We start from the raw sequence: 71,508 nt of genomic DNA, 5'->3' as shown, positions 1-71,508 counted from the left end.
GGGTAAGCCAGTTTTTCTGTCACCATTTGCTAAATCATTCATCTCTTCTCTGCTGTCCGGATGTTCCTTTGAAAACATACTAAGTTCTTTGCACCATGGTCTGTTTCTGGATGCTGGATTCTATTCTACTGATCTGTTTAGTCCTTGTATAAGTACCATACTGTTTCCATCCTTATGGCTTTGGAACTCTCTTAGTATCTGGTGGTGTGAGTCCTTCCTCTTGATTCTCCTTTTTCTAAAACGTTCTACTGAGCTGCAGATATATATTCTTCTTTACACTGATTTTAGAATCAGTTTTTCAAGTCACCAACAATATGTGCTGGGATTTCAATAGGGCTTGCATTGAATGTATATAGATTAATTTGAGGAAGAACAGACATTTTTGTTGGGGAGATCAGACCCAACACTAGGTCATGGGGGTGACAAAGTCCAGCAGAGTCAAAGGATTGAGAAAAAGACAGTTTGAGAGAGAAAGGTGGGACACCAGGGGGCCATTGCGATCGTGGAGGCTACAAAGGCCCCGAGCTCTGGGAGCCTACGGTATTTATTGGTAATCCAACAAAGAAACAGGTGGTGTGAATGTGGCGGTCAAAAGGACACGTTGCATTAAGCACATGATTTACAGCTTTTATATGGAACATGTTCTGCTACTTGAGATAATGGGAATACAATCGATCTAGAAGCCTAGGAGGGCTAGAAGCAAGGAGCCAGCAAGTCTAGACACATTCCCGAGGACATTATACAAGCCCTGCCTCAGTTTCCCTCCCGACATTCAGCTTTTTCCCAACACTTTTTCTGTATTAGATCAGCACAGCCACAAGCATGGCATAAGTCTCCAGTAACTCAGTTTTTTTTTTTTTTTTTGGTAGAGTTGTAAAATTTTTCCCACAAATTCTTCTATCTCCTTTATTAGATTATTTCCTAGAGTGTCTAGATTTAGCTCCTGTTGTAAGTGGCATGTTATTTTGAGTTTCTTTTTCTCAGCCATTTTTGCTGGAGAGAGAGGAATGTTGTGTGATCTTGTGTCTGGACACTTTGCTTCTTCCAGTAGTTTTACTGGAACATTGGTCCCGCCATTGCAGACCTGGACAGTTTCACCTCCTGCCCTCCAGGGCTCACCCTTACGTGGTATTCTCACCCCATTGCTCTGACTAGAGGCACCTACAAAGGCTGGCCAGGGGAGAGTGTCCTTGTCCACTCCAAACTTGAAAAGGAATGATTGCACTGGTTGCAGTAGGCTTTGGGGAGATTATCTTTTCACTGATTGTCCTAAAAAATTTCATTCATCCATTTATTCATTCATTCAGCAAATATGTACTGAATGTCTGCTATGTCCAGACATTGTGTTTTGGCAGCTGGAAAATGTCTATGAACCTGTTTTAAAAGAAAATATCTGCTCTCATGAAACTTACACATTATTTAATTACTTTGATTATATATAGGTGTTGAACTGTATCAACTACTTCTTCAGCACCTTTTGAGATAATAATTGTTTTTTAAATTGTTAATATGGAGAATTACACAGCTAGATGTTTTTGATGTTGTAATCCTGTCATAAAGTCTGCTTTACCTTGCCATCGTTCTCGTGAAATACATTATTGGATTTGGTCACCGAATGTTTTATTTAGGATTTTGTTGAATCTCTGTTGTAAGTAAAACCTGTCTTGTCTTTGCTGCCTTGGCCTGTATATGCTCATCTGATTCTGATATCAAGATTTTGCCATTTTACTCACCTCTTAAGATGAGCTAGGCTTCCTCCACATCAGAGAAGTCTTTTCAGAGAAGCCTTCCCTAACCTTTTTATCCCAAATAGGATCCCCTCTATACCCCCTGTTTCTGCATTCTGATTTGTTTTTACCTTAAAGCACTTACCACAAACAAACATTTGTTTCTTTGTTAATTTCTTCATTATTTGGCTAGTGTCTTCTACTGGACTGTATTCCCCATGAGGGTAGCAAACTTGTTTAGTGCCATAGCGCCCAACGTGTAGAATAGTGCCTGGCACATAGCAGTGTTCAACAAGCATTTGATGAGCAAACACAAAGATTGACCTAGGCTTTTATAGGTTAAGAGTTGAGAGCCTGTGGAGGTGATGGGGTGCTGAGGGTCACATGCTACTGGCAGACGTAGAATCAGAAATGAAATTTTCGAAGTAGAATCAGCTCGGACTTCTTCCTCTTTGCATAAACTAACAGTTGTGATTATCTAAAAGAAAATAGGGGAGAAGATACCCAAGCAATTCTATGAGAATATAAATATTTCAGTTCAAAATTTTAGATATTTAAAAAAACAAAAAGCTAAAATCTAGTTAAAGATGTCATAGAACAAAGATGATTGAATTTGTTTGTCCACTTAGTCTGTATATGTCAAAGAATGACTTAAGAAAGAACTGTGTACTACTGATAACATACTTATTATACATTAAAAATCGGTATCATAATGTAGCAGATAAAGAGAGTATAAATTTGTGGAAATATGATTAAACCAGGTATCCAAGCGAGCCAATGCCCAAAGCTGTGTTTACCATACAATTTTAATTTTGGAGGAGAAACTTGTAGTACTGTTGAGAAATTTTGTCAAGTCATACCTACTAATGACTGTTCTTCGGCGGGAGGGCTCTTTTGTTGGATCTAATTTTTTAGTTAAATTGATCCTATGGAAGACAGCTTTAGCTGAAAAAGAAAATGGAAATGAAAGACTTCATTAAAAATGTAACATTGCATTCTTGCTGTGGGGACACCAAAATAGGCAATGAACACATTCTCTTCAATATTTATTCATCTGATTTTCATGGTAATTGGTTGGTCCCTGACTATAAAGGGGGAAACTTGGCAGAGAACAGATTACTCAGAGAAATAAGGATGCAAAACAGTTCTGCATCTAAATTTACTCCACAGTATACCAACCTTTGTGCCTTCCCACCTTTCACTGAGATCACTGGAAACGTGATGAGAAGCTGCCTGGGGCATCTTCTGAGCCCTATTCGTAAGGTGTCAAGAATACTGACTCTAAAATAGTATCTGGAAAGTGCCAGTAGCTGGGTCTCTAAGAGAAGCCTCAGAGATGGAGTCTGGAACACTTTACTTTTCAACATCTTCAGAATTGTTTAGTCAGCCCTCTTATGTCTAAAATTATTCCCTGAGTCATTTATCATTGATTCATCTCTTTGGTCTTGAAGGACCAGCTAAGTGAGGTGGGCACTGTGCTTGCATTTGAATGCGTTGCTGCCGCCGGTGAGTGGGTTTCCTGTGGGCGTGATTCACATGGTGTCTGGTCATTGCACATTTAAGAGCACATGCTGGGAATTTTGTTCATAAAATCAGAAAACATTGATGACAATCCAACACCCCCACATTCACTAGTTTTTGAGAGTAATTTTTAAATGTTCCCTAATCCTCACTTTATAATGTCCTGTTGTTATTTTTAAATTCCCTTTGTATCATCCAGTCTAGGCTGTTCTGCAATAACAAATAAAATCTGTATTCTCAGTGGCTTAACCCAGCAGAGCTCAGTCCCCTGTGTGCCAAGTCCCGTGTGTGTTGTGTGGCTCTCCAGGTCCCACAGGTCCTTGGGTGACTTGGGATCCAGGTGAACTGTTGTCCATGTCCTGGGCTCACCTTCTCAACATGGGAGCTCGAAGGAGAAGAGAGGCTGGAGGAAACTCGTGGGCTGTCAATGGCTGTGCTGTGGAGGGGACTCACATCAGCTCCCTCTAGTCCATGAGTCCCAGCCTCACTCCAAGAAAACTGAGAAATGCTGAGAAACATGGAGCATTTGATCCAAGAGCCTGTCTCAGCCACATGCGTTTTACATTTTTATCAATGTAACACTGAAAAATATAAACAAAGGAGATACAGCAGAAGGCTTTTAAGGAAAAACACTGGTCTCCCCCAAAGCATTTCCACTCTCACCCCATTCCCATGCAAAAACTTTGCACACATAGTTATAGTAGCATTATTCATGATAGCCCAAAGGTAGAAACAATTCAAGTGTCATCAGCAGATAAATAAGAAAGTAAAATGTGGTATATCCATACAATAGAGCATAATTCAGCTATAAAAAGAATGAAGTATTGATACATGCCACAACTTGGATGAACCTTGAAAACATTATGCTAAGTGAAAGAAGCTAGTGACAAAAGACCATATGTTATTCTATTCACAGTAAAGTTCAGGATGGAAAATCTACAGAGACAGAAAATAGATGAGTGGTTCCTAGGGGCTGGGTGAGAGAGAGGGATGGGAGAACAGGGAGGTGATAGCTGAAAGGTATGGCATTTCTTTTTATGGTGATAAAAATGTTCTAAGATTGGTAGTGGTGATGATGAATGTATCTGCAAATATACTGAAACCCATTGAATTGTACACCTTAAATGAATGTGGTATCTAGATTATATCTCAATGAAGCTGTGTAAAAAGAATCTCTGTATCTACAAGTTTATAGAAAATACAGGTCAGGTGTGTGGGCTCACGTCTGTAATCCTAGCATTTTGAGAGGCTGAGGTGAGAGGATCACTTGAGCCTGGGAGTTCAAGACCAGCCTGGGCAATATAGTGAGACCCCATCTCTAAAATAAAATATTAGCTGGGCATGGTGGCATGCACCTGTAATCCCAGCTACTTGAGAGACTGAGGCAGAGTTCAAGGCTGTAGTGAGCTATGATCATACAGCTGCACTCCAGGCTGGGTGACAGGTGACTCTGTCTCAAAAAAAAAAAAAAAAAAAAAAAAAATTACAGATGACAGAGGAACAAGCTGTACAATGCCATAAGGAAGCAATAGCCAAATCATAAGGTGGGGTATTCCACAGACAAATATCTAGTTTTTCAAACAAATCACTGTTGTGGAGGAAAAATGGAAGGAAAGTATAAGTAGAATAGAAAAGTGTTAAGAGAAATAATGAAATGCAAATGCAGACTACATCTATTTGGGTTCTGATTCCAACAAACAGATAATAAAAAGAATGCCCTTGAGACAATTAGAAAAATTTGGTGTTCTGTTATTAAGCGTATATGTGTTTATAACTGTTGTATCTTCCTGATGGAATGACCCTTTGTTAGTATGAAATGTCCCTCTTTATCTCTAGTTTTTTAAATTATGAATTATCTTCACTTGTTATAGGTCTACTCAGATTATCTATTTCTTCATAAGTCAGTGTTGATATTTTGTGTCTTTCTAAGAATTTGTCCATTTTACCTAAGTATCAAATTGGTTAGCATGTATAAATAATGTTGTTGGGTGGAGTTCTTTATAGATATCTGTTAGGTCTAGTCCGTTTGTGGTGGTACTCAAGTCTTCTGTTTCCTTGTTGGTCTTTTGTCTAGTTGTTCTATCCATTATTAAAAGTGAGGTATTGAAGTCTCTATTATTATTGAATTGTCTATTTCTCCCCTTATTTCTATTAATTTTGCTTCATGTATTTTGGTGTTCTGTTATTAAGTGCATATATGTTTATAACTGTTGTATCTCCCTGATGGAGATACCTTTTATTAGTGTGAAATGTCCCTCTTTATCTCTAGTAACATTTTTTGCTTCTTTTGTTTTAAAATCTATTTTATCTGGTATTAGTATATGTACTCCAGCTTTCTCATGGTTGCTATGTATATGACACATTCTTTTCTCTCCTTTATTTTCAGTCTATTTGTTTTATTTTAGACACTCTGAAAATCTCTGCCTTTTGATAGTATTTTTTAATCCATTCATATTTAATGTTATTTATGATGTAGTATGATTTATAGCTGCCATTTGACTTTTTGTTTTTTATGTAATATGTATATTATAGTTCTATATGTTAGGCATAACATTACATTACATTATATATGTGCTTTTTTATACAAATGCTTTTAAAATCAGTTAATCTTGAAGTTTCTGATTGCCCTATTCTTAAGAGAAGACAGCTATGTTTTCCTCACAGTGTATTTACCCTTAACCAGTGCCTTGCTCATTCCATCTATTATTTAGGACACATGGACAGATGGACTTCCTCTTCTGAGGTGAACTAATAAATTTCCAGAGCAAACTCATCATCCCAGGGACATATTTTCACTGGACTCTTGGACTTGTATCCTATATCTTCCTATATCTTGGCTTTCACTCACTTTTTACGGGACTGCTTCCTTAAGTGCCTTTCTCGGAAGAAGTGCATGAGCATAAATTTTCTCATCCTTACGTGTCTGAAAATATGTTTTCCAGTCACTTTTGATTAAAAGTATGGTCAGTTGTAGTATGACTGGTGTGATTCTTCATCCCTTATGGTTATTTTTTCCTGTAAATTTTTTCTTTTTTCTTTTATCTTTCTGTTCTGTAATGACATAGGCAAGAATCTACATGTGTGTCTTTTTCTGTTAATTGTTCTAGGAACTTGATGAACCCTTTCATTCTGAAGACCTGTTTTTCTTTGAATCAGAACAATTTTCTTATATAATATTTTTTGCCTTCTACATTTTTTTCATCTCAGAACTCCTGATTGAGGGCGTAGACCTTCTGTATTGACGTTCTATCTCTTGTCTTTTCAAAAATTTTCCAGTTATTTGAAATTATGTTCTATGTTCCAGGAGCTTTTCTTGACTATCATACAAACTTTTGTGTGTGTAATATAGATATAATCTAGATGTATATATAGATGTAGATATCTATATATAAATATAATCTATATCTATATATAGTATATATATACACGCACAAACTTATGTGTGTGTAATATATATCTTATCTATATCTATATTAGATATATATATCTAGATATAATCTATATATCTGGATATAGATTAGATATATATAGATAAAGGTATAGAGATAAATACAGATATAGATAGATATAATTTTACAAATTCCATATTTAATTTCTAAAAGATTCTTGTTGTCCTGCAATTGTTTTATTTTTCACACATGTTGTTCTTTTTAATACATGGAGTCAGTATCTTTTTGACTTTTTGATGTTAATGTAAGTTGTTTAACTTTTTTTTTTTCTGTTTTCCAAATTATCTTCTGAGGCAGGTGTTGATTTGCTCATCATGATCTTTCTCTTCATGGTGCTGGTGTTTTTAAGATGTCTGGCACTCTTATACCATGAGATTTCAGAACAAGAGGCTGGATGGATTTTCCTGGGGTTGTTCTCTTCTGCTTCAATACATATAGTTCTCTTTCCCTCTAGTCTGTCCCCAGTATCAGAGGACTGACTGAGATTATGTGTGAATTGTGTGTGTGGAGGTGGTATCGGCAGAGGATAGAGGGAATGACGTGTGTGGGCGGGGTTTTGTCATCTGAAGGTTAGACTTCAGGTTGAGAAGGGGAGGGGGCTTGGACTTTTAGCCTGGGTACCTCCCAAGAGTTCTTTACTTAGGGTTACCATCCTCCTCCTACTGCCTTAATTCTCCCCAGGCAACATGTTTAATATCTTTGGATAAATATTCCCCAGACTTCTTCCCTAAAGGCAAAATGCTAGTTTGGCTGTAAGGAGTTGGGAGCAGTGGGAGCTGCAATCTCAGTTACCGAGGAGTGGTCTTTCTGCAGCCCGGCTGTCCTCCCTCCCACTGTTGCAAGGGTCTCTCTCCTCCACTGTGAGACCGCCCTGCTATGCATTCTAGGCTGCCCTCCTCCTCACTCTCTTTTATCCTTCAACATACTTCCATGTTTCTGTTAGTCTGTAATGTGTTGAGATCACTGCCTCCTTCTCTTTTGTTTTTAGAAGTTGTTAATTCCTGTACTGTCCTTTTTCTGGGTTTGGGGAAGGCAGGATAGGGCAATTCCTATACTCATCCTAACTGCTATAAAAAATCAGCATTTCATCCATCTCTGGTTGTCTAATGTCAAAAACTTCAAAATCAAGCAAAATTAAACAAATGAAAACACATGGGTAAATTTTAGCATCATGCTCACTTAATAATTGATAAGGAAGTTTCCTGTCTTTTCTGTGTAAATACACAAATGACCAGGACAATCAGTCCAGCCCCAGGGGAACTCAGAGCTGTGTCCATAGCTTCTCTGCTCTTCTCTGACAAGGCTCTGAAGAAATCCTGACTGGGAACAGTTTCCTACATATTTCCTGTTTGGTCACCATGGTCAGTTCTCTACCATTTTTTCATTTCTATTGTCAAGAACAGACCTTGCAGACTCTTGGGCAACCTTGGAGGTGGTGAGGGACTTCTCAGTAGCTCAGAACTAGGAAAGGAAGTGAGATCCAGAAGGAATAGGGCCAGGGGAGACCAGGAGTCTCCTCCATCCCCTGGACAAGGCTGGTCCAGAAAACCACAGGAGCAGGGAAGGGAGGACTTGTCCAAGGCCCCAGGTGTGCAGGGATTCAAGGTCAGGCTCACTCCTCGGGTGGAAAGTGAGTGCTCACCTGGGCAAAGGGGTTGCTTGTGGGCGTGTAAGCCCTGGGCGGACAGGGTTCCAAGTTGGGCTCTTGGCATTTGTAAACCAAAGAATATCTGAGACAAATCTCAATCATTTCAGAAGTTTATTTAGCCAGGGTTAAGGACATGCCAGTGACACAGCCCCAGGAGATCCTGAGAACACATGCTCAGGGTGGTCAAGCTACAGCTTGATTTTATATGTAAGATATTAATCCATACATGTAAGATGTACATTGGTTTGGTCCAGAAAGGCGGGACAATATGAAGTAGGGGGCTTCCAGGTCATAGGTGGATTCAAAGATTTTCTGATTGGCAATTGGTTGAAAGAGTTTATCTAAAGACCTGGAATCAATAGAAGGGAGTATTGGTTGCAAGAGCTTATCTAAAGACCTGGAATCAATAGAAGGGAGTGTCTGGGTTAAGATAAGGGGTTGTGGAGACCAAGGTTTTATCATGCAGATGAAGCCTCCAGGTAGCAGGCTTCAGAAAGAAAAGATCGTAGATGTTTCTTTTTTTATTTTTTATTTTTTTTGAGATGTAGCTTCACTCTTGTTGCCCAGGCTATAGAGTGCAGTGGTGCAATCTAAACTCACTACAACCTCCGCCTCCTGGGTTCAAGTGATCCTCCAGCTTCAGTCTCTAGAGCAGCTGGATTACAGACATGCACCACCATGCCCAGCTGATTTTTTTTTTTTCCTGTATTTTTAGTAGAGACGGTGTTTCACCATGTTGGCCAGGCTGGTCTTGAACTCCTGACTTCAGGTGGTCCACCCACCTTGGCCTCCCAAAGTGCTAGGATTACAGGCGTGAGCCACTGTGCCCAGCCAATGTTTTTCATCAGACTTAAAAAGGTGTCAAACTCTTACTTAATTCTCTCCTGGATGAAGGAAAAGACCTGGAAAGGGAAAGGGATTCTCCACAGAATATAGATTTTCCCCACAAGAGACAGCTTTGCAGGGCCATTTCAAAATATGACAAAGACATATTGCCAAAGACATATATTTTAGGGTAAAATACTTCAATGTGTTTCAGGGCCTGCTATCTGTCATGTGATGCTATGCTAGAGTCAGGCTGGAATTGGGTGTCTTATTGCTACAAAAGTCTTAAGGTCTCTGTTTAAATGTTACTGCTGGTCAGTTGTGCCTGAATTCCAAAGGGAGGAAGATATAATGAGGCATGTCTGACCCCCACTTCCCATCATGGCCTGACCTAGTTTTTCAGGTTAACTTTGGAATGGCCTTGGCTAAGAAGATGGGTTCATTCTGATGGTTGGGGGGTCTTCAAATTTTATTTTTAGTTTACACAATGCAGCCCTGGGGGCTGATGTGGGTCCGGCTCTGTGGCTCAGCCTTCAGGTTTGGGATGGACCTGGACCACATCTTCATTTCAAATGTAGGAGAGGCTTGGGTGGCATGTCTGTGCCTCGGGCAGGTCTACATCACACCTGGGTTAGGTTGGATCCAGGCATGAGCCTATGAGCCTGGGGGTGGAGTGGGGTCTCTCAGTGGATCCAGCAGAAGTGAGAAAGTGGGCAAAGGTCAGCTACTGTGTGTGTGTGTGTGTGTGTGTGTGTGTGTGTGTGTGACCTGTTCCAGGGTAATTCATGTTTTAATCACGAGATGTCCCCATCTGATGACTTTGCCTCTTCCAGGAGTGTGACCCTTTAGAAGGGGCAGATGTAATCATTTTGTCATTGATGGAGTGTCATCATTAATGGAAAAATTTTAACCAGTATTTCTAACTGCCCACAGGGCAGCTCCACTTACACATTTCCCAGGCAATTGAAGCCCATGGCGTCTGCAGTGGAAGGTGTTGTCCCCATCTCCTCAGCCCCAGCTGCCCCTCCTGGGTTCCCCTCCACACCACACCTCTCTTCTCATACTCTGCATTCAGATGCTGAACAAAGTCCCCTAAATATCCCTGCAAGCTGCCTCTTCCTCCTGACCCACCTGGACTCCCAGTGACAGCCCCCGCCCACCCTGCAGGAGGCTTGCTGATGTCCATTCCCTGCTCAGAATCCTTCTGGGATGTCATCACCTCCAGTGTAAGGTTAAACTGTGCAGTGTGGTAAGAAAATAGGAATAGCAAACATTCCCCAGCATGTCCTTGATGCCACGCACTGTACTAACTACTTCACTTGTATTAATCCTTTCATTCTGAAAACAGTCCTGTGAAGCAGGACTCACGATAGCCATTTTACAGAGAGCTCAGTAACTTGCTATAAGGAGTGTCATTAGCAGGTGGCAGGCCAGGCTGTGGCAGGTGCTCAAAACTGTCTTCTCCTCACTTGTCACTGCACGGCAGGACAGGCAGTACTTAATACAGCACACAGGGAGTGGTGGAGTGCACCTGTAGTCCCAGCTACTCAGGAGGCTGAGGCAGAAGGGTGGCTTGAGCCCAGAAGTTTGAGGCTATAGTGAACTATGATCGTACCATTGCACTCCAGCCTGGGTGACAGAGTGAGACTCTCTTTCTAAATAAATAAATAAAAATAAACAAATACATAAATAAATAAGATGCACAGGATGCTGCTTGTGCACCCAGGGGAGAAAGGCCTTCAAGGGTAATGGCTTGGGATGACCATGCCCTTTACACATCAGAGGAGCATCCTGAGAGGGGCTGTGTGTTTCTGATTGGACAATGAGAGGGGGCTGAGTGAACTGGGAAGGCATTGTTGCATTACAGGTAACTTACAAATCACACCCACAGCTTGAGCTGCTGTTCTAGGCCAGCTGTTAGTCTAGCAGCTTCAGCATCAGAAGAAATGAGCTTGTTTAGAAATTCAGCTTGTTCAGAAATGAGATCCCCAGCTCCCACCCCAGACCTGCTGAGTCAGGAACTCAGAATGGGGCCTGGGGGTGTGGGATGGAGGTGAGGCAGTAGTCTGAACTTTCACAAGCCCTTCTTCAGGGGCTAGAGTTGGGAACCACAGGTCTAGGCAACAGACCCTTTGAAAAATGAGGAAGGATATGTTAGATAACTTGTCAGGCAAACACAGCACATTGGCAATAGAAACAGGATTTGAACTGATGACTTGTGATATCTTGACCAGTGGTTTTTTTCCTCTACATGGTCATACTTTCTGATTCTGTTCTGCTGCCTATGGCCAGTTAAACACAGAAGTGGATCATCTAGATGCTTGGATGAATAAAATTTGAAAAATTAATTTCTACTGAATTTCTGGAAAGTAGGTAAGAATAGACGGTAAAAGAAGTAGCCAGGAAGAAGTTCCACCTCTCCCAAGCCCAGCGGTTTTCTGGAGGTTGTGGCAGAGAAGAGAAACGGTAAGATTGGTTATGGCCTCAATGGCGGTTTTGGGAAATCAGAATTTGCTGCATATTTCTTAATGATTTTAATTTCCCACACTTTTGAGTTGCTTCTCAGGCTCCCAAGCATCCTTGGGCCTAAATAAACCCAGCCTTTCTGAATGCATAGAGCTTGGTTCCTTCCCACTGAGCTACTGGCAGCTTTGATCTGCGGGATCTGATTTTCTTCTACTCTTAGACTTTCTCAGATGATTAAAAATATTGTAAGCAACTCAAAGAGACCTTGTTGATAAGGCTTATCAAGCTGGCCTCAGAGTTTATTCTGGGCTCCTGACTCCTGAAGGGCAATCAGCTCTCATGCTAAGATCAGGGTGGGCCTGAGGCCCCAGGCTGACCTCTCTCCCTGAGTGTTCGCTTCTCATAGAGGAAGCCTGTGCCTGCCCTCCCTTCCAAAGAAGGCAAGGCCAGTAGTGGCTGACTCGCTCAAACCCATCACATGCCTGGAAAAACCTTCCAAGGTGTTTATGGTTGTTGTGAGACCTCAGTTCTTATCTTCTTGATTTAGAAGAATTTCAGCAAGAGAGACACAGCAAGGGAGATGCAAAACAGTGCAATTTATTACAAAGGAGAAAGAAAATTTTGAAAGTTAGGTGCAGAATAGATAGTACACCCTGACAGAGATAATTCAGGGTAGGCTGCAGGGTAAGGATGAGACAGCAAAGACGGGCACGAGGGACACTCCCTTTATGGGCGCCTTTCATGATTATTCATAAGGAGGTGTTGCTATAAGCATGTTCTGGGTGGTCCTCTGGGGGCACATGCGTAGTAGCTGAACATGCTTGTTCATAAGTCACATCTCATTAGCATCTTAAATCTCCACCCAGGGATGTGTTTTTGCTGTTATAATGAGCAAAGGGTCAGTCTGGGCACAAGTAAAATTAAAGTGCGCAGTGCTCTCTAGAGGGGGAGATGTCCTACTGAAGATAGCTGTGCTTGAATTAGCTGGACTACAGTGTGAATGCTGAGGCTTACTGTGTTGACTGTACATCCCACGGTTGCCAGGTCCCAAAAACATGATTACTTCCTTGACTACCTATCCTGCCTCAAAGCCACAGGTGACGGTGGCCAGACTGGTGGAGCAGGCTTTGGAGAAGGAAGTGGGCAGTCTGAGCTTTCCCCACTGTAGGGTCCTTGCGTCTCCTTCTAGGCTCCTGGAGCCCCGAGGGGACAGTTAAAGTGTTTAAGTGCTGCCCGAGGCTCTTCAGGTTCCTGCCTGGGTCTTGGCTGAGACGGTGGTCCAGCCCTGCTGGGGTGTAGGGTGGGGTGGAGTTCCCTGCTCAGCAAAATGAGCTGAGGCCTCTGTTCTGTTTGCTGGAGGACCAGCTGACTTCTCTCATTGACATCATGCCTTTGTTCACTACAAAGGAAATATGGAAATTACGCAGCCCATTCAGTCACCTCTGGCTCGGGCAAGTCGTGTGACTTACCCACACAGTGGAAGTTCTGAGTGGGAAAGACCACCCTGTAGTCTTGCTCTGGAAGCCCGCAGGGGCAGGCAGGGTCCTGAGAGTGCTCCAGGGCCGGCCTCCTCCCATTGTATTCCCAAGTCACGTATACTGGGCATCCAGGTAGGGCTCTGTGTGACACAGTTGTTCCATGGCTGGGAAAGAAATGTCTTAGAGGGCAACGTCAGGCAATGTGGAAGGAGCCCGCCAGCTCTCAAGATTCAGATTCCTAGCACTGTGTTCTACTGGCCCCAAGGGGTGCTGGAAGCACTCAGTTTCCACCTGGTGCAGGACAGGGGAGCCTCACCTGGGATGGCCCAAGGCAGGTGAGCCCCGGCATGCAGGCAGGGTTCAAGGAGAGCCACTGCTCAGCTTCCTACAGTACTTCCTTCTCTCTGCCTGCTTTGCTTCTGGTTTGTGGGTTTTTACATGGATTTCGGGTTAGTTTTGTGGGACAGCTATGCTTTCCCAGAGGTGACCTGGGCCTAGGCCCTCCACTCTGTGAGCAGATCTGGTGCTGTCTTTGGTCACTGAGGTCATGGCTGTGGGGACGTTGAGTGCGGTGGTGTTGGCCTGCCTACTCTGGCAGCTGAGTGAAGACTTCTTTGTGGTTTCTTGAGCAGTGATTCATCAAATTCTGTCCTGGAGGTCTCATGGAGATGGCACAGTTCCCAAGGTAGCCTGGGCTTTTCCCTGGGGCAGGAGGAGACTACCCCTCTATCCAGCTGCAGAGCTCCTGAAAAATCATTGTTAAGGTGGAATTGGCAGTGATAGTCAATACTAACAACGAGTGGACTTTCCATACAATGAGAACAAAAGCTACAAACCTGATTCTGCTAGAATATTATTGTTCCAGAAGGCTGGTGCAACTGGTGGGCATCTCCTGTGTGGGCACTGAAGCTCAGTGCGAAATGTCCCTGTGAGGTCAAACTGGGGCTGCAGCTCGGCAGATCCCTACCGCTCCCCTGGGCACCTTCCCAAGCCCTGAGTGTCCTCATGAGGCCCATGTGTGCCACCATAGGCAGAAGGCTCTCCCCTGCATCCTTCCACCACTGGGAACTTTGGAGGATCACCAAGGTACAGCACCCAGTGGCAGAGCTCCACCCAGACACACAATCCTGCAAACAGACATTTGTGCCCAGCTTAGTCACTGCTGATGGAGGAGACATGGAGAGTTGATGAGGGGGACTAACCTGTGTCCCCTGCCCCACTCCTGTACATTCCACTCACAACACCCACGTCCTGAGGTCGGCCTGCCCACTTTGCTCTCCTCCTGGGCCTGCATCTCCTACTGTACGTGAGGGCAGTTTTGTGCCAGCCCCTGGAAGGCCTTCTTTAAGGATGATTTATCTGTCTCATTTTGTTGCTGGTGATAGTTTAGTGTCCCCCTAGAGCCTGGCACCAGAAACTATCCGTGTTTTCTCCTGCTTTGACTTGGACATAGGTCACAGCCAGAGGAGGAGCCCTCACCTTCCTACCAACCATCTAGGGAGTCCTGAGGGAGGCCCAGAGGGAAGGATGAAAAGGACAAGCCAGACCTGCTGTTGTCCACAGACCACAGAGGTCCCCACACCCAAAATATGGGACAAAGGAGCCTGCCCCACAACTGGCACCCCACCTCCTTGCCCTGCTGCTTCTCACCCTCCACCCTCACCTCTCACCCCCACCATTCCTATCTTGCACCTTCCAACCCCGTGTCACCTCTCCATCTTTCACCCCTTAACCTGACCCCCATTCTCCTTACTTTTGGACACTGGGGGTGATTCCTGCTGACCACAGGCCACACAGAGCTGAGTGTGCATTTCTGCCCTAGCCTAGGGAAGAAACATGTTTTAATTAAGCTGCTGTGAAACCTTGGGGATCTCTACCTAAAAACGATACACATTTTTAACAGGAACAGTCTACAAAAATCAAATCAAGAAGAAATTCCTTACTATGAACCATTCCAGAGGCTCCAAAGTGCTCTTGTTTTAGGAGTAGGAGATGTTGCTTTTGTTTCTTTGCAAAACCTCACCTCCTCCAGCTTCTCTCCCTGAAAACTGAGTCCCACCCAGTGCTCTCAAACTGAATATTCATTTATTCTTTTGGTTTTTAAATAGACTTTATTTGATATTATTTAATAAATATTGTAAAGAACTGACATCTTGACAATATTGAGGATTCCTATCCATAAATATGAAATACCTCTTCATTTATTTAGTTCTTTGATTTCTTTTATCGGACTTTTGTAGTTTTCCTCATATAGATCTCATAGGCATTTTGTTAGATTTATACCTATTTCATTTTCAGGGGTGCCAATGTAAATGGTATTGCGTTTAAAATTTTAAATTCCATGTGTTCATTGCTGATATACAGGAAAGTGATTGACTTTTGTATATTTACCTTATATCCTGCAACCTTACTATAATCACATTTAGGTCAAGGAGGTTTTTTTGATTTTTTTTTCAGATTTTCTTCTAGACAATCATGCCATCTGTGAACAAAGGCAGTTTCATTTCTTCCTTCCCAATCAGTATACCTTTTTTTTTTCTTTTCTGTCTTACTGTCTTACTTTTGGACACTGTAGGTGATGCCTACTGACCACAGGCCACACAAAGTCAAGTGTGCACTTCTTCCCCCAGCCTAGAGAAGAGGCATATTTTAATTAAGCTGCTGTGAAACCTTGGAGATTTCTACCTAAAAATGGCAACACGTTTTAGCAATAATGGTTTACAAAGATGAAATCAGAAAATAAATTCTATAGGTTTTCTTTGGAATATTAGGACTTCCAGTACAATATTGAAATGGAGTAGTGAGAGGGAATATCCTTGTCTTGTTCTTGATCTTTGAGTTTCTCAGTATCAGATATAATGTTAGCTGTAGGGTTTTTTTGCAGATATTCTTTTTTTTTTTTTTTCTGAGACAGAGTCTTGCTCTGTTGCCCAGGCTGGAGTGCAGTGGCATGATCTCAATTGACTGCAGCCTCCATCTCCTGGGTTCAAGCAATTCTCCTGCCTCAGCCTGCTGAGTAGCTGGGATTATAGTTACCCACCATGACATCTGGCTAATTTTTGAATTTTTTTCAGTAGAGATGGGGTTACACTGTGTTGGCCAGGCTGGTCTTGAACTCCTGACCTCAAGTGATCCTCCTGCCTTGGCCTTCCAAAGTGCTGGGTTTACAAGTATGAGCCACCATGCCCAACCCATAGATATTCTTTATCAAGTTGAGGAATTTCCTCTCCTACTTTATCAAGAGGGCTTAAAAAAAGAAAAGAAAAGAAAAGAAAAACCTACTTTATTGAGAGTTGTTTTTTTTTTTTAAAGACCCTTTTTAAAATTACAGTTTAAGTTCTGGGATACCTGTGCAGAACTTGCAGGTTTGTTACATAGGTATACACGTGCCATGGTGGTTTGCTGCGCCCATCAACCCGTCATCTACATTAGGTATTTCTGCTAATGCTATCCCTAGCCCCCCACCCTCTGACAGGCCCTGGTGTGTGATGTTCCCCTCCCTGTGTCCACATGTTCTCATTGTTCAACTCCTACTTATGAGTGAGGACATGTGGTGTTTGGTTTTCTGTTCCTGTGTTAGTTTGCTGAGAATGACCATTTCCAGCTTCATCCATGTCCCTGCAAAGGACATGAACTCATCCTTTTTTATGGTTGCATAGTATTCCATGGTATATATGTGCCACATTTTCTTTATCCAGTGTATCATTGATGGGCATTTGGATTGGTTCCAAGTCTTTGCCATTGTGAACAGTGCTGCAATAAACATACATGTGCATGTGTCTTTTTAGTAGAATGATTTATAATCCTTTGGGTATATACCCAGTAATGAGATTGCTGGGTCAAATGGTATTTCTGGTTCTAGATCCTTGAGGAGTCACCACACTGTCTTCCACAATGGTTGAACTAATTTACACTCCCACCAACAGTGTAAAAGCGTTCCTATTTCTCCACATCCTCTCCAGCATCTGTTGTTTCCTGACTTTTTAATGATCACCATTCTAACTGACGTGATATGGTATCTTATTGTGGTTTTGATTTGCATTTCTCTAATCACCACTGATGATGAGCTTCTTTTCATACTTTGTTGGCTGCATAAATGTCTTCTTTTGAAAAGTGTCTGTTCATATCCTTTGCCCACTTTTTGATGGGGTCATTTTTCTGTTGTAAATGTGTTTAAGTTCTTTGGTAGATTCTGGATATTAGCCCTTTGTCAGATGGGTAGATTGTAAAAATTTTCTCCCATTCTGTAGGTTGCCTGTTCACTCTGATGATAGTTTCTTTTGCTGTGCAGAAGCTCTTTAGTTTAATTAGATCCCATTTGTCAATTTTGGCTTTTGTTGCCATTGCTTTTGGTGTTTTAGTCATGAAGTCTTGGTGCATGCCTATGTCTTAAATGTATTGCCTAGGTTTTCTTCTAGGGTTTTTATGGTTTTAGGTCTTACATTTAAGTCTTTAATCCTTCTTGAGTTAATTTTTGTATAAGGTGTAAGGAGGGGGTCCAGTTTCTGTTTTCTGCTTAGGGCTAGCCAGTTTTCCCAACATCATTTATTAAACAGGGAATCCTTTCCCCATTGCATGTTTTTGTCAGGTTTGTCAAAGATCAGATGGTTGTAGATGTGTGGTGTTATTTATGATGCCTCTGTTCTGTTCCATTGGTCTATATATCTGTTTTGGTACCAGTACCATACTGTTTTGGTTACTGTAGCCTTGTAGTATAATTTGAAGTCAGGTAGTATGATGCCTCCAGCTTTGTTCTTTTTGCTTACAATTGTCTCGGTGATGTGGGCTCTTTTTTGGTTCAATATGAAATTTAAAGTAGTTTTTTCTAATTCTGTGAAGAAAGTCAGTAGTAGCTTGATGGGGATAGAGTTGAATCTATAAATTAGTTTGGGCAGTATGGCCATTTTCACGATATCGATTCTTCCTATCCATGAGCATGGAATGTATTTCCATTTGTTTGTAAAAAAAGACCTTTTTTTAAAAAGAAAAAAGAAAAAAATCTCTTGGTAAGAGATGTTGGATTTTGCCAAATGCTTTGTCTGCATCCATTGATATGATCATGTGATTTTTCTTCTTTAACATGATGGATAAAAGTAATTGATTTCTGAATATTGGACCAACTTTGCATACCTGAAATAAATTCCACTTGGTTGTGGTGTATACTTATTTTTATACATTGTTGGGTTCAATTTGTTAATATTTATTGAGCATTTTTGCATCTATGTTCATGAGAGGTATTGTGCTATAGAGTTCTTTTTTTTTTATTATACTTTAAGTTCTAGGGTACATGTGCACAACATGCAGGTTTGTTACATATGTATACATGTGCCATGTGGGTGTGCTGCACCCATTAACTCGTCATTTACATTACATATATCTCCTAATGCTATCCCTCCCCCCTCCCCGCTCCCCACAATAGGACCTGGTGTGTGATGCTCCCCTTCCTGTGTCCAAGTGATCTCATTGTTCAATTCCCACCTATAAGTGAGAACATGCAGTATTTGGTTTTCTGTTCTTGCAATAGTTTGCTGAGAATGATGGTTTCCAGCTGCATCCATGTCCCTACAAAGGACACAAACTCATCCTTTTTTATGGTTGCATAGTATTCCATGGTGTATATGTGCCACATTTCTTAATCCAGTCTGTCACTCATGGACATTTGGGTTGATTCCAAGTCTTTGCTATTGTGAATAGTGCCGCAATAAACATACGTGTGCATGTATCTTTATAGCAGCATGACTTATAATCCTTTGGGTATATCCCCAGTAATGGGATGGCTGGGTCAAATGGTATTTCTGGTTCTAGATCCTTGAGGAATCGCCACACTGTTTTCCACAATGGTTGAACTAGTTTACAGTCCCACCAACAGTGTAAAAGTGTTCCTATTTCTCCACATCCTCTCCAGCACCTGTTGTTTCCTGATTTTTTAATGATTGCCATTCTAACTGGTGTGAGATGGTATCTCATTGTGGTTTTGATTTGCATTTCTCTGATGGCCAGTGATGATGGGCATTTTTTCATGTGTCTGTTGGCTGTATGAATGTCTTCTTTTGAGAAATGCCTGTTCATATCCTTTGCCCACTTTTTGATGGGGTTGTTTGTTTTTTTCTGGTAAATTTGATTGAGTTCTTTGTAGGTTCTGGATATTAGCCCTTTGTCAGATGAGTAGATTGCAAAAATTTTCTCCCGTTCTGTAGGTTGCCTGTTCACTCTGATGGTAGTTTCTTTTGCTGTGCAGAAGTTCTTTAGTTTAATTAGATCCCATTTGTCAATTTTGGCTTTTGTTGCCATTGCTTTTGGTGTTTTAGTCATGAAGTCCTTGCCCATGCCTATGTCCTGAATGGTATTACCTAGGTTTTCTTCTAGGGTTTTTATGGTTTTAGGTCTAATATTTAAGTCTCTAATCTATCTTGAATTAATTTTTGTATAAGGAGTAAGGAAAGGATCCAGTTTCAGCTTTCTACTTATGACTAGCCAATTTTCCCAGCACCATTTATTAAATAGGGAATCCTTTCCCCATTTCTTGTTTTTGTCAGATTTGTCAAAGATCAGATGGCTGTAGATGTGTGGTATTATTTCTGAGGGCTCTGTTCTGTTAGAGTTCTTTTAATGTCTTTGGATTTGGTATTAAGGTAATGCTGACTTCATAGAATGAGGAAGTATGTTCTCTGACTCTATCTTCTGAGAAAGATTGTAGGGAATTGAAATAAATTATTCCTTAAATGCTTGATAGAATTCACCAGTGAACCCATCTAGGCCTTGTGTTTTTTGTTTTGGAAGTTTATTAATTATTGATTCAATTTCTTTAATATATATATGCCTATTCCAGTTGTTTATTTCTTCTTGTGTGAGTTTTGGCAGGTTGTACCTTTCAAGGAATTTTTAAATTTAGATTATCAAATTTATGAGCGTAGAGTCATCCATAATACAGATGCCCCCCAACCTAGGATGAGCTTACATCCCAATAAACCTATCATATGTTGGGGATATTGTAAATCAAATGCAAATAAGAACCTGATAAACTGGCCACAAGGTTGAATTCTGTTATTCCTGTATTCCTTTACTGTCTTTTTAATGTTCATGGGATCTCTTGTGGGGTCCCCTCTTTTCTTTCTTATATTGATAATTTGGGCTTTATCATCTTTTTTTCTTAGCCCGGCTAGAGGTTTATCAATTGTATTGATATTTTCAAAGAACCAGCTTTTAGTTTCATTTATTTTTTCTACTGATTTGCTGTTTTCAATTTATTGATTTCTGCCCTAATTTTTATCTATTATTTCTTTCCTCCTGCTTACTTTAGATTAATTTGTTCTTCCTTTTTTAGCTTCCTAAGGTGGAAGCTTAGATGATTAATTTTAGACTTTTCTAAATTTCTAGTATATGTATATTTTAGTCTCTTCTGTAGCCTGACTAGAATGAAGGCTTTCATCTTGATTTTTATTTCCTCTTTACTATGCACAGCCTCAACCAGTTGTCTGGGGTTAACATTCCATGTGTCTTCACTGTGGCAGAATCCTTGCAGGTGTGTCTGGAGTCTAAGTTTGTCTTGGCTGCCCAGTGGTTTTAATCAGCCATCAGCATTTCTAGTGCATAACAGGTGGGTCCACACAGAGAGTTCTGTTGGCTGTAAGTTCTTTGGGCAGGAGCCAGACTTCAGTATTTATGGCAAAGAAGTGAACTGGCCTCTCTATTTCCTTAGTCAGTAAATACATATATATGTGTTTATGTTGGCCAGCCTATATACTGAAATATGCTAACTGGTGATTCTCAGGTTTGACAGCATGTTGGAATCACTGAAGGAGCCTAAGACACTTGGTGCCCAGGCCACACCCTGAGCTTCTTATGGAACTGGCCTGGGGCCTGGACTGTGGTTACTAAAAGGTCCTCAGGAGGTTTGGAGGTGAGACCAGGTTGAGACTATTGTCTCAGACACTTCCCTGCCCTAAACCACGCTTCACCCATTCCAGTTTGCTCAGAACTTAATGTGAGTGTCAGTCATTAAGGAAAGAGTAAGGAGTCAATGTTAAGGCAACACCCCAGTACTGGTCTCAAGCTGAGTTCCTTGGTGCCCCCGGCTTCCAAATAAGTATGCTGCTTGAGTCACTCAGGGGGTCTTTCTGGGGCAGGAATGCTGAGGAGCCCCAAGAGAATTAAACAACTTCAGTAGAAAGATGCTAGGAAGTCTTGCCAAAAGCTTCCTTTCTGAACTTGCCCAACAGGTTACATCCTTAGTGAGGCTTAGTGCCCAAAAATCAGGAGACCCTCTGGTCCAGAGAGCTCTTCTCCCTCTGGTGCTTACAGAGATGGGTGGCAAGGGTTCCTGCAGGAGGAAAACACTCTAATTTCAAAGTTCTTCTGTTCCTTCAGCTGCTAGTTGGTAGAGCCATGAGCAGGTGGTATGAGCTTCTCAGAGCACCTTGGGTGGGGACTTCCAATATGCACACCTGAAGTATATATTTGGGGTGGGGGCGGGATGGTGGTTAAAAGTCCAGAGGCTGATGTTTCTTTGGTAGGTTGACGGAGGGGGAGAGGCAAGAGTGGCCACATTAGTGGAAGCAGGAGTGACAATGAGAATTTGGGGAAAAGATAATATTGGGGAAAACCGGAGAATGAACATAGCCTTGGGAGTGCCTGCAGGAGGACGAGGAGAGCTGGGTGTCCCATGAAAGGATGGGCTCCTGGAAGTTCATCTGCACACACTGATGGAGAGGAGACCCCTACTAAGGCTGGAGAGCGAAGCAGGGAATTCAACTGACCCTCGAGCGTAACCGCGAGGGTGGCCTGTGAGGGTGAATGGACATAGCCAGGTGGCTGCTTTCTGCCTCCATCTCCCACTTCTCAAACATGCAAGTCCCAGGGCATTGTGTCCAGAACTCCTCGAAAGACAGCTCCTGACAGGCCCCACCCCACCTTTTTCAAGTGTGAGCCATATCTGTGAATGTGCCGGCTCAGAGTGGAGGCAGCTGATGGACCCCAGGGACCACGGTGCAGGCCAGCAAGCAGGGCAGAGTGTTCAACTTCCTCTCCCCTAACATGGCATTAAAAGTTGATGGGCAGGCTGTAGAATTGAAAGCCCAGGAACATGGAGCCTGTACCTCTGACCCAGCCTGGCTCACTCTCCAGTGGGGGACTGCAGGGGCAACAGGAGCTCCTCTGGGGAACTGTGGAGCTTGCCCCTGGTGGGTGCCCAGGATGCCTGGGGAGGAAGGAAGGCTGCCCGGAGGTGCTGGCATTGAGGTGGGGCCAGGCTCAGATGGAAGACACTCATTCGAGGAAGCCCCTTGTCCCCCTCCTCCTTTCCTTCTGGGCCAGTTCAGATGGTCTGGCTGATTCTGAGCAAAGCATGTTCTCTTTTTACTGCCTGTGGGATGTGCTTAACCATTCCTTTGCTTCATTCATAGATCCGGACGAAGGACAGAGTCTTTGACAGTATCAGCCACCTCATCAACCACCACCTAGAGAGCAGCCTGCCCATCGTCTCTGCGGGGAGTGAGCTGTGCCTCCAGCAGCCAGTGGAGAGGAAGCAGTGACCCAGCCAGCGCTGCTCCCAGCACTGTGCACCAGGTCAGGAGGACCTGGAGTGGACTGGAATCGGGGCTGCAGGAACTGGGACAGCTGCCTATGGCTCAGAGCCTTCTTCAAAAGCTTCAAAAGGAAGGCTTCCTTTAAGGTCAAGTTTCATAAACTTGGTTCTGAATTTCTCATATGCATATTAAAGGTGTACATACCTATACATCCTGTACAAAGTATCCCTCTATATTTATATTTTTTAAGACTAAGAAAGATGTAAGACTAATGTTCTGTGCTGTATGTTTTTAATGAAAAAAAATAAGTTTGACTGTAGTTGTCCAGGCAAAAATTTAATTCAACTGACCCATTCCACCGGGAAATGCCACTAGGAAGGTGTAGCCTGCAGTTTTACCTAATAAGCACAATTGGAGGGGAATAGAAGAACAGAATTGTGATGGAATTGCAAGGCGTGCTGCTCAGAGCATGCCTAGCCCTGCACTGCAAGCTATGAGATACTTGCTCTGAGGCATGACTGTGCGTGCTGGTGGGAGCAGACATCCTCCCTTGGCCTCCCTAGGATACCTCCTGTGCTCCCTGCACTGCACTCCACGTGCCTGGGGTGTCCAGCACCAGACGACTCACTGCAGCTTCACTAAAGAACAGGTGGCACTCCAGCTCCTCCGGGTCCTGCTGAGCACCGGACCCCGCCACCCTTGACCCCAGTTGTGCAAGGAGTACTTGGGAATTCATTTCATGCCAAAACGGCACAAAATAAGCTTCACCAACCAAGATCTTGGTTGACGAGTGCTTCCCTGTTCTTGTGCATCTAATGCTAAAATGGGTATTTGTAGAAGGATGGCTGGGGCAAGTTCCTGGTTTGTATCTCCCTCTAGTCAGTGGTTGACTACAGGCTGCTTGTGGTAGTTGCTAGTAAAGTCCCCCTCCCACCTTATACAATAGGGGAGAAGCCCGTGTGACAGCAAGAGCAGGCACCCATCCCAGAGCTCAGTCCCGGAGACTCAGGCATTGAGGCTTCTGGGGCTGCGTGTGCCAGAAACCCAGGAGTCACTGGAATCCATTTGAGGTTCTGCCTCTGGCATGAGGGATGGGGGAAAGGCCTGCTGTCCCAACAAGGTTTCCCAGTCGCTGCAGGGAAGAGCATGTGCCCACCCCCACTCTTTGTCTTGACTCCTTTTCTTCCAGGTAAAATACTGTCATTTCCTGAGGAGTCATTTGGTGTTAGAAAACTGGCAATGTTTAGGGCTTTCAAATACTATCTGGGCTGAGACTGCCCTGTGATTTTCACAGATACCCTTTAAAGAATAGATGGATCCATTTGCTCGTTGGCAGCTTGGCTCTCGTTCTGGTGAGACCCCAACAGGGTACAGCACCCTGTAGGGTACAGGTCAGCAGAACAGAAAGACACCCTAAACATGTTTAGAGTTGGCTAGTGATAAATCTGATCCTGTAAGGAGAGTTACAAGGAGTCTGAAAACTCTGGCAGATAATAATACTGCTAAGCTCTAATGCCAATGGCGTGAGCCCCATTTCTGCCTTGGGGTGTGCGTGTGGCCAGATGGAAGGATAGGTTAGAGCTAACGAGTGAGGATGAGTCAGGGCAGGCCCCAGCCTTCATACATGGCTTTCTAGGGGGGTTTTGCCTTTGAGGGTCCAATGAATTTGAGATGACAGTGAAGTCAGTGTTCTAGAATGTTCTGCAGTGGAGTGACACTCTGGATAATGTAGACTGAGCTACTGTTTCCTGAAATGGTTTTGGCTTCAGGCATCATGTGGATACTCTGCTTAGTGATCTAGAAGCAGAGGGCTGCATGGGGATGCTGGCAGCAGCTGCATCAGGCTTCTGCCCCGAGACAGTGTTGACTTGGATGCTCTGAGAGCTGCCCTGCACATCTGTCCTCTGGGAGGCTGGGAGCCCTGGGGAGACACACACAGCTCTGACCCACCTGTGTGTGCATGTGCACCACATAGAAAAATGTGCGAAATGACCTTCTTTCAACATTCGTGCATTCCCCATTTGTGAAAGGTCAAAATGCTATTATAACATTCAGGGACAATAGCAAAGTAGGAAACGCAAATTAGGAGCTGTGAATGCTGTAACATTTGATTTACTTTATTTTTCTCTTGGGGGGACTTGAATGGTAATCTGCAGCTTTAGTAGCTCCTGCTGTGAAGTCAGTGTCTAGTTTGATGGTGATAGAAAATATATATAATACTTTTTTTGCATGAGAATCAATTTAAAAATTCAAAGTATTGGAGTCAAATTTTTTCTTTTTAATATTAATTCAAAATATACATTTTAAATCTCAGATTAGAATATTGGTTACACTAGAATAGTGCCAGTGAAGTGAGCAGGCTTCAGACATAGCAGATGGCAGCGATTTTCTAATCTTTGTTCCCTTCCATTTGTAAAGCGGATTAGAGCGCACGTTAGTTATCCCAACTCTTCCCTCCAGCACCATGTGCTGGACCATTCCTGTGAGCCTCACTGACACATGGGGAAACTGAGGCTGGGGCTGGTGCCACACCTTGCTGGAGGCCATGTTGTCATCTGGCTGCAGAGCCCTGCTCACTCAGCATTTCCTGAGCCCTGCTGTGTGCCAGCCTGTGCTTTGAGCTCAGGATTCCAAGGCAAAAGCAGTGGACCCTCCCCCCTGTCTAGCCTGGGCCCCTCTTCCCCACACTTTCTCAGGCCACATCTCTGCCTGGGCAGGGCAGGGAAGCTGAACAGTGAACGCAGTGGGAACGGCACTATACCTTGCGTTCCAGGGCCTCGGGCTTCTAGGGCACAGTTGCTGCTGCTGTGCTGGGCCACTGTGGCCCTGCAGAGTGCACCTGGGCCCTGCTGCCCCTCCAGTGGGCACCCCCAACACTTAACCCCAGACTCTATGTCTTCTGGGAGTACAAGGTGGGGGCCAGCAGTCCTAAAACGGCCCCTCTGCCCTTACTGAGTGGCCCTAGAGACCCCTACCCACCTCCCTTAACCCCACAAATGAATCAGCTGTGCTTCAAATGACATCTCTGTCGCGCGGAGGCCGGCTGGGCCTCCCATGGGGGTGCTCATTGTGGTTTAACTCAGCTTTGATTCTTGACCTCCAAGGCTGCCACTGAGCAGCTCACTGGAGAATCAGGTGGGGAGGTGAAAAACACCGCAGTCAAATGACTCAATCTTAAATCCTGTGCTTAAGACACCACTGTTGCTGCTTTTTATATCAGAAGCGCCCAAAGACTGGGCGTCCGCTCAGCCTTGACGAGCGAGCGGCTATTTTGTCAGGCCATCTCTAATGTTGGGATAATGGACAAAGGCCTGATTGGGCCATATATGGCCTTCTTTAGGGCCTCCTGGAGGAGGAGGAGGTCGTGGGGAATTTCTAATGAAGAAAGGAAATGAGAAGCCGTGTGTATAGGTAAAGGCCTAACTTAAAAGGAAGGACAGGCTCAGGGAAGGGTGGATCCTAAAGGACCCATGTGCTGGGGGCACAGTGGACATGTGTGTCCAGCCCAGCCTCCATGCCTGGTGCTAGGATTCTGAAAGTGGCCCCCAGGTCCCGAAATAAAGCTTTCCTTTTCAGTAGCATCCGAAACTTGGGTAGCTTCTTTCTATAAGCAACGCTTTAAGATGGACGTCTGGGTCCTCATTTCCTCCAAACTGGCTGCCACCTGAAGGGCAGTCACACATTTCTTTTCTGTTGGGCTGAGCTTGGGACAGAAGCCTTGGACTGTAGGCGTTCCTGGGGCAGGGGCAGTGCTGGCCATGAGTAGATACCTCCACCCTGGTACACCCAGAACGGCATGGACTCAGGCGGGTTGCTGGATTTCTCTGAGCCTTGGTGTGCTCTACACCGCAGGGCTATACGTGTTCCCAGCTTGAGGGAGTGCTGGGGATTGACAAATACATGAAACATGTAAAGCGCAATGATTTTATAAAATTCTTCATTCCCAATGTGCCCATCAGTTCTCTCTTGCTGGCCCAACTTTGCGTGCTGTCCATAGATCCCTTTCTGTGGACGGTGACAGTAGGATTGGGAGTGAGTAGGAGGATTGTGGAAAGATCGCAAAGAGGTCATTGCAGGACCCAGACAGACCTTGCAGTGGGTTTCAGAGTAATACTCAGGTTCTCCCGTGGAACTTTCAAAGTTGGCTCTAAGACAGATGAAGTGGACAAACCCACTCCTGGACACAGTGCCAACCTAGAACTGCCAGCTCCGCACAGGATCACAGGGCAGGGAGCTCAGCAAGACAGCCCAGCTGGGGGCCCCGCTTTTCAGAAGAGGAAACTGGAGCCATGCAAGGGCCTGGGGATCAACTTAGGAAAGAGCACAGGACTCACAGTCCTGGACCTGTGCGTAAAGCTCACCCCCCGCCCCATGGAAATGGCACGCAGTGCTTCCCTCCCGGGTTCTACATCTGTGCTCCATCTCGAAATGCGTAAAAGCCTGAGTCATTCAGATGCGAGAGGCAGTGTTTCTGTTTCCTCTGTCTTAGTTGGGGTTTCTCCAGAGGGAAACCCTGAGAGAGGACTTGAGGGTATGTAGTTTATTTGAGTGAAGATCCCAGGAGTAGGGCGAGAAGGAAGCTGACGAGGAAGACGTGCATTATCAAGTAAGTTACCATCATGTGCACAACTGGAGCCGAATCCCACTGGGGAACCCTGAGAGACAGAGCTGACACCCCAGAGTTAGCCCAGCAGAGTGGGGAGACGGCTGGGGTGTTTAGTCACCAAGTCTATCACTTATGGAAGGCTGTTTCTGGAAACAGTTTCTGACTGGCCCTGCACACACCTGTACGTGCCTCCCAAGCCGGCGAAGTCCTTGGGCTGAGAGACAGGCGTTCATGACAAGCAGACTCGGATGGAAGGCAGGCATCAGAACCACCCTGCAAGCTGGTTCAGACAAAGATGGCAGGCCCTCCCACCCCCTGGCCCCGCCAAGCTCCTGACTCCCTAGGTCTGGAGTGGGGCCCAAGAGTTTGCATTTCAAAAATTCTCGAAGCGATGTTGGTGCAGCTGCTCTGAAGTCTTGACTTTGAGAATCACTCACTAGTGAGAGTTTCCAGCCCTTACCTGTCTCTTATTGATGGCTTTCCCCCCTCTAATTTATAATTATGTTTTCACACCACTTCATGTCACAGATCCCAGGGTCCGTGCTGTGAATTTAAAAGTGGAGAATTAATAAGCATTTATAACTCCATGCAACCATTGCTGGCAGCTTAAATGCCATCTGCCAGCCACAATTTATTTATAATGGGGTTTATACATATTTATAAGTTTGCAAGCAACAAATGCACAGTTTTAAAACTGGCACATTTTATAGCAGCCAGAAAAATTGCAACTTTATACCAGGACTTGTGAATGTGAATTGCATATGTATATACGTACATGCATATACTTACATTGATTAAAAACGGGTCTGCGTCTCTGTACACATGCAGACTGACTCTATGCTGTGCATCTTGGGACTCCTCCCTGGGCTTTGGTTTTACAACTAGCTAGGAAGTCAAACAAACGTGAAGAATTTGGGAATTGGCAGGCTGTGGCATCAGCCATGGAGGATGGTCCTGGATGCTGTAGGATGTGGGATCCAGCACAAAGGGAACAAGAACAGGACATGAGGACCACGGGGGCTGGGGGAACCCACTGTGGGAAACGACAGAGAAGCCAGCAGGGGAAGACGTGGAAAGAAGAAGGTGGAGGCAGAATAAAGATGAGAAGAAGGGAAGAGGAGGCTAAAACAAGCCTAGATTTAGACCTTTGTTCATGCAGCCATGCATAGCTGTCTGAGGCCAGCGGGGAAGGAGGAGAAAGGGAAGGTGTGGTGGAGGAGGCTGTGCTTGTGATGTCATGCTTTGGTGTATTCCCAGGTGCAGCTGCATGTACTTGGCACAGTCTCTTGGGATTTCTGGCCAGCTTCTTGGGCTCATTTGCACATTAGTTAATATGTGGCCAACGCTGCACTGGAATCGTGGGATAGAGAAGTGAATGTATGAGGTCTCTGCCTGAGTTTATAACCTAGAAAGAAATAGACACACACACACAAAGGTGTGGAGTGTGACAAGCCTTAAGGTACCCGTGTGTCCAAGTAAACTAGAACCGAGAGCGGAGTGCCCAGGTCAGTCTGGGGACTCTGGAGGCTTCGCACTGCAGGTGTCAGATACTGAGTGTTAGTGGCGTGGAGGAGAGCGCGGAAGGCTCAGGATGGGGAGGGACAGCTGGAGTTGCCACTCTCAGTAGAGATGCTAGAAGGGGCGGGAGGTGATCCCAGCCTCCCTTCTTTCCTCCTCCTGGCTGTCACAGATGTTCTGAATTGATGAATCCCTCCGGCCAAAAACACACAGGTTCCTTCCCTAGGGCTGGAAAAACGGTTCTCGCTGAAAAAGCACCAGGAATAAAATCTCATACAATTTTAGGTGACTATTTTATTGTCTCACCTTGAAATACTGCAGACAGAAAGATGCGCGCACGGGGAGCTGTGGTCCCGAGCTTTGAGGTGATGAATTCCCACTCGTGGTCATTTTTACCATAACCAAAGTTTCTAACCACCAAAATCAAGTGGCAATTAAAACAGGCATTAATGGATAAATCCATCTTTAAATATTAATGGGGTTAATTTTGTTAACAACTATGTGTTGGTTGCAAGTGGAATGTTCTCTGTTCATTTGACTTTTGAATATAACTTGTTCCAGAATATTGTAAAATTAAGTATGTGAATGTTTCTTTGTATTCAGAATTAAACATTTGATGTTAAAATCCCAGGATTAGGAGACAACTCCATGTAAATTTCATGTGTAATAATAAGATAATAACTTTTTAAAAAGCATTTGGATAGCAAATTATACATATTGACAAATGAATATTATTTGAAAGTTGTTTTGTTTCCATTAACTTTTTGTGAAACAAAAAGAATTACTGTAACGGTCTATGTCTTGGCGTATTGCCAATTCACCACTTTCTACTTTGTACTGGAACAGAACTGGCTTTCTGGACGTCCCTGAGGAGTGGAAATACAAAACGAATTTCAAGTTCTCTAATCTTTGTTCTATGACAAAGGATAAAACCTAAGTTATCTGGTCAGTGTTTTGGAGATTTGACAACACAGCAGGTGAAGAGAATTAGCTTAAATTCCCTCCTCCCTTTCGATGAATCCACAGCGATTCCTTCACTCTGTCAGGAAATGGTGTGGTTTCCAAGCATGAGCCCTTCATGATCTGTCTGGTGCATCTCTGTGCTCCTGGGATCGCCAAGTGCAGGCACGGCATCGCATCCCCAAGTGTCATCCTGTGACCCACGAGGGGAAGATGACACACCCAATTTAGGTAATGCTGCACTTCTTGTTATAATTGGTTATTGGAAAATGTGCCTTTATTATCAGAACAGTGGTGTGCGCATTTCTGATTATGTAGCTAACCTTTGGATATCTGACTTAGATACTAAAAACATTTGGGTGTTGCAGTTTTGCACTTGTAGATACAATTTAAAAGCATGAAATTGGTGAGTTAATTAGATGTTTTCTATAAAATGCACCTTGTTACATTTCTGTGAAAGGGTCTTACCAGCGTGGAATAACTGGCTCAAGGGTTGAGAAAAGCAGCCGTTTGCTAAACAGTTAATTGTTTAAAGGACTATACATGTAAGTCTGCAGGCAATAAAGGCTATTGTGAAAAGTATCTTTCATTTGGATGATGGATTCTGTATTGCCTCACTAAAGAGAGGAGGGGAGCTTGAAACTTTTCTCTAGGAAGGAGGGATTGTCCGTGGTTCCCTGGGAGACTTTTAAAAAAACAGTTACAACAAAGCCTCGTCCCGTCCACCAAGGCTGTGGAATGAAGATGCATCCTGGCAGATGTACTCCTAGAGGACTCACCTTACCTTCTAGCACCAGGGTGGGCAGCTGTGTCCTCACTTGCGTTGGGGCATTTCATCATGAGTTGTAACAAGCATCGCTACCAGAACAGCTATGCCGAGCACTGGCCTCCTCTTTACATAGCACGCAGGTCAGAGAGGCTAAAATGGACCGTTTGTATGGGAGAAAGCTAGTGTGCGAGGGTTGGCTCTGACTTATTCTCTCCTGCTGCATAAACAAGAGCAAATGGGGCAGGACAAGAGGTCCCATGTCTTTGAGCTGCCATGGGTCTTACAAATTTCTCCCTACCAAAAGACCATTCTCAAAATAGTATGACCTACCAAACTGGTGTAAATAGCACCCAATGCACCGAAGTTTCATTAAAACACCACCTATGGTAGTGGAGAAGAAGAAGAAAGGGGAAAGATTCTTTGGGGTTCTGCATGTGGTTTAATTCCTGAAATGCTGAGAAACACAGGTGGGTAACAAGCCTGCAACAGCGCGCACCCCTGCAGTGGGGAGGGCGCCCGGTGAAAACAACAAAACAGTCCCATCCCACGGCCTCCCAAGAGTGGGTTTACACGAAGCCTTTTGGTTTTATTTTATTTTTTTTAACAAACATACATTGGAAATAGTAAAGGTTTCTAATTGAAAAGAGATCTAATGCATAGTTTCTCTGCAGCACAGAAGACCACCTGTTCCCAAACTTCAAGGTTAGGGCTTTGAAACATTCAGCTGCTAAATTATCTCCAGCTGGCTAGCTAGTTAGACTTATTGGAGCGCATTGGTATCACAGGTGATTATGTTTTGCATTTAGCAAATGAGCACAACTACTTTTTTGATGTATTTTTAATTCAGATGGCTCAAAAGTCTTGTTATTTCAAGGGAGCCTTATGTCATACCACAAACATTGATACCTCCTGGTGGGAATGGTGGCTGTGGGCTCCCTAGTAGAGTTAATGGATGAAGGCTGAGATACTTAGATATTGGGGACATCAGGGTTATGGAGCAAAGCGTTATGAACAATAGCTAGAGAGAGCTCTAAGGCTCCCAAAGCAATTCATAACTATAACACAGATAAAGTTCCAAAGTCATTTCATCACCTATGTGAAAATGCAATACTGAATGTTTTGGCTCTCCAATGCATTTTGTTGTTGTTTTATTTTATTCATTATTATTATTATTTTTTGAGACAGAGTCTTCCTCTGTCACCCAGGCTGGAGTGTGGTGGCGTAATCTCAGCTCACTGCAATCTGTGTCTCCCGGATTTGAGCAATTCTCCAGCCTCGGCCTCCCAAGTAGCTGGGACTACAGGCATGCGCTACCGCGTCCAGCTAATTTTGGTGTTTTTAGTAGAAATGGGATTTCACCATGTTGGCCAGGCTGGTCTTGAACTTCTGACCTCAGGTGATCCGCCCACCTCGTCCCCCCAATATGTTGGGATTACAGGCGTGAGCCACCACACCTGGCCTGTCATTTTCTTAATCCAGTACTTCAATGTTTTACTGTCCTAGAAATGCCCTGGGTTTTCTCATGCTATTTCATAAGAGAATACGCTACTTTTCATTGATGTCAAGAAGGCAACAGAAATGCTCCTGGGGAAGATTTCCTTACAAATAGGTTTCATCTCATCAGTAACAAAAATTAGAAAAGTCTTTGGTCAGCCCATGGAGATGAGTTACCCTGAACCCACAAAAATGTCTCTTTATAAGAGCAACTTGCATCAGATGACAAAACAGGAATCAATTTCTCTTAGAAAAAGTTATTAATGTGTTAAGACCACTATTTTAGGTTTAATTCAGGCAAATGCTCACAGAACCTAAAATACTTTAGGGAACTCTGAGGTGAGCTTCCTTTGAAGGCTGGTTGGTTTTGTCCTTGTTTTTAAAGAGAACTCAACATGGCTACTGTGTGCTTATGATAGTTCTACAAACATGTTCACTTTTCTTTCCATCTATTTGTATAACATGTACAATCCTTGGGGAAGAGCATGTACAAAAATGTCTTCTAAGAAATCCCTTTACAAGGTAAACAGACTGCTACAGGTTCAACTTATGTTGAAAAGTAAAATTACAGTATCATGTAGGTATTATTACAATAGATCACTTTGAAGAATGCATCAACTGCCAGATCACATTTTCTAACCTGACAATTAAACTTCTCTTACTGATAATCACAGTTAGTCCCAGCTTTCAGGAAGCTGTGAAACTGCTGGTGGCCACAGCTACTCAGCTGTGACACCACGGGGGATTACTGACTTGGTGCTTTTCTAATATAGAAACAAACTCAACATAGAATCAAAGTGCTGTCTTGTGAATCTCTGCTCATTTCCTAGACACCTTCTGTTTCCTGAAGCAAACCCCCGCCCCAGTGGCATGGGAAGGTGAGCCAGGTCAGCCCTCCGCTTCTGCTGCTCCCTCATAGGCTCGCTCTTTGGCCCGCCTGGGGGCACAAGCTCCTGCGTGATCTCGACTGGCTTTTCTGTGATTTGCAGAAACCTGAAAACCATCACATCATTTGACTTTGGGATATGATTAAAATTACGCAGGGACAAATGACTGAAAGGACACAGGGCTGGCGTGGGTCAGACCCTCACATCTGGGGCCAGCCTTGGACAAGCCCTTTTTGGAGAATTTGAACTTCAAAAACTTGGTGAATATGAGACTTCATGTCAGTCTAAGGAGACCAGGGATGGCATGTCCACCTAGTTCACAACCATGTCCTTGTACCGGGGGTTCAGTCCGAACCCACTTGTATAACCTGTTACCTGTGTGTTGTATGGAGATTCTATGTATGTACCACATGGCAAACACCTGCAACACAAATTCTGTGTAACATAGAGATGTACGAATATACAAGCGTCCATTCTATGCATAGGAAATGTAGTGTAAATCATCAAAACACCGTTCAGAGGCACACGGAGAGTCACACAGCATTATGTGGCCCACGACCTTCCCTCTCTGTGAACAACAGGGAGGGTGTCTGGGATTCAGCAGAAGGCTGTGGATGATGTCAGCAGCTCAGTACATCTGAAAGGCTCTGGAGCCCAAAGCGGACAAGGCACGTTGTCTACACTGAAATGGGGTGGTGATTCCTCGGGCCCCCTCTGTAAGAGATGTCCACACTGCGCAGGCTGTTGGTCAAAGTACGGTAGCTCTCCCGAGGCACAGCTCTCGAGGGGCCCCTGTGGAAGCGATGCATGCAATAAATAACACAGCCGCAGAGCAGGGCGCACAGAGACGATCACTTGCAGAAGATCCCATTCTGAAGCGCTGCGTTCTTGTCCATGATGCAGGATGAGGGGGCTGTGTGGGGCACGTCTTCCTTGACCTTCGGAGAGTGGGTGCTGTTGTTGCTGCTGCTTGATTTACTTCGGCTTGGGTCGAGCGCAGGCTGGATGGGGGAGGCGCGGGTCCCCCGTCCCCTGACCAGGCAGTTGCAGACCAGACGGAAGAAGGCCCTCCGCATCTCCTTGCTGGCCAGCGTGTAGATGACCGGGTTCATGGCCGAGTTGAGCACAGCCAGCACGATGAACCACTGAGCCCTGAAGAGGACGGGGCACGCCTGCACCCTGCAGGCCACATCGATGAGGAAGAGGATGAAGAGCGGAGACCAGCAGGCAATGAACACGCTCACCACAATCACCACGGTCCGCAGCAGTGCCATGGACCGCTCCGAGTTGTTGTGGTTGGCCACCTTACGGCTGCTGGACTTCACCAGGAAGTAGATGCGTGCGTAGAGGATCACGATGGTCACCAGAATGGCCGTGAAGATGCTGATGCAGAAGGCGATGTACTTCTTGGAGTAGAGGGGCAGGATGGTAGAGCAGTCCGGGAGATTGTGCAGGCAGTTCCAGCCCAGAATGGGCAGGGCGCCCAGCGTGAAGGCAATGAGCCAGCACATCCCGATCAAGAGGAAGACGCGGTGCTTCTTGTTGGCGTCGTAAGGCCTCATTTTGATCATCGTCAAGTGCCGCTCGATGGCGATGGCCAGTAAGCTGCAGGTGGACGCCCCGAGGGCCACGAACATACTGCCCTCTCTGAGGAACCAGACCGTGGGAGACAGGCTGAACGTCTTCTTGCCGGACATCAGAATGTTGACCTTGTAGGCGATGCCGGCCAGCAGGTCGCAGAGAGCCAGGTTGCCAATGAAAAAGTACATGCGGTTGTGAAATTTATTGTTTTTCCAGATGGCAATCAAAACCATCAGGTTCTCTAAGACGATGAAGCTGCAGATGACCAAGAAGAGCACGGTGGTGAGCGTGCCGGCCTCGGAGGCCTCCTTCAGCCTGCCCGCCAGCTTCCCCACGTACTGGTAATGCTCCCGCAGGGTCTCATTCCCCCGCGCAGGCTGGAGACGCGGCGGGAGGGCAGTTGCCATCACTCGGCATTCACAGACGGTTAGCTCCAAAATCCACCAGAGGGCGCTCGAGGAACATTCATTTCAGAGGGAAGCAGGGCTGAGGCTCTGGCTTCTTTCAGCAAAGCGTGCAGGCCAGACTCCAGCCAGGGCGTTGAAAAAGGGCTCCTGCCAACAGATAAAAAGAGGGAGCGACCATTGATAAAACGATCGCCGCCTAAGGGGCCACGGCCACGCTGTTGGAGAAAGGCATGAAAAATGTGGAAGTATGGGGATGGCTGGCCAGGTCAGGCTGCACAGAGGGTCTTTAGACACAGGCTAAGTTCCTAAGTGATTGGGTGAGCATAGGAAGCAATTTGGTGTCTGGAGTTGCCGGGAAGGGAAATTCAGTGCATGAATTATTGAATCCTGTAACAAAGATACACAGACCCAAATACAGCTTCCATCTGGAAATCTCCAGGCACTAGAAAATGCTAACTAGTCCTCATCTAGGGCACGGGAGCTGGTGACCTATTATCCCAGTTACCCAGGGAAAAGCAGGATTTTCTCAGGACCAAAAAGCAGGATGGAATCTGAATGATGCCTGCTCAATTTCCAAGACCTCCCTGGTGAGTTTCACAGTGGTATCGTGGGAAGCTCCCTCCCTTCCCAGATGGCGTCCCCTGGATCCAGGCCCAGAAATCAGGTCTGAATGGGCTGTAGGTTGGCCTGGCAGAGAGCCCTGAGGCCTGACCATGCGGTCATCGAGGGACCAACAGTGCAAGTCTGGGCAGTGCCCATGCAGACACCACACTGGTGAGCAGCGGGTCCAGGGCCCAGCGAAGAAGGAATATCAACCTGCAAAAACGGGACCTCAGTCTACAGAGGATAAAGGAAGGACAGGAAAGCAGTAACAATCACACTCACTGAGTCTGGCTTGAAATTCAGAGCCCTGAATATCAGATAGAACTACATGGGAGCATGTGAACCAACAGAAGCGGCACATTTGGGAGCACTGCAAGAGAGAGAAAGTGGTAAGCAAAGGCCTCGATGAGTTCTGAATACCAAACTCTTCTCCCACCAGACCTCAAACATTTGCACTCAACCACACTGGTAACAGGTAATATCAATCAGCCTTCTGTGATGTCGATGACGCCACATACCCAACTATCAAGGTAGAAACCGCTTTCAGTGGACTCATTTATTTTATTTTATTTTTTATTTTTATTAAAAAAAAATTTTTTTTGAGACGGAGTCTTGCTCTGTCACCCAGGCTGGTGTGCAATGGTGCAATCTCGGCTCACTGCAACCTCCCCCTTCCGGGTTCAAGTGATTCTGCTGCCTCAATCTCCCGAGTAGCTGGGATTACAGGCACCTGCCACCATGCCTGGCTAATTTTTGTATTTTTAGTAGAGACGGAGTTTCACCATGTTGGCCAGGCTGGTCTCAAACTCCTGACCTCAAGTGATCAGCCTGCCTCAGGCTCCCGAAGTGCTGGGATTAAAGTGTGAGCCACCGCGCCCAGCCATCATTTATTATTTGAGTATTTAAATATCGAATTAAGTTCAAATGAGGCTAAAAGAGCCCACTGTGTGTATCCAGTGAATTTCTTTCTTTAACTTTTATAACGTTTGAGCCATAGCCCTGAATTTGCTTCAGAGACACATGAACCACTCACCAATACTATGGGCTCTGCATTTTAGGGTGTGATAGACTGAATCTCATCCACCCATGAGTTTATTCCCAGGTACAGATCAGTCCCTTGAAGATCTGGGGCTTGCCTGGTTGGGGCTGAGAAGCAGAGGTGGCTCCAGATGGTGTCTGTATCCTCGTGACCTTCCGGAGTGGCGGATGCTGTCAAAGTCCTCTCTCTACATCAGTTTGGGGGGCCTGGATTTTCTGAGATGGCCCCTTGCTTCTTTGCAAAGATTTTTTTCCAGTGTCCTGGAGCTTGGAGGTGTTAGTTGTTCTGGAGACCACAGGGGTAGAGGGCTGGTGGGGGGTGGGATGTCCGAGCTGACGTCTGTGCTCTGCCTAGAACTGCCCGACCCTTCCCAGCTGCCGCCTCCTGAAGTCATGGAGGCCTTGGGTCGAGGTCAGCTGGAATGCCAAGTGCTGGCAGAAAGGCTTATTGTTGGTCAAGGCTCTCTGCTCACTGCAGAAAGAAAAAGCAGCCAAGTTCCAAGTCCGGGCTGATGATGCAGGACGAGAGGGGGTTGCCTGCCCAGATCTCTCCCATCACTCATGAGCCACGACAGGCAGTGCAGGGCCCTGGGCCTGCCTCCCTGAGCCCCGAGCGTGGCTCATCCACGCCAGCGCTACTTGGCTCCCCATTCACCTGAGAAGAGACCATGTCTCACTTGTAGGTTCTCCTGGAGGTGAACAGGACAGTCCAGTGGGCAGCCTTCCCCCCAGCCCCTCCCTCTCTACCCTTTCTGATTTTTATTTAAATATTGCCCATCCTTCAAACCTCAAGTCAAATTCTACTTGCTCTGTAACATTTTCTGGAATCATCCCAGCCCTGGTGACTTTTCTCTGATGCTGCATGCCACTTTTGAAAAAGCACTGCAAACTGCCTCTTTAAATGGGACAATACCACAGGCAGCAGCATTTTCTGAGCATCGAGCTTCTCCATTCACATAGGGACCTTCCACCCAGGGTAAGTCCACAGTACCCTCCCCAGCGTCCTGTACAATGACAGGTGCTAAAAAGATACTGTCCCTTTAGTTTTTGTTTGTTTGTTTGTTGTTTGTTTGTTTTGTTTTGGGGATGGAGTCTCATTCTGTCACCCAGGCTGGAGTGCAGTGGCGCGATCCCGGCTCACCAAACCCTCCACCTCACCACACCCTCCGCCTCCCAGGTTCAAGCAATTCTCCTGCCTCAGCCTCTTGAGTAGCTGGGACTACAGGTGCCTGCCACCACGCCCGGCTAATTTTTGTATATTTAGTAGAGACGGGGGTTTCACCATGTTGGCCAGGCTGGTCTTGAACTCCTGACCTCTAGTGATCTGCCTGCCTTGGCCTCCCAAAGTGCTGGGATTACAGGTGTGAGCCACCGTGCCGGGCCTAGTATTGCTTATGATTTCTTTCTTTCTTTGTCTGTGAGCAGGGACTGGAGAATCACTATTTCTGATTTTCACTTTGCTGGGTTTCCACCCTGATCAGGGGCCTCTCGGGGACACATGTGCTGTGCCTGGCATGCACCCTGGCATGAAGCCGGGTATGAGGACAACCTGGGCCCTCAGGCTGTCTCCTGCCACCTCCAGTACCATTGCACAGTGCCGAGGGGGGCCACGAGGGCTCTGCCGTTTCCCACATGAACAGTCACTCATGCTCATGGAAAAGGCATGGAGCAAAGGCAGTCTGTGGGCAGTGCCCTGTGCCAGCATCCTCCCTCCCATAGCAGCTGGGGCCAGAGCCGTGGTCACCATGCTGCCAAACGGATGACCTGCCCGGCTCACACTGCAACGAGAGGGGCCTTCACCTGGCAGACAGACAGCTGTCCATGACACCACAGTGTCCTGGTTTATCCCACAGCATCGCCGGGATACCCACTCCAGTATGTGGAGCTTCTGAGACAGAAACTGACAAGCTGCAGACAAACCTTGGTTCCAATCAGTGATGCCTGAGGCCCCTTGTCCCCAGCTCAGGTAGGGATTCAAGCACAGCTCCATGTTCCTCATCCTTTTAGGTAACACTGGCATATTGTTATAATTCAGACTGTTCTTGTACTACCTCAGCTTGCCTCCTGTGCCTCAGTTTCCCCCATGACAACCTGACCCTACCATTTTATACTTGTCCTGTCTCCTCTGAACCTTCTCCACACCTTTGCTTTTGCCATGCATCCCCCATGACAACCTGACCCTGCCATTTTTACTTGTCCTGTCTCCTCTGAACCTTCTCCACACCTTTGCTTCTGCCATGCATCCCCCATGACAACCTGACCCTGCCATTTTTACTTGTCCTGTCTCCTCTGAACCTTCTCCACACCTTTGCCTTTGCCATGCATCCAACAGCCAGATCTGGACTTGCTCCCAGGAGTGGAGAGAAGAGGCTGAGCAGACCCATCGCTCCACAGGCTCATACAAAATTGAGCAGAGCAGAAAACAAGCAAACAATTAAAGACAATAACCAGCAATAAAATAACCCCAATAAACATAGTATAAGATTTGCCAGAGACCCATCAAAACTATGAATCTTGAGGGCAAACATATTTTCCCATTAATGTTCGATTTATCATTTTCCTTATAATTAAATATTCATCCCTCAAGAAGCATATTTGTCCAGAACATCTTTTGTTAAATATGATTCTCCGCATTTTGCCTAAGTGGAAGATATCTGGCGTCTTTAGAATCTAAAAGCTCATTTTCTCTGGATTATCAACATTTACAAAGCGGGCCTCATCCCAAGAGTTAAGTGCTGGGCTAAAGGCCAGATTGATTTTGGATGCATCTACACATTATTGTGCACGGTTAAAAGCATCTCATGGACAAGAGTTCCCCTCCGCTCCTGAGGGGTACCAGCCACAGACCTCAAGTTTGCTGGAAGAAAGCTCGAAGCCCACCCAGGCCTGAGGCTCCTGGAGTCAGCGAGCCCTACTCAGGGCAAGAGGGGAGTCAGCCACTCTGGAGGATTGGTACTAACACTGCCAGGGACTGCAGGAGTGCTGGGCACTGCGGGCACCGGCAGGCCTGGGACGCTGCCTGCCCCACCACACAGAGATCAGTGAGACCAGTACCCAGGCCAGCAAGAGGATGGGCTGGACCCTGCAGCCTTCCTTGTGCCCCTCCTAGTCACCACCTGTCCCCAAGCATCACCACTACCTGGGCTAGGACTCTCCCCTAGGTGAGTTTAGCCTGCTTCTGACCTTCACATGAATGAAACCCTGCAGGATACAATTGTGTCCATTGCTTTCCTCTCCCCATGATGCTTGTACGAGTCCTGCACATAGATGCACCTGCATGCTGAATATTCCTTCTTGCTCTCATGGTGTGGGCAGATACACTACCCTCTATTCATTCTTGTTTATGGACATGGGGTAATTTCTTCCGTGGCCCATGTGTTGATTATCATCAGGTGGCACTGCTGGGATTGATTGAGGATGTTCTCTTGGCGAACAATGTCCATGTTTCTGCAGGGCCGATGTTGATTTGTGAGCGGTGTGTTGGTGTCTGGGATGGGCTTTAACCATGACTTGGAGGCACTGGGCTTCCCAGACCCCAGCCAGCTCATCTTGCAAAACTGGTGTGGGGAGGAGGGGTGGCCCCCAACAGAGGGCAAGACTGATGCAGTATTAGTGTTCACTCTTTGCTGTATTCCAAAAGCAAGTGTCCAGAGCTGGCAGTGACGTTGTAAATTTGATGACGGCTTAAATTCCACCTGAACACTTAGAAATAAAGCCAGATGCTGAGACATGTGGCTCTTTGCAGACTAGTTTTGTATATATTCAGAAAGCTGGGCACGTTACGGAAGACACAGGAGTACGGACAGCTGCAGAGTAGAGACGCTCCTCCTCATTAGCGGTGGGTCTCTAACCGATACTGACGCTGATGCTGGGCTGCTCCCACTGCCCACCTCCACGGCACATCCTTGCCTAGACGTTCCACTCTTTTCCAAGTGCTGCACTAACACATCTCCCTGACCGGCTGGACAGACCCTGCCCACCACCCAGCTCTTCAAGATACTTAAGTATTTGATTGTCTGCATCTTCAGTCTTTCCATGTTTACTGAGAGACACTGCTCACATCTCAGCTTCCCTCAGTTCTACTCAATAAACAGCTCATTAGCTAAGAGTTTTCATGTCATCCTCACTAAGCTGGGATCATCCAGCCTACCTCAAAGCATTTTAATACCAACACTTTTTTTTTTTGTAGAGAAGGAATAAGACGCCTTCAGAAGATGAGTCTGCAGTGAATGACCCCAAGTTAGACCCTGCCAAGGTCAGAGGTGCCTACCTTCCCCCCATTTTCAAGGAGAAGCATCGCTGGGGGGAGGGTGAGCCAGAGAGAGGAGGCCGGATGGATTCCAGATGTGCTTTCTATACTAGCGATTCGCTTTCTCTACCCATGTCAAGTTGAAAAATAAGCAAACTATAAAAGGAAGAAAAAGAGAAAAAATAAAGAAAATATTTCCACAGTCTGATCTCCTTCCCAACACCCCCCTTTCTCTCTCTGCATAAAAGAAAAGCACAATAAGATAGTAAGATATTTCTCTCGGTCAGATGCAGGATGCTATATTTTTAATAGACATGTACTCCCAGGGAAATTAACTAGCTCATCCTCCAAACTGAATTAAAACACCAAACATATGCCAATAAACAAAATTTCTTGGAAAGCAAGATTTTTTTAAAAAATTTCATTTAAAATAACTTAAAAAGGAAATGAGTTGGCCGTTTCACAGCTCCAGCAAAATTTCTTTGCTAATGAGTATTTTCCCTTGCTCTGGATTTCTTGGGTGACCTCACTCTGCTTTTGGAGACAGTCCATTGCAAAATGCATGCTTCACACACCCAGCTGCACACGCTTGGCCCATGAATGCAGCTCCCCTGAGAAATAACAACTGTTACAGAAAAACCAGGTGAGGGCTTCGTGTCTTTTCTCCCTTCTCCTCTTCAAAGCGTGCAAGTCAGTGCACTTCCCTGGTTAGACTTACTGCTTCCTGGTGGCTTTTCCCCAAGTCCTTCTCCATCACAAACAAGGCTGGCACATTATGAGCTATCCGGGCATAGTCCAGGGAACCCCAGATATGGAGGCAGTGCCCCAGGAAACTCAGGCCCCGACCCTGAGCTTCTGCCTCCGTGAACACTGTCCTAAGCTTCCAGACTTGTGTGTGGGAAGGCAAGTGCATCTGATCCAGGAGGTGTCTGACCCCTTTGCCTGTCCATGAGTGTTTTTAAACCTTCTCCCTTCTGCTGCTTCTTCATGACGGCATAGGATAAATGACTCTCAAGATTTCCACAGGGATGAATCCACAGGGATATGGAAATAGGCTCTGTGAGAGGGCTAAAGGCACATTCAAATAAGAGCCATCCTGCCCACGAAGTCAACCTGAGATCCTTCCTATCCCTTCCCAAAGGGGCAGTCTCACCTGGTAACTCGGCATGTGTGCCACCTTGCACCATGGACATAGCACACATGGCCCCACAGCAGCATCTGCCTTCTGAATGTACACAGGAGAATACCAACGCTGTGGGAGGCGGGGGGCTCACTTGTCCTTAGTCACAGAGCTTGGAAGAGGCTGGGCTGGGCTGGTGTCCGTGCCATCTGATTCCAGGATGTCACATTAGGGATGAGCTCTTTGGGAGGCTGCCACCTTGCCACTGGTTCTTTGCCTAGGTGGTGACAAGAGATTCTCTGGCAAGTTTTAGAGACAAACTGCCTCATGCTTCCATGCCAGCAGAATGTTAGAATGTCATTCTAGGGGCACTGAAATATCTGGAAAATTTTGAAGCCAGGAAAATGGAGCGGCATCTGCAGGCCAAAGAGCACCACCCATTGCTTGAGGAGCGGGTCCTCGCCTCGCTGTGGGAGCTGACCCCAGCCCAGCCTGTGGCGCAGTGAAGAGCCAATTTACACTGGACAATCTCATCACTGATTTGACCCAACTGGCCTATCGTCTGTTACAGACACAGCTTCAATTCCTCAAAAATAGGATTCAAAAAAGGGAAGGAGGCTTTATGCCCAGTAGCTATAACAGTAACATCAACTGAAACGTGTTATTAACTGAAACTAGATACGATTCCACTCAGTCTATTCTTTTTCTTTTTTCTCAAACATTATATTATCTCCAAAAGCTTAAGGAAAATCTTAAGGCAATTAATTTGGCAGAAAACATATGGCAGAGGAATCATAGGAAATGGCTCTGAAACTGATAAGAAAGGAATTAGGAAGCCAAATATGAAGGAACGGAATGGCTCATAGAACCCACAGCACCCTGTTCCAGCTGAGGTAAACGGACTGCACAAGGCTGGCGGCCTGGCCCTGGTAACACTGGGGAAACAGTACAAAGTCCTGGCAGTTAAAGGGGTCTACAACACGGCAACCTCAGATTTTTCAAAATTGTGGCATGCTCAAATTCTTTTTTGGTAATAAAAATATATCCACAGTATATGATAAAAATATACATACAGTACAAGTATTGAGGAAGATGAAAGAGATACCATGAAATCAAGTTAGTGTCATTGTTTCCAGAAAGAGGAAAACCAATCCCTGAATTCTGAGAAATAAGATCCTTAGGCCACTATGTAAAGTTTCTTCTACAGGAACCTGGAGTCTCTACCCTTTGCATATGGTAGAAAATCAGAGACTCATGCATTTGAATAAAAATCACAATGATAAAGAGGAAAAGGGCATTTTCAAAGATGAAAACTGGTTGAGAAATCATTCTCTCTAAATCTTAGAGGGAGGCTCTTAAGAGCTAGCTTCAGTTTGTATCTCAGGTATCAGGTGATGGGCGTGACTTCAGAGGCCCAAAGTGAGTATTTACTGGTTTGCTAATGAAAAAAGCCTGATGTGTGGTTCTTCCTCTATGGCAACACAGTTATTCAGCCTAGCATTGAGGTCTGCATCCATGAAATAATACTTTACAGATATGAACACTTCTACAACTCCTCAAGCGCGCGCACACACACACGCCCCGCACCATCACCATCTCCTCAACCAACACCAGCCCTGGGCATGGCCAGCTATCCTTGTTAGTCATATATCTGCAGAACATAATCCTTCCCTTATACTTTCTAGGAATTATATTTTTCTTAACCATGCCTGCAAGATTTTCGTCTATGAATAAACAATATTGAAAAGATAAATTATGAGTATGTGGTCATATACAAAGTCTGTGACTTCTAATGTCCAGATTTTAGAATGACACCTAATTCTGGAGATCTCAGAGGTCCAGGTAGGAGTGGGTACCATGTATAGGGTGGGCCTCCATTTAAAAATAACCTTCTAAAGAGCTCTCTGTTTTTGTAGCGCCCCTTTCCTTATTTTAAGGGTCAAAATGAGGTGTGTTCCCTTAAAAAATCCAACAAGAAGTTCCTTTCTTATATCTAAATATAAAAACACCGCAAAGAAATGTGCCATTGGGAGTGTCCAAAGCCAGAAAGTCAGAGAGAGAGAGAGAGAGAGAGAGAGACTGACTATTGGGAGACTCAAAAAGCCCAAAGCCCCTTCTCTAGCTGTTATCTCAGTTATGAACACAATGTACTGATTTTCCGTGGGAACCTCATTATTGCATTGTGGGGACTTCGTCTTCCAGCACCGATTCTGACGGACCTAATTGCTTTGTTTGAGAAATGTTAGGAAAAAACTAATTTTCCGGCGAATATTGTTTAAAAGAATGATTTTCGCAGGCTAACGACCACAGCCCTCTCCCACGTCCAGCGTCCCCAGGCCCTGGCACTGCGGGCGCCTAACTTTTTAATTGTCCAGGGAAAACGACTGATGGAACTTCTCCACAAACAGCCTCTCCAATTCTATCCAGGTATTCAGCTTCCAGCCCGTTGTAAACGCTCCGGGTGCGGTGGAAAGGCCTCCTCCGCGTCCCTGCAGCGGCTCTGGGGGAGGGGTGCTGATGTGGAGCGCTCGGGCCGCCGCGGCGCGCCCAGGTCCCCGTCGCGCCCGGGATCGGTGGGGTTTTGTCGGAAAGGTGGGTCCTTAGGCCCCCAGACCCCCACCCGGGTTCTGCGTCCGCGCGCCCCGCCCGGGCCCGCCGCTCACCTCGGTCGGCTGAGGGCGCTGGGGCCAGCGGCATCCTGGCGGGTGGCGCGCGGCGGTGCCGGGGCGCCCGCTCCTGCGCTCCAACGCCAGCTGGGCTGGGAAGCCCGGCAGTCTCGGGGCTCGCGACGTCGTTCCCGGGCCTGGGGTCCTGCTCGGTCGCGTCCTGCCGCCGCCTTCGGGTCCCTGAGTCCTTGTTCCCTGTCCCCGGAACCGGCTTCCTCGGCCTCTGCCCGAGCTAGTCAGAGACCAAACTTTTCCAGCTGCCCGCCGGGGCGGGACCCACGCTCCACCCCTCCCCTCGCCGCCCCCAACTCCCGCCCCTCGTCCCCGCCCCCCGCCCCCGAACCCGGCGCTCCTCCAGCTCCCCACCTCCGGCTCAAGCCGCCTGGTCTGCGGGCGCCCAGCCCGCCCCTAGCCTGGACCCCTTCTCCCCGACCCCGCCAATCCCCTAGGCTCCTGCTCGCCCTCCGGCCCCTGTCCCCAGGCCGGCCTCTAGACCCTGCCCTCATCGGGCGAGCCCCAGGTGCCGACCCTGGGCGCCCAGCGACCCGGCGGGAACAGGCTCGGAACCGGGTCGGAGGTCTGGGCTTGGGCGGGCGCCTGCCGCGCTGACAGCCAGAGTTTGTTTGGGCCGATTCTTGATAGAATTAATACTATCATTATCGTTGGTCCCGATCCTGACCATTTCCTTTTGTAACTGGCCAACCACCGGCTTGGGCTTGTAGGTGGGCGGCTGGCGCCGGACAGCGTTTTGTTTGGGCTTCCTCCTTCTCCACACTGGTCCCCTCCGGCGCCTGCCTGGTCCCTCTCCGCGCTCTACGCCCAGGCACGCAGAGACCTGGGCTCCAGGCGGGGCAGCACTCTCCCCTAGCCCCGCTGGTGCACCAGCGCCCACTCCGGCACAGAGCAGCGCCCCTCCTAGACCGGCAGCCGGCGGATCTCAGCCCCCACGCGACCCCCTCCTCACACGGATTTGCCCCTTTTGTGTGGCAATAATAATAATAATAATAATAATACATCCATATGAAGGCTTCAAACAGAAGAATTCCCAGAGAAGGAACTGCCACATTTTCAATCAATGGCAAAGGCCATGATTGATCGAATACAGAAACAATCTTAGAAGCTTGGGGAGAAAGGAAAAAAATAAAGAAAAAGGAGGAAGAGGAAAAGGAGAGAGGAGAGAAGCGGGAGGAAAAAGACGAAAAAGGAAGGAGAGGCCTGTCATCCGACTGCACATTCCTGGGCCGGCAGGATTGGGGCCGCAGGGGCCGCTGCAGAGAGTTGAGGATTCTTTGTGCAAAGGCGGCTGGTTACTTTCTGTCTTTTGCCCTCTTGCCTCCAGAGGGTGAGCCCAGCGCATCCTTCCTTTGGAGCAGGGTGCATATGCTTATTTGGGGTGCAGTTTGAGCGGTGAAGGGCACTAAGAGTGGAAGTCGGGGGCACTCCTGTTCCCTGCAGAGAAACGCAAGCCCTCAGCAACTGAGCTGAAGCAGGCAAGTGACTCTGCCTGCGGAGGCTGCCGGCCCTAGAGGCTCTGGGCCTCAGGAGCTGGGGGACTTCCCAGCGTTTCGCCTATGCCTGTGTTACCCTGGAGTCTCCTGGCACTGCAGCCTTCCAACTTGTTCGGAGTGTCTGGTGTACGGCTCTGAGAAGCCACTTCTGTCCCAAGTTTCATGTGGGCCTGAATGTGCTTCCCTTTGTTGGACTCCTACAGCATCAAGTCAAGAAAAGAAGGGAACATGCGCCTTTGGCGTTGGTCCCAGCCGGGATAACAATGCAGCATACTGTGGCCACTGTGCCTACACTTACCAAAACGGTCAATAGGTTCATGAACACATCTGTTCAATTAGTTGCTTCCCATGATGAAAACGTTACTGCTAGGTTACTGGCTGAGGGTTGTTTTAACCGGCACCCAAGTCTCCATTCCTAGAGCAAGTCAGTTACCCTGATACAATAGAGCAACCTTGAGGTGTGGTGAGGCCTCCAAAACTAGTCTCCGGAATTGGAGCCCAGAAGCCCTGAGGAGTGATGTGGCTCTCATGCTTTATGGCGGGTTTCCCTAAGAGAGACCCGAGATCTGACCCATGGCATCACTGAAGTTCCTCTTTCAGTGAGGCTCCATTTCCCTAAAGATCCCTGTCCTCAATGGGTCTCCCCACACAGGGGCCTCTCACTCACCCACTGCCCCACCCCCATCTGCTGTCCTCTTCCTGGGCCTTAAAGCTCAGACTCTAGACTCTGACAAGGAGTCCTCCATGCCCCCGTAGAAACCATCTTCTCTCACCACTCCTCTCGAGAGAAACAGCCCTCCCTACGGTTCTGTTGAATAAGTCTCCCCCTCTGCATCCTGGTTCACAAGTGAAAGCAATTTAACAGAAGAATGCCAGCTGATAAACGTAGAAATGGGAGAATGAGGAAATCCCCATTCTGTAACCCTTAATGAAATAATTAAGTCAGGCAGTGTGCACTAGTGGGTGTCAAACCCTTAGGTGAAAGTGTGCAGGTGAACTGGTGCTAATTGGAAAAAAAAAAAAAAGGTTTTCCATTTTCCTTTTTTTATGGAGACATCTGGCTGTATCTTAAAGGAAGATCAAACTCACTGTCACTAATACTGGCTCAACCTGGCATTATGTGATGCAAAAGAAACACACAACATCACTGTTGCTGTGTGCTTGCCAAAGATGCTTCAATTGAATCAATTGCAAAGCCTCTAGACTCTACTGCAAGTTTACAGGAAATGGAAGAGCTTGAGCAATGAGTTAAATGACACCATGGAAAACAACCGGACTGCCAGAGTGTGGGCGTTCTGCAGTCAGTGGCCTGATCTCTTCCAAAACAATCAATGTCAAGAAAAAGGGTGAGGGATTCTTCTGGTATAAGAGCAGCTGAAAAGAAGCAGTATAACAATAAGTACAAATGCAGATTGACTCCCAGCCGGACAAATCAGTGCGCGCGCGCGCACACACACACACACACACACACACACACACATTTTGCAGGAAATTACAAATTGGAGGGGATATTGAATGATATTATAGAATTATTGTTAATGTTTTTAAGTGTGATAATAGTATAATGTTTATTTAGGAGAATGGCTTTCATTTTAGGAGGTGCTGTTGAAGGATTAAAGAGTAAAATGTCTTCATGTCTAAAATTTACATTGTTCAGCACAGTACGTGCACATAAGCTGATATGACAAAAGGCTGGTGATTATTTTGGTTCTAGCTGGTGGTTACAGGAAAGGGGTTGTACAATCTGTTCTCTTTCTTTGTATCTTGGAAAAAAGTTGGAGAAAAATAAAATGGCAGGTACTAAACAACTAAAAAATTTCTCTACCTTTGCGCTTAGACTTTAAATCAAATCTAGGCTTATGGGAATAAAATTAAAAGATACTATAAGTTATATCTGTATACTTTTGAAAATCATGTGGCTGCAAACTTAAATATGATTTGAATAAAGGTATTACATATCATAATTATGTAATATAACCTTACATGCTTTTTAATTAAAAAAATGAAATACATTCACTTTCCCAACAAATTAGTGTCCACAGCCTGGCGAGCAGGTACAGTACGGTCAAAGGACATGCAGTTTTAAGATTTGAACTCAAAGTGAGCGCTTTCTCCAGCACAACCAGTGCCCTGCAGGAGAGCAGAATTGTCTCAGAAGAGCTGAGTAAATGCACCTCCTTTCTCCCTCCCTTCTGCCCTCCCAGCCTCTGCTTCCAGGATCCCAGGGTGCCTCCCCAAGTTTCTGGGTCTGAGTTAGTCTGCACTATCTCTACTCTTAGCTCTGTTTAGCGCAAAGGCTGCAACAGACAGTCCATATCTGAGTCAATGTGCAGGCATGCTATTTTTTTGTTTGTCTGAGCCCTCTTTTCAGGAAAATGTGTGTTGGTCACAGTTTGCACACATGAGCTTGACCCCTCGAGTCCTGAAGGTTTCCAGAGGAGGAGTGCCCCCTGCAAGGTGGGGTCTAATAGATAGTTATGATGGTTAATTACATGTGTCAACTTGACTGGGGCATGGGGTGCCCAGATATGTGGTCCGATATTATTCCGAATGTGTCTGTGAGGGGGTTTCTGGATGAGATTGACATGCGAGTCAGTAGACTGAGGACAGCAGATGGCCCTGCCTACTGTGGGTGGGCCTCACCCAATTAGTTGAGGGCCTGAGTAGCCTGTTATTGAAGACAAAAAGCCAACACTCTCCCTTGTTAGAAGTCTCTCATTAGGAGAATCCTCTTAGAACTGGAACTGGAACCTTGGATCTGTAGACATTGGATGTGTCAGCCTCCATAACTGCGTGGGCCAATTCCTTATAATAAAGCCTTTGTGTATGCTATAGGTATACCTTCGGTGGATTCCATTTCTCTGGAAAGCCCTGACTGATGCAGTGGCCCCAGGCAAAGGGCAGAACCTCACAGATATGGCCAGAAGGGAGCCATATCTGTGGTAGAAGGGAGCACGGGGCTACACTGGGGACAAGCGGCTTGTGGTCAGTCCATCTGTGCCTCGCCAGATATCTCAGAGCTATTTCTTCTCTGTCGCCTTGCTCTACGCAGAACTTGGGGGAAATTGCTTTAAAATATTGACCCCAATGTGGATTTGTAGAATGAAACTTGGCTTTTTTTTTTTTTTTTTTGCAATAACCCTGTCTTGACCCAAATGAAGCCTTTGACTTACTGCCAGAGCTCTTTAGGGAGGCGTGTTCATTTGGTGACAGAGATGTCTACCAATGCCGAGTCTCAGCACTTCAACTGTGGCTCCACGGTGGTTACATCACTGTGTCCCCATCATTAAACCCTTAATGTGTCCCCATCTCCAACCTCATGGTCAGCCAGCAGGAATCATCAGAAGCTTCAGGAATTGTTCCTTTTTTTTTTTTTGAGATGGAGTCTCGCTCTGTCGCCCAGGCTGGGGTGCAATGGTGCGATCTCGGCTCACTGCAACCTCCACCTCCCGGGTTCAAGCGATTCTCCTGCCTCAGCCTCCTGAGTAGCTGGGATTACAGGTGCCCGCCACCATGCCCAGCTAATTTTTGGATTATTTTGGTAGAGACAGGGTTTCACCATGTTGGTCAGGCTGGTTTTGAACTCCTGACCTCAGGTGATCTAGCTGCCTTGGCCTCCCCAAGTTCTGAGATTACAAGCGTGAGGCACTGGGAATTGTTCTTTGTACATTTCATATTTTGTGATGACATCTGTAATATTCAGAAACATAACTAGTTGTGTGTGTGTGTGGTATATGTGTGTGTGGTGTGTGTGGTCTATATGTGTGTGCATGTCTCTGTGTGTGTATGTGTGTGTCAGCATGTTTGCATGTGTGTGTTTGCTGGAGAGGGAGGGAATGTGTCTGTCCCTCTGTGGAAGACGGAAACATGGTCCCTGAGGCCTCTTTTGGTCTCCTGCTTGCTCTGAGCTCTGCCTTCTCCTTCCTTTCCCGGGTTATATCTTGCCCAGGGAGAGTTTGTGCTACCCTCAGGTGCAAGTTACACAGAACATCTGAGTGGGAAGCACACACCCACGCCAGGTTCATGAACTTCTAGGGGCCTTAAGTCATTGTTGATGAAAAATACATTAGTACCCTTGATAACAAAAAGGCAAACTCAAACAACCACAGCACTTTTCTGGGTGAAATATTTCCCCCCAATCCCTTCCCTTGGCTGGTAACAGAATGGGAATTCACCACCATCTTGGGCAAGTGATGACTTCCTTTCCTTTTTCAACCATTATATAGTAAGATGAAACTCTCAAACGACCTGAAAGTGAGATGAAAATCACTCAAAAGAACCAATATTATGCAACAAGTTTAAATTAAAAACAAAGACTATTTTAACAATCTGTCTTCAGCATATCCATGTGATGAAAGCAGGTGGCCCTGTTGAGTGTGGGTGGGCCTCACCTAATCAGTTGAGGGTCTGAAAAGCCTTCACTCTATCCATCTGAATTGTGAGGACTCAATGTGCAGACAGACATGCAAAATGAAAGACTTATAATAAATGGGAAAACAGATAGGTTTAGCTCTTTTAAACATAGAAATAGTTGTAGAAAGGCCATATGGAAATGGTGGGGCAGAGAAGGAAGGCCCTCTGAGCCTGTTGGAGGCCATGCTAGGGTTGCATCACGCGCCACTTTGTGAAGCAGAGAGGTTGCTATCATTTGCAGCAATGAGCAAACAGAGGCTCATTCAAGTCTACACAGCCCGTAAGTAGGAAAGCCATTGATTCTTACAGAACCACACCCTGTCTCCTCTCTCCATTCTGTTCCCAACCTCTTGCCAGTGATGGGAAACATGCTGTTCAACCACAACATGAAAGGCACAGGAGCAAATATCCAAATTATTGCAGCAAACAGCTGGCAGGAGACATTTGCACAGAGATGCCCCATCATATGACTTGAGCATTGTTATCTACAGTGCATTCTCGGAGAACGTAGGTCAGACTCAGAGTTTGTTACCTGAAGCATCACTTTAGGATCTGGAGAAAAATTAACAAACTATTCTGGCATGAGGAATCGGACTTACATTGCGCAGGATGTAGGGTTTTCAGATGCAGTGAGAGCAGACAGGAAAATAAGAACTTCGCTGGCAGAGGTGACGAGGGTCTAATGTGTTCCTGCACATGTGTTTTTGTTAAGAGCCTGAACACTCTGAGAGCCAGGAGAAAGGTTGGAAGACACACTGTTGGGGGAGGCACTCTTGATTCCCTCTCTACTGTTTTGACGGAGGCTTACTGGAGGCTCATAGTGAAGTCTGCATCTGAATTCCACAAACAGGCAGTGCCACTTTTAGCAGCCTTGATGCTCTGAGTCAAATTAGTCCAAAAAACTTTCTTGTGTTTGTGGATACCACACCGGGGGGGTGTGGTGGGGGCTGGCTTGCTGGAGGAGTGTTCTTCACTTACAAACTGTTTATACACACTGTAAATTGTAAGTCAACAGAAGTGCCCAGTTGTGTTTGAATCATTCATTCAATGGCAAGCGGTGGTTATGCACAAACCTGTTTGCATTCTGCATAGACTGGTTCGGCATATTCCTCCCCTGCCTCTGGCTTTTTGAACAAGTGTCGACAATGTTGTTGAACAACTTTTCTTCTTCTTGGCTACCAAAAGGTTTACTTTATGGTGGGAATGGAGAGAGAGGGTGGAAATGAATATAAAGGGTAATTGCCAATTTCCTTACTCTTCTGACATCAAAGGCAGTGGATTTTAAGCAGAGAGGACAGGAGTTTTGATGGGGCAATAAGGGCAAATGCCAGCCAGTACTGCTGACCTAGTACTTATGCCATGCTGGGCACCATTCAGCGAGCTCTACACATAGACTCACTTACTCCTCATAGCAGCCCTGTGAGACCAATATCAATATCATCCCATTGTTCAGATGAGAAAACCAAGATACAGAGAAACTTTATACATTTGCCAAGAGTCACACAGCTGGTAAGTGGCCAAGCTCTGGTTTGACCCCGGATACTGTAAAGATGGCTGGGATGCCTTGTCCAGTTGAAGTTTGTGAATGTATTTTAGCCCTTTGGAGGTTGCAACACCTGAAAGACACTGGGCTGACTTTTTTTGTGGGTGACCACCATCCAGGGTGCCTGTGGACAGCCAGGGGTTCTGGCTGGAGCCCAAGTACAGAGTGGGAAGGACAGATGCCATCACAGACCCTCAGTCTTGCCACTCCCCACATCTACTCTCAAATCTGGAATATCATGGGTTGGTTTGGGTGAGACTGGATGGAGCCCACCCAGATCCCTTTTGGACAGCCCCAGCTGCAGACCTTGAGGACAGCCATTACAGGCTGGGTGCTGCTGTAGGAAGAACAGTGTGGGGGTGGGGAGAGGGGAGAGGGCTTGCTTCTTGTCTTGCTTCCACCATAACTCTTGGGTAATAAAGAAACTACTTAACCTCCGGGTTTGTCCTCATCTGAAAATGGCACACTCCTGCAAACAGTACAATGCTAAATATTGGGGCACTTAAAAGAATAGTAGGATTCTAAAACTTTACAAAATATACACATGTGTGAAAAGTTTTTTATTCCATATTAGTTGAATTGAAACCATGTAAAACCTTACTTCTGAATTAAAAAAAAAAACTAAAGCTGAGGTTTAAGAGAGAAAATGTCTCAGTAATCTAAGCTCTCACTTCAAGAAACTAGAAAAAGGAGAGCAAAATGAATGTCAAGCAAGCAGGGAAGGACACAATAAAGATAAAAGCAGAAATTAAATTAAAACAGAAAAAATCAATGAAACAAAAGGTACATCTTTGAAAAGATCAATAAATTGGCACACTCTAGCAAGACTGACAAAAAGAAAAAGAGAGAGAGAGAGAAGGCAGAGATTACCAACATAAGGAGTGAAGAGGCTATCACTACATACCCCAGAGACCTCACAAGGATACTAAAGGAATACAGTAAACAATTCAACACAGATACATTTTATGATGTAGGTGAAATGAACCAATTCATTGAAAAGCACAGCTACCACAGTTCTCACAATATAAAATAAGCAATTTTAATAACCCTATTAACTATTAAGAAAACAGAATTTATAAACTCTCAAAAAAATCCTCAAGGCCCAAATTGTGTCACTACAAAAGGCTACCAAACATATAAAAAATGTAACAACAATTCTACACAATCTCTTCCAGAAAACAGAAGAAGTGGAGATGCTTCCCAACTCATTTTTTGAGGTAAGTAGGATATTACTCCAAAACCAAACACAGACAGTACCAAAATATGATACAGACCAATATTCCTCATAAATATAGACACAAAAATTCTTAAGAAAATACAGCAAATATAATTCAGCAATATACAAAAATAATTATGTACTGTGATCAACTTGGGTTTATTCCAAAGATAAAAGGCTGGATTAAAATTTTAAAAATCAAGCCCTGTAGTCTACAATACTAAAAGGCTTAATGAGAAAAATTATGTGATGATATCAATTTATACAAAAAAATTGACAAAATTCAAGGCCCGTTTATGATAAAACTCTAAGGAAATTAGAAATAGAAAGGACCTTCCTCAATGTGATAAACAGCATCTGCAAAAAGCCACAGCTATCATCACAGTTAATGGTGAAAGACTGAATGCATTCCTTTGCGATCTGGGAAAAAACAAGATGTCCCCTCTCTCTACTTCTATTCAACCTAGGACTGGAAGTTCTAGCCAGCACAATAAGAAAATAAAAGAAAATGAAGGCATGTAGATCTAAAAGAAAGATACAAAGGGTCCCTATTGCAGATGATATGATAGTCTGCATGAAAAAATCTCAAGGCATTTGCAAAAACAAAACAAAATAAAACAAGACAAAACAAACAAGCACACGAACAAAAACCTAAGAAAGTTGCAAGATACAAGACCAACCCAGTAGTATTTTTATATACTCACAATGAACATATAGAAACTGAAATTAAAAATACAATATCTCATACAATCAGTAACACAAAATAAAATTCTCAGGTGTAAATCCAACAAAACACTTATAGGATTTGTATGCTGAAAAAGACAAAGCTGAAAAGAAAAATCAAAAATAAAAATAAAGACAGACATACCATGTTCATGGATTGGAATACTCAACATAATAAAGGTGTCAATTCTTCCAAATTGGTAAACAGGCTTATCACAGTTACTATCACAATTTCAGTAAGATTTTTTGTGAACATAAATAAGATTATTCTAAAATCTACATAGGAAAGCAAAGGAACCAGAATGGGTAAAACAACTCTGAAGATAAAAAATATAATGAGACCTATCAGTTTATCAGACTCCAATACTTAATATATAGGTGCATTGCTCAAGACTCTGTGATACTGGTAGAGAGAGAGACACATTGATCAACAGAACAGAGTAGAGAGCCCAGAAATAGCCCCACACAGGTGTGGTCAACAGATTTTTGACAGAGGTGCAAAAGCAGTCCAGTGAAAGAATGATAGTCTTGTCAACAAATGGTGCTGGGTCAATTGGATATCCATAAGCAAAAAAATGTACCTTGATCTAAACCTTACACTTATTACAAAAGCTAACTCAAAATGGATCATAGATTTAAATGTAAGGGGTTTATACCCCCTTTACATTTAAATGAAGTTTTTATATTTAAATGAAATACCCCTTTACATTCAAATAAAACTTTTACAAGATAACATAGAGAATATCTTTGGAACCTAGGGCTTAGTGAAAAATAATTTAAAATGATAGCAAGGCGTGATCTATAAAAGAAAAACATCAATAAAGAGGACCTCATTAAAATGAAGCCTTCTGCAAAAGACACTATGAAGAGGGTGAAAAGATGAAAAGACAAGCTATAGACTGGAAGAAAACATTTGCAAACTGCAGATCTGACAAAAGGGCTCATAACTAGAATTTGTAAAGATTATATTAAAAACTTGACAGTAAGAAAATCAAACAATTCAAATAGAGTACGGGCTAAAGATACGAAGAGGACACATGGATAATGGCACATGCCAGCCATTAGGGAAATGCAAATAAGGTCATGATGAAATTTCACTACAGATCTATGAGAACAGCTAGAACAAAAGGTAGTGCCAATGCCAAATGTTTTTGTAAGGATGTGGAGAAACTGGATCACTCTAGCAGTAACGTTACATGGTACAGTCACTCTGGAAAAGAATTGGGCAGTTTATTAAAAAATTAAACATACAATACCAAACAATTCAGCAATTGCACGCCTGGGCATGCATCCCAGTGGAATGAAAAATAAATTCATCCCTGTGGAATTCCATGGAATGTCCACAGAAAACCTACACATGATTGACCACAGCAGCTTTACTTGTAATAGCCAAAACCTGGAAACAGCCAAAATACGCTCACTAGGTGAATCACTAAATGGATGGTGGCACATCTACCAAGGAGTTTTACTCAGCGACAAAAAGAATCCACTGTTGATACATGCAACAGCTTGATTGAATCTCCAGATTATTATGCTGAGTGAAAAACCCCAAAATCTGTATGATTTTTGTGGCAGGCCAGGTCTCACTAACAACTGGTTCAGTACTGACTGAGTGGTTAAGTTAAATATTAGAAACCAGTGCCCTTATACAAAGGTTAGGATGTAACAAAAGCGCATTAGGAGTTTGGCCTAGGCCTTTCCTGGGCCTTAAAGCATGACAGAATAATGAAGGAATTCTTAACAGGGCCCATTTAAGATTAAACAAGTTTTATTGTGGGTCTGAAGAAACTCCCCAGGCCTCCACAAACAAGTTTATTGGGGGTCTGAAGGAACCCCGTGATTCAGCAGGAGACAAAATAAGGGTAATCACCTCAGCACCTGGACCCATTTAGATTAAGTAAATTTACTGAGGCTCCAGAGGAAGGTCTTCAGGACTCAGACCTAATTTACAGATTAAAATAAGTTAATCACTTATGCCTTTAGATGAATGCACACTTACACATAGATATATAGCTTAGAAGGTATATAAACTCTGAACAACTTCGTAATTTTCAGTTTGTCCAGTGATAATCTCCAGGTCTCTATTACCGGTTACAGAAATAAGAAACTCTCTTACTCCCCAGTTCATCTGCATCTTGCTATTGCGCCACAAGAAATAGCAGCCTCCCGCTCAGTTTGGTCCGGGAACAATTTCACTTACATAATATACATGGAGATGGGAAACATTAGTTGTTGCCAGGGGCCAGGACTGAGGGGCTGGTGGTGAGAAAGAAATGGGTGTAAACATAAAGGAGACTAGGGAGATCTTTGGGGCAATGAAATCGTTCTGACACTTGATTGCAGTCATGGTGACATGAATCTACACATGTGATGAATGGCACAGAACTACACACATCACACACACATACACACAACATGCTGTACGATGTCAATTTCCTGGTATTGATATTACAGTTATGTAAGATGTAACCATTGGAGGAACTGGGTGAAGGGTACATGGAACTCTCTGTACTATCTTTACTTATACTTGCAAATTCCTGTGATTCTACAGTTCTTTCTCAATAAAGAATTAGAAATTTAAATAATCAAAAATCAGAAAACCCACTTTTCGTCTGTGGGTGTGAAAAATTTAACAAGAGATGCCCCTCTGTTCCACTAGGCAGTTTAAAGGGTAAATGTGTTCTAAAGACCATGGAGAGTAGACCCTCAATGAGAAGGAACCAAGTTATCCCCTCATTAGGCAAGTGGGTGGCAGGAAACTGCACATAGAAATACCGTGGACTTATTTGGAATCACGTTGCTGTTCCTGGAGCCTGCGGTCTCAATGACAAATGGCTTTTTTCTAAGCTATTCTCTTTCCAGACAATGCAATAGAGCGCACAGAACTCCAAAACCTTGAGCCACAAATCCCAGGATCCCATGGTGGTGACTGGGGAAGCTGGAGGAAGGCTGGGGGCTGCAGGCTGTCTGCGTGCAGAGAGACATGCTCAGTGCTGGTGGCTGCCTTGGCCATTTCCTGCTTCATGGAACTGAGCCGGCACCAGCACTTCTTGCCATTTCTCAAGCGGCTCATTGCCCTTAACTCTGACTTTTAGATGACCACATGGCTCCCAGCTGGCGTCTTTATTTTTCCTGAATTTATCCACTTATCTCCTCTTGGTTAGTCTGAGCATCTAAACTTAAAATCATAATGCTCCAACTTTTTTTCCTTCCTTTTTTCCCTTTTATTTATCCTTAAATGTCTATGTACCCATTATAGTCAATGATGCCCTGGTACATCCCACAGTCCCCACAACTTTTATTGAATGGAATTAACTCTATTCTTTATGAATTACAGATGATTCTTGCTAACACAGTGGCATCTATTTTCAGGTGATTATAGAGGATTCTGAATTACCTTTGGGGCTTCAGACAGCAGGTTAGGCCCTGCAGGCAGGCGGCTTTTGGGTTTATCATTTACCTCTGCTTTTACCTGGTTTTGCAAGATCCTAAGGCCACAACTAGGATCTTGCATCCGGGACTTTCCTAATTAGAGATTTCAGTCCTAAAGCAAAGATCAGAAGCTGTCTTAGACTCCTCGGGTTGAAGGACTCTGGTCATTTTGTTTCTTCCCTTATTGTTTGGGACAGCGAGAGACAAGAGAGTCAGGGGGAAGGGAGGCTGGGATGGTGTTGATGAGCTTGTTTGCTGGGTTTATGAAAGACTGAGGGCATTTATAAAGAAGAGCTTTAATGTTTCTTAAGTACAATTCTTATTAGGCGACTGTATAAAATTCCATTTTAATTGTTAAAAATGGCGGTGCAGGTGGTCATTTCACATGGCTCAATGTAACACACTCTCTAGGGAAACAGCCTTTCTTCCTCTGTCCTCTCCCTACCGAAAACACACAGTCATCTTTCCTCTTTTGGTCCCTCGACACCCTCTTCCAACAAGCCTCCTCTCATCCCAGTGCTTCCATCCTAACCAACCACAATATTTACCGGTTCCCAAGAGACAGCAGTATTTGATGTGGTTTGCAAACATCAGCATTGTAGACTAAATGGGAATGGGCTCAACAGGAAGCTGATGGGAGAGAATTCTCCTGGTGTGAACCCTTCAGGCTTCCCAGTGGCAGTAAAAGGAGGAGGAGGAGGAGAAGGGGAGATGACCATGAATGAGCCTTCTGCACAGCTTCATCCTGAGATTCCAGCTCAGGCACCCAGGGATTTGCTCTCCTGTGCTCTTGAGTCAGGCTTCTTATACCCAGGGCCCGTGTTGTTCCTTTCTTGGTTCTAGAGGACAATCTAGCAAGCTCATTGTCAGCATCCTCCTCAGCAAGTCCGAGTCACAGCCTCTTCCACTTTGCTAAGCCAGTTTCCACCCCTTCATCCACTTCTCCTCTCCCAAACGCTTGCTGAGCTGTCTTTCTCCCTAATGTCGCTGCTCCAGCTTTCTTCGTCCCTTTGGCCTTCAAATCTGGTAAATGTATTGCCACTAGAGTGGAGTTTCAGGAGTGTGAGAAGGTAAGTGTGGTGAATGCAATATATTCAGGTGCAAAATGCATTGGGTTTTAAGCACAGGGAAATAATCTCATTTTAAACAATAATAACAACAGCACAACCCTTCATTAGACAACTTCCTCCTGCCACAGCTACCATCTTACCTCTTTCCTCTCCTTCCTAGAAAAGTACTATTTCCTCTCTTTCTCTTCAGCTCTCTCCCATTTAGCTTAGAATCCGTTACTGCAAGCACAGCACCTCCTGCTAACGCTGCCTAAGTCCTCGGTGCCTACGCCCACTGCCCTTCTCCTCCACTGTGACCACCCAGCCAACTCTGCCAGTATGGATCCTGCTTTGGGGCAGTCGTTTTTCCCTAGATCATCTCTTGATTCTCCTGTCTGCTACTCCTTTGCTCTACTTTGCAGATGCCTCTGGTTTTACTCAGGGCTGCACCTAGGGCCTTCTCGTGTTTAATTTTCTTTTTAATTTCCGTAATAGTCATGCATCATTCACAGCTTCACTCCTCCCAATTCATGCCTCACATTGTAGCCAAAGGGGTCTTCTCAAAGTGCCCCTCTATAGCTCCCCAGCTCCTGGGGTGAAGTCCACACTCTTCCACGGCCTACGTGCCCTGTGTATCCTGGCTCCAGCCATCTCTGCCTTGTCACACCCGTACTCTCTCAGCTGTCTCCCCCCACCTTCAGAAAGCTCATTCTTGTCATGCTGCCTCCTGCCACAGGGCTTTTGCTGTCCTCCCTCCTTAAGTGTTTGCTTCCTTGCTTACCACATGAAATCCCACACATGTTCCAGGCAAGTGGCCCTTCCTGCAGGAAGCCTTCCGTGATATGTCTGATTTGCTCCATATTACCTCCTGGCCATTGAAGAGGTAAATCTCCCCTAATTCTCCTTCCCTCACCCCAAATTGGATTCTGCATCTGCCTTCAGACCTTGCTCCCCACTCTCCAGAGGGCTTGGATCTCTGTTACACTTGAGTAACACAACTGTGAGATTTTTCCTTCATTCAAGCCAGTTTCAAGGCATGGTGCAGAGGGTCGTTTCTGTCCTCCCACATGGTAGAAACATAGTTTTTATTCGCTGCTGCCTGCTTTGACATGATGACATTTCCTGACCTTTCTAGGGGAGGGGAGGATTTATCTTTTTTTAAATTTAACTATTTTCAGTCTCACCCTGGCATGCCACAACCACCTCCACGCCAGGACCTGGCATTCAGGAGCCCCAGAAGATCTCCTGGGGAGTCCTGCATCCAGACCTGCCTGCTTACCTGGTCTCAGCTTGATGAGTATCAGCTTGATGACCCTCCTGGTTGGGGCTGGAGCTGCGGAGGTGGCCAGATGTGCCCAGCAGAGCCACAGTGCAGAGAGAGAACCAGGTTTCATCTAATTTACAGTCTTCCAGGGTCAAGAGATTTTTATTCACCAAATTAAAATGGTTGACAGTTGGTTGCTTAATATAAGCAGGCAGGAGGGACCAGGGCCCTGGAGAATAGACAGCCACTTTGGACAGATTCCAAAACCTCGAGACAGTAGAAATGTAGGCTCAGCAACTCCGTGGTCCTGAAGCTCAAGAGGACCCTGAGAAAAGGGTGGAGAAAGAGACTGTGTGTGTGTGTTTGTGTGTGTGTTTGTGTGTGTGTATGTGTGTGCAGCAAGGGTCTCAGAACCTTACAAGGCAGTTTTCTGTAGGCAGGACAGGCTGATTTGAAGTAGTTGCCCTGTTTACCTCCATCGGACTCCTTGCTGATCAGTTGTTTCTGATGCCTTGGGGATCTCACAATGTATCTGGAATGTTTTATGCCAATTACTGCTTTGGTTACTAGTATTTTCTCTTTTCTTTTCTTTTCTTTTTTTTTTGAGATGGAGTCTCACTCTGTTGCCCAGGTTGGAGTGCAGTGGCGCGATCTCGGCTCACTGCAACCTCTGCATCCCGGGTTCAAGCGATTCTCCTGCCTCAGCCTCCCAAGTAGCTGGGATTACAGGTGCCCGCCACCACACCCAGCTAATTTTTGTATTTTTAGCAGAGACAGGGTTTCTCCATGTTGGTCAGGCTGGTCTTGAACTCCTGACCTCAGGTGATCCACCCGCCCGCCTCAGCCTCCCAAAGCACTGGGATTACAGGCATGAGCCACTGCGCCCAGCAGTTACTGGTATTTTCAATCCATTTTCTACTATGTTGGAAGAAAATTTAAGATGAAAATGCTGTTTTTTTCTCCCACTATCAATCTTATTTGATTCAGATGTCAAGAAAGCAAGGTGTTTTCTGTGTTAACCTAGAATTTTAAAATATTGCTGCTGATATTATATTATGCTCGCCTCAATTTTCAGGACAGTAGCCATGCTGTGAGCGCCCACAAAGTGGGAGATTAGATCCACTCATTATTCAAGCAACATCTATTTATATTCTTGTTACTTTTAATGAAATTTTCAACATAAACTTGCTACATTCATCAGTGTTCTTTCTGCCACGCACTCTGTCACATAGAGAGTAAATTCCAGTGCTCCGTAGAAAGAAACTAGAACACAGGGTCTGGTCATCTAAGTACTTTCTGCTCTCCCTCCCTCTCTCTGTACCTCCCATCTATCATTCATTGATTTAGGTATTTAATCCATTAACTAATGTTGCCATGCCAGGCCCAGAACTGGCAGTGGGAGCACAGTGACGAATGGCACCAAATATCTGTCCTCAAAAAGCCTGTAATCTAGGAGCGAGCGAAGAACAGAAGACAGAAGTGGTGACAAGTAGGAGAGCTGCTCTCAAGGAGGAGCAGCAAGACTGCAAGCCCGCAGGGTGGGGCAAAGGCCTCCTGACAGAGGAGGGGCTCGCCCTCCAGCTTGCAGGACACACACACACACACAGGCACGTGCACGCGTGTGGCACAGCCCCCAGCCCATAGCTCAGGGGCGCTGGGAAATGGAGCCAGCCTGGAGTGCTCCAGCTCTCTGAGCATTGCCATCTCTGTGTGTGTGTGAGAGTGCATACACGTGTGTGTCTCTCTCTGTATTTATATGTGCATGTTTGTGCATGTGTAAGTGAGTGTGTGGGCATGTAAGAATGTGTGTAAAATGTGTGTCTTGTGTGCGGTGTGTAGTGTGTGTGATATGTGTGTGTGGTGTGTAGTGTGTATGCCTGTGTGTGGTGCGTGTATGAATATATGTGTTGTGTAGTGTGTGCTTTGTGTGTAGTGTAGTGTGTGTGTGTTTCTATGGTGTGTGTGGTGTGTGTGTGGTTTTTGNCATTGTGTAGTTTGTGTGTTGTGTGTTTTGTGCATGTGTTTGTGTGTGATGTATGTGAGTGTGTGTTGTGTAGTCTGTATGTGTTTGTGTGGTGTGTGTGACTGTGTGTGTGGCACGTGAACGTGTGAGTGTGTGTCTGCGTTGCTGGAGCCGGCAGTGGGAAGGGAGAGATGCTGAGGATCCCCGCCTGGCTCCTGGAGGTATCCCGTCCTTTTTGCAGGCTTCACAGCTGGTGGATGTCCTGGCCCTGGGGCATTAGACAAGCAAGGCTGCAATGATGAGGCTGGAGCGCCAGAGCCCATGGAATCAGGGAGCTGGGGACCTTAGCTTCCTGAGGTGGCTGGATGAGACTCTGCTCACCCTGAGGAGTGGCACCTAGAAGGAGCAGGCGGGAAGATCCCAAGTGGACATTTTCTTTACAGCTGGTGGTTAAGGTTCCTAGACAGGCTCAGGGAACTTGTTGGATAAGCCCGATCACCTCCACTTCTGCATATATTGGATTAGTGTCCCTACATTGATGCCGTTGCAGCATCCTCATTTTCCAAGCGCCCATGGCCCAAGAAAAGGCCAAACAGTACCTATAGGTGTCTGAGGAGGCTGAGAAGAGAGGCTGGAGGCTGACTGCTGGTTTTGGAGACTACCCCCGGGGCAGGGGGCTGAGGAGGGGCTGCGGGGAGCAGTGAGACCTCTGGAGGCTGCACAGTGGTTCACAAGCATGGCGCACATTTAAATCCAGAGGAACTTAAAGCAGCACTTTCACCACACCAGCCCAACTGAACACGAATTTCAGGCTTTGTGGTTTTGATCCCCAGGTAATTAGGTTTGTGATCAAGGTTGAAGACCAGGATCTGCCTGGTTCGTAGTGTGGTCCTGGGATCACCTGTGTCTAGACTGTCCAAGTTACTGATCTAGATCCTTAGACCTAACACAGACTTGGGGTCTGAGGCAGTGGGGTGGGCCTGGAAACCTGTAGGACAATGCAGTTAATAGGTTAGTTTTAGTTACACCCCAGTCAAACCAAACATATTGGGCTCCACATAGGGCAAGGGAAATGTAAAGAAAGGATGCTTGGCTGGCGAAAAAGGCAGGTGGCCCCACTAAGCATCAAACATGTGGCAGGCATAAGCCTGAGCTCTAGGGGGGGTACAGCCATGAAAAGAGCAGGTTCTGTTGTCAAAAACATGTGGGAGGCAGACAGCCTAATTAACATGTACAATAAAGTGTGCAAATGCTGCATGTGCAGTGCGGTGTGAAAATGAAACATGCATGATGCTGCGTGTGCGATACAGGATGTGAGTGCAACATGCATGCTGCAGGGTGTATCATACCCTGGGAGTAGGCGATGCATGTATAATGCCGAGTGTGAATGCTACATGTATGATGCAGGGTGTAAATGCTGCATGTGCAGTGCGGTGTGAAAATGATACATGCATGATGCAGGGTGTATCATACCCTGGGAGTAGGCGGTGCATGTATAATGCTGAGTGTGAATGCTACATGTATGATGCAGGGTGTAAATGCTGCATGTGCAATGCTGGGTGCAAATGCTTCATGCCGTTGGGCCCTGGCACTGAGGTATGTGCTGGTATCTCCCCAGTGTAGTGATGTCTCAGAACCTGAAGGATGAAACATTGGTCAGAGTTCTTGGTTGCAGACAACAAAACCCACTTAAAAAAAAAAAAAAAAAGCTGGATGGGTCTTAGTAAATTATATTAGGTGGCTCCCACCTAATATAATTAGGTGGAACAGAGACCCAGCCTGGTCTCTACCTAGCCAGGAATTAAGCAGCCCTAAAACCACCAGCGACATCCAGAGAGACGCTCCGGGGAAAAGCTGTTGCTGCTACCTCTGGCTCTTAGCAACCTCGACACGGAAGCCTGGTCCCCACCATAGCTTCTCCCAAAGCAAACTAATGCCCCAGAAGCTGACCTCAGGGGCTCCGAGGCGGAGGAGCCGTGTGAGAGCCGCGGAGCCGGGAATGGCAGGCACAGGTTGGTTCTGGGTTTCCTGTTGCCCTTCCCTGCTGAGTTTGGTCAGTTACTTCACTCTGGTGTGACCAGGCAGCCTCTCCCTGGGGACCCGGCGTGCCCACCGTGAGGAGGTGCTTCCTCCGCAGCCTTCACAGGGAAGGAAGGCAGAGGCGGGGAGGCCTGGCCTGGGCCGACCGCTGAGGCTGCAAGAAACGCCACCCTCTGGGCGCCCGGAGCCCTGCGCCGGGGACGGAGGCAGACTGTGGTGGGTGGACAACACCGCGCTTACTCTGGGGGATGTTTTAGAAACTGTAGATTGTTAGCTGGCTTTCTATAAACATTATATTATCCATCAATGGCAAGCATACTTGGAGGTCTATTTGTGTGCGCCGGCATAGGCAGTCAGGCAGAAACAAGCTTTGTCAAGAACACAGAAGGGGAGGCCACGGTGAGGAAAATGGCGGAGGGGAGGGCGAGAGCGGAGAAGCCCGAGAAGTCGCAGCGAGCTGGAGCCGCCAGAGGACCGGAAGAGGAAGCAGAAAAACCTGTGAAAACGAAGACCGTTTCTTCTAGTAATGGAGGGGAAAGCTCCAGTCGCAGCCCTGAGAAAGGTCAGCTGAAGGAGCTGCAGACCTCCCCCACGGAGTCTACAAAGATCTCCACACTGGATTTGCCGTAGGTAGTCAGAGGACAAAGAAGGCATCAGCCATGGCCATCACACTCTGGTCAGGGAGTGAACCGGGGGAAATGCTTCCAGAAGCAAAGATGAGGATGAAGAATTCTGGGACGGATATACCGACATCAGCTGGACCAAACTCCTTCAATAAAGGAGTTTGGGTTTTGTGATAACCAGAAGTTATGGGAGCAAAATATAAAATCTCATCTTGGAAATGTCGGTGAACAAGACAATTAAATGATGTGTTTTGAAATTGGGATGGGGGTGGTTGTAAAGTTAAAAGAAACACTTTCCTTTTTTAAAGAACGGTAAAAGGCAGAGCGTGGTGGCTCACACCTGTAATCCCAGCACTGTGGGAGGCCGAGGTGGGCAAATCGCTTGAGGTCAGGAGTTCAAGACCAGCCTGGCCAACATGGTGAAACCCTGTCTCTACAAAAAATACAAAAATTAGCTGGGCGGGATGGCAGGTGCCTGTAATCCCAGCTACGAGGGAGGCTGAGGCAGGAGAATTAATTGAACCTGGGAGGCAGAAGTTGCAGAGAGCTGAGATCGCGCCATTGCATTCCAGCCTGGGTGACAAAGCGAGACTGTCTCAAAACAAACAAACAAACAACAACAAAAAGAATGCTATAAGACATTTTGGGAGCAGCTTTATTTTTTTTCTTTTCCATTTTTTTAAAAAAGATTGAGAGGTACACTAATAAATGAGAGCTTGAAATTAAAAAACAAAAAACAACACTCTTTCTAAGGCCTTGCTCCTCAAAGTACCCACAGCAGAGAGCACTGGGAGCTCCTAAGAAAGGCAGAGTCCCCAGCCCCGCCCACCTGGACCTCCTGCACCAGAATCTGCATTTTAAGGAGACCCCACAGGAGTTTCCTGGGAACACTGAGGTAGAACAAGCTCTGAGCTGGAGCTGTTCACTCCCAGGTCCAGGACACAGCCCAGACCAGTGGAACCAGTGTGCCTGAGGGTGTGGGGGAGGGCGGGTTGCATGGACATCTGTTAATTTTTCCCCAGGCAAGCAGGGCTGAGCATCTGCTCCAGGCTCACCCACCGGATTTAGCTCACCTGAGCCTGCATCTCCATCTACCTGCATAGTTGTGAATCATGGTCCTTGCCTGACATTCATGTCTGGACCCTGTGGATCCAGAACCTTCCACTCTACCCTCACTCTCCTGCGTGGCCTCTGCAACTCTCAACAGAACTGCATCTTGAAACCCTCCTGCATATACTACACTCAGGCCACTCCGCATCCATTAGCCAGCACCTCTGGGTGCAGGCCCGGGCAGTGTCGTCTTTCAATTCATTCATCCCACCCACATGCTGCCATCCACCTCCCCGCACATCCTCACCTGCCATCCCCCCAGGTAAGAGTCCTTCGTGCATTATTATAAACCCCCATTTCCTGTCCCTGCTACAACTTTCACCCTCCCTTCTCCTGTCACCTGTGGGGTCCTTGGCAAATATTTGAGCTTGGTTTAATCAAACTCTGTGCTTACTTCATTCCTGCTTCCAAGCAGCCCAATGCAGGTGGAGGAACTGCGGAATTCTTGCTAACTAGTCTCACGTTACACTCCCGAGTCAGCACAGCCCTGAGAGGTGACGACCTTCCCTGATCTCTTTGTTCATCCTGCGCAGACGCGATCACTTCGCCTCTCCTTCGTACTCGAATGTCCTCTGCCCTCGCCCTTCTCATCACTTGCAGCTGAGAACCTGGCTCCTTTTTCACTGGGAGAATAGGGGATAACAAAAGGGACCAGTTACAGGCTCCCACATCTTGTCCACCAACCACTGGCTCTGTCCCAGATGGCGCCTTCCTCCCTGCTGAAGTGGAGAAACTCCCAAAGCTTCCTTGGCCAGGCTCACCGTGGGCTCCTGAGCCATCTGTCACTCCTGGTCAGTGGCCTGGCTGCTGTACGTCCCCTGCTCTGAGGCATGGTCGCCGGCTCCTTTCTCCTGGCTGGGTCCTGTCAGTGCTCAGCATGCGGGGGATGGCCCTCCGTCTGTCTGTGGACAGTAGATGCTGCCGAAACCCCTGCTGCTTCTCCTCCATTCTCTCTGGGACCCGCTGGGGTCAGGCTTTGGTTCTCACCATCCTACCAGACTGTCTGACCTGTCAGAGGGTTTAACACAGGTGGCCACATCCTGCTTCTGGAAATACTCTTCATGTATGTAGTGGCCCTCCCTTACCTGCCCTGCCTTACTGCACCTCCTTCCAGACTCCTTGGCTGGATCCCTCCCTCATCTGGCTACTCAACCCGTGCAGCCCCTGCTCAGCCTCCACTTTTCTGTCCTCCACTTTCATCCCTGGGCTTTAAACCCCACCTATGTCCTGCCAAATGCTACCTGGAGACCCCCAGCCTCAATCCTCCCTGAACTCCAGACTCTACATGTCCAATGGACATCCCAAACTGAATAGACAACAGCATATATACATGCATTCAACACACACATATGACACAGGTGTGCATGAGTGCATGCTTGTAAATTCAACATAGTCCTCTCAAATCAATATATATACCAATTTACTTAGGCCCATAAGCTTCATACATAGGTGCATACATCTGTCTATTTCAGTCCTAAAAATTTTGCTTGCTGAGTAAAGATTGTGGGAATTGTTTTGCTTATTTTATTAAAATCCAGCTGTATTTATAACTATTATTTTTTTCCTGCCCATGATTCTTTGTAGGCGTGTGGACTGATGATTATCATTTTCAAAGCAAATAAACAGAGCCTTCACTATGGGCTCTTTTGGAAGTCAAAACACTTCCCATGTTTAGTTTCCTGCTTCTCCACGCCAAAGACATGCTGAGAGAATACAGGGGGAGCTGAAGGCAAACAACATAAACTTATGTTTGAGAAGCACCTTTTACTCTATGAAATATAGTGAATGTAAACTGTAAATGGAACAAGCTTTCAGAGTCCCTGCAGGGCAAGAGTTGGGGAGGGAAGAGCTGGCTGGTCAGGGAGGATGCACTGGATAGAAAAACTGTCACATTGGCTGGGACATTCCAGGACATCAGGGAGACCACACAACAGCCCACTGCGTCCTGGGGTTCTGCTTCTTACCTGAAAGTGGTGGCAACAAGGGCCCCTCGGTGCTCCTGTGACTGCAGAGGACAATTTGCTGTTTTGTTTATTTGTTTGTTTTTTGAGACAGGGTCTCACTCTGTCACCCAGGTTGGAGTGCAGTGGCCTGATCTCTGCTCACTGCAACCACCACCTCCCAGGTTCAAGTGATTCTTCTCCCTCAGCCTCCCTAGTAGCTGGGACTACAGGAAACTGCCACCGTGCCTGGCTAATTTTTGTATTTTTAGTAGAGTCAGGGTTTCACCATGTTGGACAGGCTGGTCTCAAACTCCTGACCTCAGGTGATCTGCCTGTCTTGGCCTCCCAAAGTGCTGGGATTACAGGCATGAGCCACCTGGCCCAACCTGACAATTTGTGTTTACAGCTACATCTTTAACACAAACATCCAAAGAAGATTTCACTGAACAGGATCCTGGGGATGGCTGGAAATGACAGCTGGTGGCCAGAAGCCCTGGAGGAAGCCCCCTAGTACAGGACTCTGAGCAGCCTTGAGGGCATGTGACCCAGGAAGAACAAAGATAAAACATGGCCAGACCACACCCTGGGGTGCAGCAGTAGCAGAGGACGATGGCATGGGCAGAGGTCAACTTGCTGCAGGATTTGGGACTGAGTGCCCAGAGCAGGGGCTGGCCCTAGAGGAACCACATGCATTGGCAGGAATGTGATGCACCAGGACTCAGCTGTCCTAATCAGGGTGAAACACAAACTGAGGTGAGTTACAGGAAGGACATAACCATGAACCATGAGATCCAAGGTGACGGTGAAGCATTTTGGCCAGTTGAGAGGTGGGGAATCTGCCACAGGGTAGCCTGACTGTGTGAGAGCTGATAACGGCACTGTAGATGGCTCCCAGGAAGGTGCAGGTAGAATCCTGGCCCCAAACAAAACCCACCTTGGGGCAGAGGGAAGGCAGTTCAGCTCCCACACTGGATGGGATACCAGGAACTGAGGTCAAAGACTTGCTAGAATGGCCTTGATCAGGGCAGGATGTGGCCAGCTATGGTGACTAGTTGGTCATACTTCCAGGAGGGGGTTCCTCTCTGGAAAGATGGCCAGCCATGAAAGCGTGGGGCAATGGGCAAGGCCAGTGTCCTGCCCCAGGACCCGGAGCTGGGACCCACAGAGAGGACAGGTCTCTGCCCAGCTGGCTGGTACAATGCCGTATTAACGTTACAAATTATAACAAAGGAATGCTCGGACTGTCTCCTGACACTATGAATACACGTCCCTTTAAAAGAAAATTAAATTTGAAGGTACTTTGAAATGATAGATGAGGACAATGCAGTCAGGAGAAGCAAACACCATGGGAATAAATTCCATCCGGAAACCAGGGTGGGCCTCATTTTGGACGCTTTTCAATGATGACTCTTGAAGCAGCGATGTTTGGCTTTGGCATAGGGTTAAACGAAAGGTTGACATTCAGGTTAATCTGTGAATTTGTTTATGAGGTTCTCTCTCCTCCCTTTAGTGCCTGCTCTCTCTGAGATGTATTCTGCACTGGAAGGATTTCTGAGTAGCATTCTCTCCTAAAGCCCTTTGCAGAAGGTAGACTGTGAAGAGCGTTCCTCAAGGTAAAAATCTGGAACAATGAAGAAACCTTCCTGGCTGGGTGTGGTGATGTGTGCCTGTAATCCCACCTACTTGGGAAGCTGAGGCAGGAGGGTTCCTTAATCTCAGGAATTCAAGACCAGCCTGAGCAATATAGTGAGACCTTAAAGCAGAAGGAAAGAAAGAGAAAAGAGAGAAAAGAAAGAAAGGAAAGAGAGTAAGAGAAAACAGGCTAGGCACAGTGGCTCACGTCTATAATCCCAGTGCTTTGGGAGGCCGAGGTGGGCGGATCACCTGAGGTCAGGAGTTTGAGACCAGCCTGGCCAACATGGTGAAACCCCATCTTTAGTAAAAAAATAAAATAAAAAATAAATAAATAAATAAAAAATTAGCCAGGCCTGCTGGAGTGCACCTGTAGTCCCAGCTACTCAGGAGGCTGAAGCAGGAGAATCACTTGAACCCGAGAGGCAGAGGTTGCAGTGAGTCAAGATCACACCACTGCACTCCAGCCTCCAACCTAGGCAACAGAGTAAGACTCTGTCTTAAAAAAAAAAAAAAAAAGAAGAAGAAGAAGAAGAAAAGAAAAAGGGAAGGGGACGGGGGAGGGGAATACAAAAGAAAAGAAGCCTTCCTAAAGTCACTCAACACTTCACAGTGATTAGCAATATAGGTCCTCTAAGGACACAGAGGCTCCTGCCAGCTCTCTAAGCCGAAAGCTGGGACAGGATGCCAGGGAAGGCCTGAAAGTCTGCCCTTGCAGGCAGCACACCTGACAGAATTCAGACAGCAGAGAGTGATGGCACAAGTCACCTTGCAGGATTTGTGTGTATTACCCGAGAGAGACACGGAGTCAGCCGGGCCGAGATGGGAGGCTCTTTGCAAGTAGTACGGGGTGACTTTGTATGTTTATCCCATTACATTTAATCCGTGGGAGGGGCCCCTCACAAGATGTCCTGAGACTTTCTGCTCCCTACCCCCCACTGCTGAAGGGGAACGAGTTTTGGTCTAATTCGATCTTGCCAGCTGCAAGATCTCTGCCAGGGGTACAGTATATCACTCATTATTTATGAAAGTCCTCTCCAATTTCCTCCTGTATTCCAGAAACTCATATGTATAATCCAACTTGATTTTGTAGAACATTTCTCATTATTATTACAGGGCCTTGGGCTTCTTTCCTTGTACTTTTTTTGGGTTTTTATTTTAATTTTAGGTTGATTCTGCTTTTGACTAAAGACATCAGTGCTGGCCAGGTGTGGTGGCTCACACCTGTAATCCTAGCACTTTGGGAGGCTGAGGCAGGTGTATCACCTGAGGTCAACAGTTCGAGACCAGCCTGGCCAACATGGTGAAACCTTGTCTCTACTAAAAATACAAAAATTAGTCAGGCGTGGCGGCGGGTACCTGTAATCCCAGCTACTCAGGAGGCTGAGGCGGGAGAATCACTTGAACCCAGGAGGTGAAAGTTGCATTGAGCTGAGATCGCGCCACCGCGCTCCAGCCTGGGCAACAGAGGAAAAACTCTGCCCCCGCCAAAAAGAAGACATCAGCGCCAAATGCTTTGGAGAGTCTGGTGGGGAAGCTGGACCTCTCATTTGCCTGAGTTGAAGCCGGGGCCTCCCCATCTCTGGGACTGAAGGGGACAGTATTCACCAGTCAGGCGTGACTGAGCTCAGCAGAGAAGTTCTAACATCCAGGATTGGTGGTAACTTTAAAATGTATTTTGCCCCTAGCTTTATTAAGAAATAACAGGCAAAAAAAAATTGTATATATTTATGGTGTACAACATGGTGTTTTGGTATGTTTATACACTGTGAAATGATCAAATCAAGCTAATGACTATATCCATCGCCTCATCTGCTTATCACATTTTTGTGGTGAGAATATTTAAGATTTAATGTCTTAGCAATTTTCAAGTATACACTACATTAATATGAACTATAGCCACCATGCTGAATGATAAATCTTCACAATTTATTCTTCCTAACTAAAACTTTGTACCCTTTGACCAATATCTCCCCATTTTCCTTACTCCCCAGACCCTAGTACCTCCGCTCTACTCTCTACTTCTATAAGTTTAACTTTTTTAGATTCCACATGTCAGTGAAATCATGCAGTATTCGCCTTTCTGTGCCTGACTTATTTTACTTAACCTAATGCCCTCCAGGTTCATTAATGTAAAAAAGGACAAGATGTTTTTCTTTTTTGGGGCAAAATAGTATTTCATCTTACGTAGGTGCCACATTTCTTTATCCATTCATCTCGCGGTGGACACTTCAGCTGATTCCTTATCTTGCCTGTTGTGAATGAAGCTGCAATGAAGATGAAAGAACAGATATGTCTTTGAGGTGCTGATTTCATGTCCTTTGAATATACACTCAGAATTGGAATTGCTGAATCGTATGGCAGTTCTAGCTTTAATTTTTTGAGGAACTTCCAGACTATTTTCCATACTGGTTGCACTAATTTACATTCCCATTGAGAGTATTCGAGGGCTTACTATTCTCCACATCCCAAGGATCACTTGTTATCTTGACCTTGTCTGCTTCATCGTAGCC

The 71,508-nt window shown here is 45.8% G+C and overlaps 3 protein-coding genes and 2 pseudogenes across 4 annotated transcripts in view; 2 read left to right on the top strand and 3 right to left on the bottom strand.

Annotated features, from left to right (window-relative positions):
* The window catches only part of SHC3 (SHC adaptor protein 3), a 168,006-nt gene extending 145,049 nt beyond the window's left edge, over positions 1–22,957 (top strand). The window contains exon 12 of the mRNA XM_025359904.1: positions 22,516–22,957. Coding sequence (XP_025215689.1) covers positions 22,516–22,644 — 129 coding nt within the window. The 3' untranslated portion in view covers positions 22,645–22,957. The remainder of the gene's footprint in view (positions 1–22,515) is intronic.
* A 2,676-nt stretch (positions 22,958–25,633) lies between these two features.
* On the bottom strand, positions 25,634–28,561 carry LOC112608089 (annotated as a pseudogene). Its single transcript, XR_003115939.1, has one exon. The product of XR_003115939.1 is annotated as an uncharacterized LOC112608089 (transcript).
* Positions 28,562–30,910: 2,349 nt separating this feature from the next.
* S1PR3 (sphingosine-1-phosphate receptor 3) lies at positions 30,911–44,820 on the bottom strand. Its single transcript, XM_025360471.1, has 2 exons — positions 44,534–44,820; positions 30,911–35,007 (listed from the first exon to the last, which is right to left on the bottom strand). Exon 2 carries the CDS (start codon positions 34,858–34,860, stop codon positions 33,724–33,726), a length of 1,137 nt encoding a protein of 378 aa, XP_025216256.1. The 5' UTR covers positions 34,861–35,007; positions 44,534–44,820; the 3' UTR covers positions 30,911–33,723.
* Positions 42,786–57,453, bottom strand: C15H9orf47 (chromosome 15 C9orf47 homolog). Its single transcript, XM_025358887.1, is given in 6 exon segments — positions 42,786–44,305; positions 44,307–44,344; positions 44,347–44,370; positions 44,534–44,759; positions 45,032–45,349; positions 57,337–57,453. Coding segments are annotated over 6 exon segments (795 nt in total). The 3' UTR covers positions 42,786–44,233.
* Positions 57,454–64,095: 6,642 nt separating this feature from the next.
* On the top strand, positions 64,096–64,551 carry LOC112608501 (annotated as a pseudogene).
* The last annotated feature ends 6,957 nt before the right edge of the window (positions 64,552–71,508 follow it).

The sequence above is a fragment of the Theropithecus gelada genome, chromosome 15 (assembly GCF_003255815.1).
Source record: "Theropithecus gelada isolate Dixy chromosome 15, Tgel_1.0, whole genome shotgun sequence".
NCBI classification, from domain to species: Eukaryota; Metazoa; Chordata; class Mammalia; order Primates; family Cercopithecidae; genus Theropithecus; species Theropithecus gelada.
The sequence above is the reverse complement of the archived record's forward strand: the minus strand, read 5'-3'. Positions and strand labels throughout refer to the sequence as shown.

Coding starts and splice junctions, on each gene's coding strand:
- S1PR3 (XM_025360471.1), bottom strand. CDS start 34,860: ATGGCAACTGCCCTCCCGCCGCGTCTCCAGCCTGCGCGGGGGAATGAG.